We start from the raw sequence: 72,089 nt of genomic DNA, 5'->3' as shown, positions 1-72,089 counted from the left end.
GCCATGCCTTAAATTTTTCTACCCCTTTGCTCTCATGTTTCCCCATCAACCTCTGGATGTCTCCTCAGTGGCACTAGTCTCCAGCAAGAGGTTGTAAGTTCCAGGACCTACACGGTTTAATGCTGTATCACCACATCTAGAACCATTGCTGGTATGTGTATTTATTAAATGAATAGATAAATGTTAAATATTATGTATCTCTACAATTCCTTTCCCATCCAACTTTTTTGGGAATAAGAGATATATAAACAAGTAAAATACTGCTGTGTGCATAACAGGAAATAGTCTATACCCTTGAAACCCCACCCTCATTCCCCCCCCCCGGCATATATGTACACCTGTCTATACCTGGGTATTGTTAACCTCAGGTATAAAGATAATAATTAGGTCACAAACTTCACAATTATAAATTTCTGAACACTCTGAAAGGATTAATAAAAAGTCCAAATAGTATAAAAAATAGTCATATATGTGTAATATATATGTAATTTTAAAATCAGTATATCTCTTTGAGACACTAATTTCATTTCCTTTGTGTATACATCCAGAAGTAAGATTGCTGGATCATATAGTCATTCAAATTTTAATTTTTTGAGGAAACTCTGCACTGTTTTCCATAGTGGCTTCACCAACTTACCTTCCCATCAACATTGTACGAGAGTTCCCTATTTTCTAGATCTTTGCCGACATCTGTTATCTCTTGTCTTTTTGATGATAGCCAATCTTCTAATAGGTATGAGGTAATAATACTTTATTGTGGTTTTAATTTGCATTTTCCTGATAGTTAATGATGTTGAGTATCTTTTCATAGACCTACTGGCCATTCACAATCTTCTTTTGAGGAATGTCTTTTCAAGTCCTTTGTCCATGTCTTAATTGACTTATTTGTTGCTTTGCTATGGAGTTGTAAGGGTTCTCCATATATTTTAGACATTAACCCCTTATCTGATACATGTTGTTTAAATATTTTTTTTTTCCGATTCCATTGATTGACTTTTCATGTGTTGATTGCTTCCTTTGTTGGGAAGAAACTTTTTGGTGTGGTGCAATTTTGTTTATTTTTGTTGTTCCCTGTCCCTTTGATGTTATATTAAAAAAAAAAAAAACCATGGCCCAGACCAATGTCAAGAAGTTTTTTTCCCATTTTTTCCATAGGAGTTTTAGAGTTTTAGGTCTTACATTTAAAGTGATGGATATGTTAATTCACTTGATTGTGTTCATCATTTCACAATGTATGCATAAATGGAAACATCAAATTGCAATACAGTTTCAATACATACAATTTTTGTCTATCAAGTCTGCCTTCACAAAGCTGGAACAATATCAGCATGATGCAAAAACTTTCTGTTTTCTATTACACTTAATCTCTGTGTGAGTAGATTAAAGGCATTAAGATAGATTTCCAAAGAAAATGAAAGGATCCACTATGCTGGCTTTATAAAGTATTCATTGGAGTGAGCCTGTTTTTATCTTAAATGACAGTCCCAAGCCATGACAATTAAGAGGAAGCCATATACTCTCTCCTGACTTCAACAAAATTTTATTTTCAATTAACTGTTCACTGAGGTTTTATAAACTGGGCAGTTTTGATCAAAAGGAAAATCTGACTGATCAGTGGAAATGTCTGAAGGTAATAAATCTTAAGAGGTATTTATCAGTTCATGATCATCTCCATGGGTGCTCTTACAAAGGTCCGGACAGGGCAAGGCTACAGGCAGCCCTGCAAATGCTCTAAGGACGGGTTTGTGAGGTTTCTGGGTCACATGCTCCACGGCAATGACTGGGTAGGTAGATGCTCGCCAGACCCACTTCCTGGCCCCAGGTGCACAACTGAACTACATTTCCCAGCTGCCCTTGCAGCGAGATTGAGTCATGTGACCGGAACTCACCAATGGAGTGAGAGTGGGTCTCAAGTGTCAATGAATAGTGTTCATGAAGGTGCGTCTTCCCAGGACTGATTTTTTTTCTTTATACCCATCAGTGGTCATAGGGGCTCTTAGTTAAATAAATGTGGTGGAATCTCTGGTAGATTCAGTCCCTGAATAACCAGTGTGGACCTGAGCCTTCCAACGAACTTAGGTAAGAATACATCTTTTTGTTTTTGTTTTTCTTTCTTTTAGGCAGGGGAGATAATTAAGTTTGCTTATTTATTTTTAGAGGAGGTAGTGGGGATTGAAACCAGGACACCATACATTTTAAGCATGTCCTCTACCACTTGAGCTATTCCCTCCCCCCAAGAATAAATCTTAAATAAAAAATAAAATTTCATTTTATTATCGAGATTGGGGTTTGTTACAAGACTTCTATCTTTATATTCTGTCTGCTATTTAGTTTAACAAAATGAAATTTCATGTACATTTGTTCATTGATACAAGAAACTCCTGTGTGCCAAGCACTGTGCTGAGTCCATGCAGCTTCATTACCCACCAGCCCTACCAGGATAAGGGTAATGAGTCACAGTGTGCCTGTGGGCTGTGGTGATTCACAGTATACTGGGCGTTGTGAGAAACATCTTGACAAAATCCAAATTTTAATCAATACAAACACCAATTTGTAACTTCAGGTAGTTAGGGTTCAAACTCAATGCTAAAATGTACATATCTTTTTCTCCCGACCGGCTACTTTTGGAAAAAATCAACTTCCAATTTCTGGATTTCCCACTCAGGCCCAGGGCTCTGGTTAGTAGACATGATAATATAGAGAATCTGGTCGAACACAGCTAATTAAAGTCCTCGTCAGTCACATGGCCTGTTCCTCCAGCTGGTACAAAGATGCTCTCAACAGTTCCTTGTTCTTTGCTCCGATTCATCTTTTTCTCCTTCTTACCTACTAAATAGTTTGAATTCCAAGAGAAAGAGGAAAGAAGACACCTTCAGTGAATTTTTAGTCCATGCAATGAAAGGTGGTGTTGGAGAAGCATTTCTCCACTTAAGCATAACAGTGAGGGACTCTTCTGAAGCTTGAGGCAAATATCGTAAATTGTATTTTAAAATGTGTCCTTCCCTAACCTTACCCTCAGTTCTTACATTTCCTGTAGGTAACTTGTGTGGAGGGTGGGTGGTCTAAGACAGGATGTTGGTTTCTGAGAACTTACTGTTTACTTCAAGTTTTATGATCACTATTTTCTGATGTTTACTGGCATTCTTCTTAAGTACTGATTTGGCAATTATCCCCCATTTATCTGTTTCCAGCTGAATGGTTCTATATCCCCTGATTGATTGATTGATTGATTGATTGATTGATTTATATATATTTTATCTCATACGAAGTCCAAAAGACTTAATACACTGAAGACATTTCCAGGTACAGATGAAATCAATCTCTTTTGAAGAGCATTATCAGGTTATGGATTTACATACACTTAGCAAAGTGTTCGGACAACTTAGTTTATGTCCTCCTGCATAAAATGAGAATCTCTGAGAGAGAAGGTGGTCTTGTTAGTCAGGCATGGTAAACCAGAGAAATGAAAAAGAAATAAGAAAGTGGAGAGAGATTAATATTATAGTGAAACCCAAGGTAAAAAGCAACCTACAGAAAAAATAAAGTGCATTTAGATGGCTAAACTTATATTAGACCCTGATGGTTCAGTGGACATAAATCTTTAAGCTCCATAAGCAGCTTCTACATCGATACCGATTAACCAAAACTCTCTACAGTGGTCAGAAATGGCCATTCCGATTAGCTTTTCAGTTGGAACAGAAGGTGCGCTCATGGCCCAGCGCACTGCGAGTCCGCGGGCAGGACAGGCACCCTCTGTGGAGGCTGACGGATCCCAGGCAGTATTCACCCCACTGCCGGGTCCTTGGGCTGCTTGGGGGGTGGGGTTCTGTCTGGCCAATCATCCATTCCACTTCCATCTTCTTCTCGCCAACGTCAGCTCCATGATTGCAGGATTTCTTTTTTTTTTCCTCTGTTTTGTTTACTTTTGTATCCCCAGAATCTGGAAACATGCGTGGCAAGATAAAGAATGGTCCATGATTCTTCCTTGAGAATGTAGACAGGAGGAAACCTCTCCACAGCTCTCCTCTCTTTCTGCTGGTTGGATTTGCCCCAGATTGCTCCCATCCTTTCCCACCTCCCCTGCACCTGAAGAGAACCATCACACACTTGAAGTGGCTCCCCGCTGCCCATCCCCCACATAACACACACCTAGTTTTGTGACTTTTTGTCTGACAGTCTGGATTTGATTCCTGTTCCAACCTTTTCTTTACTTCTCCTGTTGGCATTGATCCAGACCTTGAAGGGGCAAAACCCACAAAGGGACCAGCAAGATCTCCCAGGCAGGGCCACCACCTTCTTGTTTTTATGCTTCTGTCAAACTTCTTGCTTCTAGGAAAAATGAAAGTTACCCCTAAAATTCCATTGGTTCCCAAAATGTCACTCCTGATTGGTCCATTTCTAACACCTCATTTGCATTTGCCCCTAAAATTTCATGGTTCCCAAAAGCTCACTCCTGATTGGTCCGTTTCTAACACCTCATTTGCTTAAGGTGCAAAAATCAAAATATAAAACCCTATACAAGCCTGTGTAAAGCTACAGACGGGGTCCAGAACTTGGAGTGTTAACTCCTCTGGGTCCGCCGGCATAATAAACCTGAGTTCTCCAACCCTTCGAGTGTTGCTTGATCTCTCGATGGGATTCAGGTTTCTGTAGCAACCTGAGTCCAGGTGTGACAAGATCAACACACAACAGCAACACATGGGTATGTAAGTTCCAAATACTTTGGGACATCAAATATAAATTTCACTCGGCCCGGGATGTACATTTTATTTAGCCATCTATTTAAGCATAAATGAATCTGTATGTGTTTTTTTTTTCTTTACTTTTCAAGATTGCCAACTTTAAAAAACCACTGACCTAGATTGCAAGCATATCCTTGCTTTTCTTTATCAGAAAGCCCTCTTCTACAAGCTCTTGGGGTCTCCAGTTTCAGGCCAGCTCACTGTCTTTCACAATTGGTACAGCAAAGACCATATATTCCTTTCCTTTTTTAACATTTCAAACAGAAGACCACATGGGTCTCGCTGAAGGTAACAGTGACATAACCAGTGTCTGCTGTCATTTGAATTCCTCCTGATGCCTGGTTTTACGATCTCACCCCTCCTACAGGCTGCTGGGCTTCACATTCTGGATGCAGGACAAGGGACCTTTGTAACAAGTACGTTTTCACTTTAAAAATACGTGAGAGCAGACGACGAGGAAGCGAGCGAGAGGCAGATCGTCCATCTCAATGCACAACGGATGCGAAAATGAACATTTCACCACACTGGTCTCTTATTGCCTGTTTGAGCAGTTTTATTCGTGGGCAGCCCAAGGCTGATGCGCTTTGCTGGTGTTTTTATTACTCACTTCAGTCAACAACCTGTTTCATTACACATGATGGGCGTCTCGTTTTGCATCTCGGATCTGGAGCTGAACGTGACCACTGGGGCTGCAGCCTGTCCCCGGCCTCCTGCGAGATTTCTTCAAGGTCTGGGTGTTGGGCATGAGTGGACTTCAGGGAGCATCAGAGCAGAGATTTTGTGGAAGCACTCAGATGAATTAGACACGGCGCCAGACTGTGTTTTCCCCCTCACTTCTGGAAATAAATACCCTGATCTCAGGAGGACTTTGTACCCCGCCTTGCTCCCCAGCGCGTGACCTTTATTCCTGGACTTGAAGGGCAGGTTGACAAGGGTGCACTCGGAGCTCCATTAGAGGTTCAAAGGGACTTTAGATAATGCCAGCACATGTCATTTTTATTGAATCAAACCCTGATGATTGCATTTGCAATTTAATTAAGGCAGGCTTATTTTTAGAGTTTGCATTGAAAGCCTGGGGGGAGGACAAGCCTGTGTTTCCTCTCACCACCCTGGAAAGAAACAGCAAATCAAACTCTGAAAATTACCAAGACAAGGGCAGATAGGTAAATGATCCTGGAATTAAATACAGCAACAAATTTCACTCTGATTTTTGCTGTTTGGAGGAAGGGCGACATCCCATTTTTTGTGCTTACTTTTCCGGAGCTCCCACAGGAAAAGCCTGATGTATTCTCTGCTCAACCCTGGGAGGTTTGGTCCGATCAGGACCCGGGTACCACCCTTGATGCCGGGCAAAGGTTTCTACTTTCTGCAAAAGAGCTTCCTTTCTCTGCTTAGAAGCCAGACCCTTGCCCTCACTGTCCAAGTTCCCGTGACTGCCTCATCCTGAGGCCAAAGTGAAACATGAGTTTGGAGCAGAGAAAGGCTGATTGTAGGGCTGAGCAAGGAGGAGGGGGTGGCTCACATCTCACAAAACTCCAAAGTCCCCGAAGGATTTCAGCAAAGCACATTTAAAGGCCAGGTGAGGGTTTGCAGGATGCGTGACCAGCTCGTGCACAATCCTCTGACTGGTTGATGTGGAGGGAACAGGATGGTCAACACCATCAACCCCCCAGGCACCAGAAGGTCCGGGGCCTCATGCTCGCCATCATCAAGTAGTTAATTTCTTCCCTTTGGTGGTGGTTTTGAGCATCTGAAACACTCAGGAAATATACATGAGATGCTCTGATCTGGGTCCTTTAGAGAGGAGCTGCAGGGGAGGACATGGGGAGGGGTCTGACCCTGGAAACCCCCCAGGGTCCTGTTCCATTACATCCACTCTTCTTTTGATTTAGCTAAAAAAAAAAAAAAAAAAAAAAAACCAGAAAACAAAAAACTCCTCAAGATTCCAGTAGGTTTTACATTCAATTTTTTTTTTTCATTTTAAGAATCACTGCCTAGAAAACATAAGCCTTGTCCTTTTTTTTTTTTTTTGTTCCAAAGGCAATTTTACACAACAGAAAAAAGATATGGACAGAGGTCTTTGATGGCCGTCCAGCAACTAAAGGAGGCAGCAGCCTGTTCGGATGAACTGTTGAAATAGTGATTTGGGCTAAAGGTGAGAGCGAAAAAGCTGGATGTCAAAGGTAGATAAAGGCAATTATTTGGTTGGAAAATGTAAATGAATGCACACTCCCATACCACATGTAAAACTATAGTCCATTGTGAGTTATTTGCTGTGTAAGGTATGAAGTCTGGGTCTAAGTTCAGTTTTTGCATATAGATGTCTAGTGTTCCAGCATGAATTGCTAAAAATATGATTTCTCTCTTCAATTGGCTGCTCCACTCTTACGAATCAGCGTCTATGTTTGTGTGTATCTAATTGGGGGCTCTCCATTCAGTTCTATTGATCTATGGGGGTATCCCTTCCCTAATACCATATGGAAAGTGTCTGTTGCTTTGCTCAAGGTCTTGATGCCAGCAGCTCTGTAGAAAATCTTGAAATCGGGCAGTTTGAGTCCTCCAGCTGTGTTCTTTGGTATTATTTTGTCTATTCTGTCTTTTGACTTTCTGTATAAATTTAAAATTGCTTTGTAGATATATTGAAACATATTGTTGGATTGTTTTATTGTTATTATATTGAATCTACAGAGCATGTTTGGAAAAATTGGCATTGATATGTCAAAACTGAATGATATGTTTGCCCATCCCTGAATGTGAAGTAGGTCTTCATTGATGGCAGATTCATTTTCATTTCTTTCATCAGAACTTTGAATGTACAGAATTATCTTGTACGTTCATAAATCAATGTAGTAATTCCTCATATTACTGGATTTAATTAAAAAATAAGATCATCTCCATAAATGGAGAAAAAGCAATTGATAAAGTTCAACATTGATTTGTGGTAAGCGAAGTCTCCAAAAATAGAAGCGGAAGGGAAGTTCTCTAGCACAATAAATAATATACATAAAAACCTATAACTGTTATACTTAATTAGTGGTGAGCCACTGACTCTCCCCTTATAGGATAGGGAAAGGCAAGAATGCCCTCCCTGTGCATTCCTGTTCTGTGTCAGACTTAAAGGTATATCCAGGCCAATGACAAGAAAACAAAACAAACGAATATGCAGATTGAAAGAAATTAATGAAACTGTCTTTCTGGATGGCATGACGGTTTATGTAGCAAATCACAAAGAATCAAATAAAATCTCCTGGAACAAAGACTATGTCAAAAAACAGCAATCAGGAAGTAGTATGGGTGGGGGGAGAAAAGGGAGCCCTCCTACACTGCAGGTGGGAATGTAGTTTGGTGGAGCCATTATAGAAAACAGTATGGAGATTCCTCAAAAGATTAAAAATTGAGTTACTATATGATCCAGCAATCCCACTCCTGCACACATACCTGTAGGGAAACTTAATTCAAAAAGACACCTGCACCCCAATATTCACAGCAGCACTATTTACAATAGCCAAGACATGGAAACAACCTAAATGTCCATCAACAGATGACTGGATAAAGAAGCTGTGGTATATTTATACAGTGGAATACTACTCAGCCATGAAAAAGAACTGAAATAATGCCATTTGCAGCAGCATGGGTGGACTCAGAGGTTGTCATTCTAAGTGAAATAAATCAGAAAGAGAAAGAAAAAACACTATATGATATCACTCATATGTGAAATCTGAAAAAAAAAAAAGGAAAAAGACACAAACTCATCTACAAAACAGAAACAGACTTGCAGACATAGTAAACAATCTTATGATTATAAGGGAAAGGGGGTGGGAAGGGATAAATTTGGGAGTTTCAGATTTACAAATGTTAGCCACTATATATAAAAATAGATTTTAAAAAAAGTTTCTGCTGTTCAGGCACAGGGAACTATGTTCAAAACCTTGTAATAACCTTTAATGAAAAAGAATATGAAAATGAATATATGGATGTATATGCATGGCTGGGACATTGTGCTGTGCACCAGAAACTGACACATTGTAACTGACTGTATTGCAATAAAAAAAGAAAAAAAAAAAAGATAAGACAATGGGATGACTTTTCAATAGCTGTTATCAAAAAACTGTTAATGAACAGAGAAAAATACAATAGATTTTATATTTTCGTATATAACATGCAATAAGAAATGCCCCTTATGACAAATTCTAGGATACTACTTCATCCTTTAGATTTCAAGTGTGTAAGTGTCAGTTCTGAGAGTTAAGACATCAGGGACACAGTCTGGATGAGAGCCCCTGGTCGCATCCTTTCCTGGTAATTTCTTTAGAAGAGACAGTGACATTCTGAGTCTTTGCAATTTCCTCCGTGCATTTGCTGCTGACTTCCTAAAACCTGCACTGATTTTGGCAAACTCTAAGCAAGATGAACATTTCACAGTGGCATCTTTAGCTGATTTTCAGCTCAAATGCAAGTTTTTACCCTCTTCCTATAACTTTGGTGACTCATGTAAGGAGCTTACAAAAATTTGAACAACCAGGTTAGAGCTGCCATTATCCAAGTGTTTTTTGGGTTTTTTTTAATGTAATATTTGAGTGTCAAGAATAGTTGCTTTGGGGACCACTTTTTCAATGTTTGGAAGGAGTCATAGAGAGACTATTAAAGAGGGATCTGAGCTGATGAGTAATCCAAACCCCAAATCACGGAGTGTGGCTGGAAAACAGGAAATGGATACAGGTGGATGTCAGAATATTTTAGTAGATTACAGGCAATCAACAGTTTTCAAAACGTGGGGTTTGGTTTCATGTAGCAAGAAAGACATGGGAAGCAAAAAAAGAACTTTAGAAATTGCCAGCTGTGATCAGTGTAATTTTCATTGACATACTCTTGTTACAACATCTGTGACATGTATATTTACAAAAAAAAAAAAGAATAAAAAAACACTAAACTTTGGAATGTTGAGTTCTAAATATCTCTACGTGATTGGATTTCAAGCAGACAGGTAATTAGCAATTTAAAGAGATTTGTTTAATAATAAATAATAAACAAAATGCATTTAGAATCATGGATAATTCAATTTTTTTTAAATCGAATGATGCACAACAAAATTAAATAGTGAAAAATGGACAGCATCGCCAATTTAATAGGCCATGCCTTTTTTATATTATAATAATCCACTTCATTTATATATTTTTAAATTAGTGTTAACAGTTTTGATTAAATATTTACTATGCACAATTTACTCGAAGGGTTGAGGACCCATGAACAGTCTGTTACACTGAAGATGCCAATTTTGGTTTGTGAAATGGAACAACTTTAACATGTTCAAAATGGTGAAATAAAAACAGTTATGTGTTTATTAAAGGGAATCGGTTTTCTATCATAAATGAAAACATTCACACTTAATTTCTATTTAAGGAAACGAACAAAAAACCCAATAACATCAAATGCAATAACAGATATTTTGGTAGCTAAAATTCTCTTAATATAGAATTATTATAATTGTGTTTAAGTGGAAGATGTGTATAATTCTGGCATGACAATTTTAATAAAATATAAAGTCAATTCTGGGTTCTGGGTGGGAGATCATAAAAAAAAAGGGAATATTAATGCCGTGTCAACTGAAATAAAATGCACAAACTAAAAGTTGACAGTTACGTTTTATTTGGCAGACATTTCTGAGGACTTGAAGCCTGGGAGACAGCCTCCCAGATGACTCTGAGGGACTGCTCTGAAGATGTAAGGGAAGAGCCAGGAAACATAAGAGTTTTTGCAACAAAGACAAGGTAGTGAGAACATGAAAAGATGACTGTTAATTAAAGAAAACCAGATCTCTCAAGGAATTTAGCACTTTTCTCTGTCTGGGAAGGTGCAAAGGTTTGGGCTCATTGAGATCATCCCTTTGATGTGGCCCTGAGCTCTCTAGGGCCAGTGTCCTGCTCTCTCACATCCTGAGCCCCCTTGGGGAGGCAGAGGGTACCATTGGGGGTGTCTGCAGAGGCTGGGATGCCTGCTTGTCTGCATCCTAGTTCCCTCCTTTCACTGTTGGGGGTGGCAGTAGCGACTGATGACTTGATGGCCAGAGCATCCTGTGTTTACTGATATGGCTGTGATATTTTTCATCCACAGCAATAATAAAAGCTCTGGCTATTAGACTTGGACCAAATAGCAACAAAGGAGAGCTGAAACTGAGAGATGAGTCCTTCCCCAGGTGGGGCAGACCATGCACTGTCTCCACAGAATAAGAAGTAAGGAAATATAGGCAAGGTGGTCAGTGAAGAAACTCAGGAGAGTGTTGACTAAAGCTGGAACAATTAGGAAGACCGAGCCAGCAATGGGTTTGGGAGGGAGAAGCATCTCTATCAGCGTGATAAGCAGACCACACAGCTTCGGCACTGGATTCAAAGATGGTTCGGTTGAGCGTGGCGACGATCACTTCCATACAGTGTAACGAGCCTTCCTTTTTCACGGCGTCTTCTGGAGCCTAGCAACCAAGGATGTGCGGGATTTATCAAATGCCTGCAGGAAACAGGACTGGAAGACAGCTTTACGGTGACTCCTTCGCTCTCATGTCGGTGGCCGTTGGGACTGTTGGAGATGACCACGGTGATTCTCTGCCCTTGATCACCGTCTTGTCCGTGTTTCCTCAACATCTTCCGGGTTGTTGGCTCCCAGTGTAGATTTGATAGAGCGTATATTGCCATCATCGAAAGTCATTATCCAAATTGCTTGCTAATTGTATATTGCTTCGTACATTACATGTTGACATTGTACTTGGTATTTCAGTCTCTGGCTTGTCAGATGGATCTGGAGGTGACACGGTACATCTGGTTGCCCAGCAATTAAGAGTAGTGCAAGGCTGAGAAGAGCCCGCCTCTTTTAATGTTATCCAGGCAACTGACCTCTGAGAAAGCCCATCTAAAGATAAAACGGTACCGTAACTTTAAAAAAGTTCTTTATTTCTCACTCTATAAACCAAAATAAACCACCGCATAACTTTTCATAGCAGACTCAGTGTTATTGAATCCAAACTCATTCTGCTCACCACACGACAGGCCAATAAATCAGGAGACAAGGTGTTGGGACAAGGAGTAGCGACTTTATTTGGAAAGCTGGCAGACTGAGAAGACAGCAGACTAATGTCCTGGAGAACCATCTTCCCCAAGTCAGAATTCAGGCTCCTTTTATTCAGAAAAGGGGCAGGGGTGTGGTTGGTTGTTGCAAACTTCTTGGTGCAGGAATCCTTTGTTCCTGCAGTGGTGCACGTGGGTCAGGTCACGGTGCCCCTGCAAAACTTCAGCAAAACAAATGTTATTTTCTATTTTGCAACTTGTTATCGTTATACGAGTGCAAAAGTGTTAACATCCTTAAAGGTCAGAGCCTTGAGAATGAGCTCTCCTGTACATTTCAGGCTAAAGGCAACTCTGTTTTACAAAAGGCGCAGAGCCGGCAAGACTGAGCCTAGAAAACAGGGCTCAGGGTTAAAGCCAAAGGAACAGGTCTCACGTGGAGTCAGATTTGTTCTTTTCTGTTCCGTCAAGACGGTTGTGACTTTACATCTGGTTTCTCACTAAGATTCCACCCTGAATGAGGCCATATATTCCCCTATTAATGATGTCAAAGCCATTATTGCAAGACACTAAGCCACTCATCTGAAGAAATGAGTTGCTCAGAACGGTGATTTACTTACAGAAACGCAGTATGCAGATACACAGGACAATTGGGTAAGTCTCCTTGATTTTAATTCAGTGTTCCCTTATGGTGTGCCTCCTCCAGAAATCAGTGTTAGTCCCTGAGATAATGAAACATACTGTGTCACTGAAAAGATGTCACAAGGAAACAGGAGAAGTGGGCAAACATGGAAACTGATGGTAAACTACAAATCGGGTTTTGTTATAACAGCCCAAACTACCTTCCTATACACCATACATGTGCTCAGTGTCAGGGAACCTGTGGATCTTTGGAAATCTGCAAGATGCCAGGGTGGGGCTTGAAATATCTAAAAACTCACAAGGCAGAGGCACCACCAATCAGAAGGTTACAATTTGGATATCCCAGGAGCCCGTACGGGTGGCAAAAAGCTTCAGTTGCCAAGGTGGTGTGTATTTAGAGGTTCTGGCTAACCCGAGGGTCAGGATCCATCAGGCAGAACTCTTCAAGGTGTTAATACCGAATATACCTGGATAACAGCCCAGATAATCCACAATTCATTAGTGTCCCCATTTTTCAGATGCTGAGAACATGGGGCTTAAGGAAATTCTTATTTCCCCACGGCTGCAGAGTTCTGAACAACACTGTCGGATTCCCAAGTCTAGCCTTTTAATGTCTCTTCCATATGTGATACAATAATTGAACAAACACGCTTACGATGACACGGAGGAGGAAACGGTTTTGTCTGATGAAAAGGATTTGCAAGAGCTGCGCAAAAGGAAGAATTTGTCTGGGTCTTAAAGAGGGAATCAGATTTCCATGCACATTTATCTCCGCCGTGTAATTGATGGAAGATATGTAAGCACATTCATTTTCAACAGCTGTAATTATTCAAAGCTTTGGGCGAGTCATGTATTGTTTTATTTATGCCTCTGTGGTGATTAAAGGAAGCTCTCTCTAGTACTTAATCCCAAATTAAATATTCCTAAACACAGTTTCTCAATTTTCAAGGGGCAATTGATTTGATACTTTGATTTGAACTCCTGTAGTCTGTAACCTCAACCTTTAAAAGATTTAGACGTAGCTTCTAAGATGCTAAATCTCTGAAAAAGCATTAGGTAGAAAATGGATCTTTTTTTTTTTTTTTTTTTAATTAAATGCACGTAGAATCCAAAATGCCACGGCTGGGGAGAGGGTGGGCCATCCCCGAGGGATGAATCTGATTCCTCTTCAACTGTCTGCTCTACTTAGACTGTGACTTTTCTTCTGGTTGGACCCCGAGCATCACATTCTCCCTGTCTGAGCTTCCTGAATTTTTCATGCCCCAAGCCAGCTTGCAGGCTTCATCCCACAACGGTCTTGGGTTGGTCTGGACTTCTTTCTGCAATCACAATACTTTTGACCTTGTTTCTTTTTCCTCTTTCTCCTCCCAGCTCTGCCAGGTCCCGGAGTGCCCTGGGGTGGCGGCTAATGTGAACGTCTCCGAAGACACTAAAGGAATCTGCAACCACATGGATGACAACGTCGTGCATTAATGATGCCTGCCTTCATATTTGTGTGCAATGGAGACGCGATCAAGTCTTCTCTGTTTTCTGGGGACCACAGAAGCATGAAGGAAATTTAAGAAATTTGAGATCTGGAATAGAGGGTCATGTCAGGTGACTCCCTTCCAGATGCAGACATTAGGGTGCTGCTTACATGTGGGTTGGAGCCAGGATATCCCCTCGACAGGCAGTGGCCATTTCAATGTCATCTTTGGGCTTCCTGGTAATTTCTGCAAACTAATGCTACTAGGAAGTCAGTCTCCGAGGTGTCTGGGGAATTCCTTCTCTAGCACGTGAGTCTTCCACCCAACCTTACAACGTATTTTACCAATGCCCTGGTATTCCCCAAAACAAAGCCCAAATAAGGACTCTCCACCAAATGCATACTGAGATGGAGTTGAATGTGCATTTGTGTGTGTGTGTGTGTGTAAATCTGGAGTGAAAGGAAGAAAATGTTAGCGTAGAATTTATTTGGCAGAGAAATGGAAGGAGTAGCTTGTGAACATCAAACGTGTGCTCAGTAAATTTGTTGATGTCCAAAATGATATTTTATCTTTGAATTCCCAGGTTCACACCACCTACGATGCAGATATCACTCTGTAAGCACGTGCTGAATTAAACTGATACTGTTTGCCTGAATTTGTATGTGCAAGAGAAATGCCAGTCGAGCAAGGAAAACCAAAGAATCGGGCGAGAGATAAAATGAATTTGGCGGTAAAAGGGTACTAATTAAATGTGCACGGACAAGAAAGGATAAACAAGCCACTGATTAGAAAAGCCTGGAGTGAATGACACAAATTGGAATCAGAATTTTTACATCTCTATTGAACTGATGTAATTTTTAAAAAATTATTTGTGGGGGGCAGGTAATCAGGTTTATTTATTTTATTTACTTGTTTCTCAGTGGAGGTACGGGGGATTGAACCCAGGACCTCGTGCATGCTAGGCAGGCACTCTGTCACCAAGCTATACCCCCCTCTAGAATATTTATGTCTTTAAATATGTGTGACTTTACTTACATCCCTCCCATCACTGCACTCAGCATCTTACCCAGGGGTGAAGGACGAATGTAACTGTAGGTTACTTTGATATTGTTTGTTTTGCCAGTTACCTTGTACTTTTCTGCTTTCTGTGATAGCAAGCTTCTTGAGGGTAAAAAAATAGTTCCATCCTGCTGATCTTTGAAAATCCTTAGCAACGGGGACTAGAGCAGGGTGATTTGCATACGTTAGGTCCCCATGAATATTGCTAAAAGACAAAGGTAGCCTCATTTTTATAAGAATTATGGTAGACTTCCTTACTTGACAGCAACTACAAAAATCAGATTTGTCTGAATTTGCCAGATGCAATACTCAATAAAATAGAATAGAATGGACAAATAAAAATTAGGGATTCTCTAGTGATTAGTAATAGATCCCATTCATTTTTTTTTTCAAAGCAGAGACCAGAGAGGTTTTTGCGTGCTCAGAAACACAGCATCAGCTGGCAGTGAAGTCACATGGACAAGTTGGCAGGGTAAAACCCCCCAGTTTTTCCCCCTGCCTCTTACAATCCAGGGCTCCGGAGGTTTGTATACAAGGTGAATTTCTGATAAATACACCTTTGTTATTACTACAGATTCATTGTTTCTAAACTTCCAGCTAGTTAACAAACGGGGCTCTGGGTTGCATGGAAAGCCTTTAACCAAAGCAGCTCCATTTGTCTGCCTTAAATATCACGCTGCCAAATTGCTTGAGTAAATATTTCACAACTAAATACGTTTTCAAAGCTCAGTGATAGAATTTTGTTTTGCAATCCCTGAGTATTCTTTTACCTTAACTGGTTATTTTGGATTATCACGTGAGCAAAGATATACTTACATTGTTCTCTGTCCAAGAAGGCTACAAGTCATTTCCCTCGCTTGTGTCCCCAGGCCTGTAAAATGATTGTGACTGTCAGCTTCTGACACCTGCAATCGGAAAAGAGATATTAAAAATATAGAGAGAGGGAAAACAAGCTCCTGCTGTAGAGCACAGGCAACTGTATTCAATATCTTGTAATAACTATAACGGAAAAGAATTTGAAGAAGAACATATATATATACATTTATGTGTATGTCAGAATCAGCCTGAAACTAACACAACATTGTGAATTACTATGCTTTGATAAAAATGGTTTTAAAAATACATAGAGAAATAGACATAATATATGTATATATGTGTTTTTTTTCAATCAGCAAAAATAAATCAGTGTAATATTCTCTAATTATCCTCTCCCCCCAAAACAGTGTCCCTAGGTCCTTGACTCAAATCCATTCTCAAGAATCCCATGACATCAGAGTTACCCTTATACTTTGAGAAGTTGGGAGAAGCTTGGACCATCTTAAGAAGTTGGAAGCTGTAGACCATGAGTGGAATTTTGGGAAAAATAAGAACTCTTAATTTTATCCTTTCAATGATGCACTGAGTAGCTGAGAAGTAGTGGGCTGTTCCAGCCGCAGTAACATGACCATATCCCACTCTTGACTCAATGGCACGATGTTTTGAACATCTCAAATCTGTTAGCTCTTACAGAACCCCTGGCCACTCCAGGTAGCATAGAAAATGCCCATTAGATGGGTTGCTTTTGCTCATCACGCCTGTAGGAGACACGGACTGGGCCTTGCGGTACGTGGTCCACAGCATCATGCGGGCAAAATCCACTATAAATTGTCCGTGGGAGCCTGGCTTTCTAGGGAGCATGGGCACTTGCAGCCCTAATTACTTCACATCTATGAGGTTGTAGCACATGACATAAACCATGAAACCTGCTTTGGTTTCCAAAAACAGGACATTTTCGTCCTACAAATGCCCATCAATCAGGTGCCATGTCTGTTTCTTAGCAATTACGTTAATTGAATATTGACCTTAAACATAAATCCGTTTAGTGAATCCACTCGTCTCATTTATAAGTTCTCCCTGGTGCAGTTTTATCTTTGCTTGGAAGAAAACGGTACCTTCAAATGTTACCGTTATTTTGACATTGACAAAGATAATTCTCTCTTTAAGCTAATTTTGTTTAAAAAATATTGAACCTTCCCCTCCATTAGCCTGTGTGTTTTTGTTTTTGTTTGTTTGTTTGTTTGTTTTATGGCTCATTGTTTTCTGGCAGGCTCTTTGCATGGTTTTGTTCCATATTACTGTTGAAAAGACACCACTGCTAACATCGCCCCCAGAGTTCTCCTGAGATTTCATTTTTTCCTGCAATCACACTGCCTGAAATCTGTTTTCTTGTGTTTCCTCTTTGCATCCATACCCCTGATTCAGGGTCAAAGATGGGTAAATGTGATTGAGTGGGGTTTGAATACGTCCTTAACAATACTTGCTACAAGCCTAAATTTCTCCAGAAGGAAAAGTGAATGATATAAAATTCTCATTTCAATAGTTCACGAAGAATTTGTCAGTATTTTATGGGTGAGCTCAGCCTTTGTGTTTATCTTTGTTTTGTTTTTTCTTCTTTTCACTAATAGAAGGAATTAGTGTTGCTTTGATCTGAACAAACATTTTATGACAATAATTAAACACCTTGATTCTTATTAGACAATATAAGGGTGCATATAAAAATTGTTAGGCAAAATTTTTGGCCAAATCACAAGAAGTTGCAATAAAATTACATCCCTTTTATAAACCTATTCTAAAACCTGTATTGAAAATACCTTTCACTGATAATACAGTTACTATTTTTGGACCCTAAAGGAAAATTTCTCTAGAGGGTACATCATTATTCATTAATATTCCTATCTGATACATTTCTGAGTCCAAACATGCAGGGAAAAAATGATTAAAAATTTAATTGCTTTAAAGCAATCATTTGGAATGAGACAGCACCACTCCTGGAAATTCATTACATTTTTAGTGTCACCATCAACTATTTTGGGGGGAAACAGGGACTCAAAATGCAGAAAATGTGCTGTCCTGTGTACTAACCAAAAATGGCACATTTACTAGGATTTGCGGTTAAATATTTAACCCAATATATTTATTTTGCAGATGCCTTGTAACAAGCTATCAATAGGTAGCTATTTATTCATTATGATTTAAGCTCTAATAAGCATAAACTGAAGAATGTACTCAGTACATGTTGCAAAAGATGAGCAGAAAAAGCATTGTTTTTTACAACCATTTATTATTCACATAATATTTGAAATTATCTGTATGGAGACTTTTATGTACAATTTTTTAACTTGACATATTTTTCACTACACGTAAAGTTTTCTTGTGGCTCAGCGAGCAGCAAAATCAGAACATACCAGTAGGTCAAAACTTAGGACCCTCAGAGCTTGGAGACAAAGATTCCTTTAAAGCAAATATTTAGGTAAATCATCATAAAATTTGTCCCCAAATCTCACCTTCTGGACAAGATCTTACAATGGAGTGCCACTTACTTTCTTAATGACTCAGACTACAGTTTGTCATTGAAATGAAGGTTCCTGCAATTAAAAAGGCTGGGGTCACAAAGGGCTGATAAAAGTCAAGAAGCAAATGGGTGTACTCTGTTAGCTATGCATGAGATTTGGAGATTTATAGGAAAAGCTACTTTCTCGCCAAATCCATTATCTTCCCATAATTATTCTCCTCCCATTGCGTTTGACTAATGGTAACCCCAGGCACTAATTCTTCTCAGCTGGAGAACTGGGTGATCTGGTGGACGTCCATTCCTTGAATTCCTTAAATCCAGCTACTCCCTAAATCTTGTTAATGCTGTCTCCTTCAGGTCTCCAACATTTGTCTGTTCTTTTTTTTTTTTTCCTTCCATTTCCATTGTCAAAAACTCAACCCAAGCTGTCATTGGAGGGTCGCTGGTACACAGGGACATCAACGCTCAGCCATGTCTGTTTTTAAGTGTTATTTGTATGAGCCTTTGGGCTTCAGAGTTGAGGCTGGAATGAGTTAAGGTCTTTGGGGCTGTTAGGATGGAATGTATCTTGCATGTGAGAAGGACGTGAACTTTGGGGAGACCATGCTATGGACTGAATACCACCCTTCCCAGATTCATATGCCGACTGACCCCTTTAACACCCAGTGTGACTGTATTTGGAGATAAAGCCTATAAGGAGATGATTGAGGTGAAATGAGGTCATAAGGGTGGGGCCCTGAGTCAATAGGGTTAGCGTCCTTATAAGAAGGGGGGCCAAAGGGCTCATTTTCTGCCTATGCACCTGTCGACAAAGCATGTAAACACACAGGGAGACAGAGGCCACCTGCAAGCCAGGAGAAGTGGCCTCAGAAACAAAGCTGACCTTGGACTCCCAGCCTCCAGGACTGTAAGAAAATTTTGTCTAAACTATCGAACTCTGTGTATCTTGCTACGACAACCTGACCCGACTAATACAGATTTTGGAGAAAAACCCATTTTTTGACATCCCTGTCCTAACCTACTACCATAGCTTCGTATTAATAGTTTCTCTTCTTACTAAATTGCTCCCAGATCTTCAAATTAAGGTTTTTTTTTTAACTCATAACTTTGTGTTTAAACTGTTCTTTTCCTTCTGGAATGATCTTTATCACTTTGCTCTCTTAATAAATAATTTTAAGACTTAAATAGCATTAAGACTAAGCTAAAATTCCTCCTGCCAGTATAAAGTCACTCGACCACTCTCTCCTTGTAGTTTGTAACAAATCTGCTGAGAATTTAAGACACAAAATTCTTTATTTGCAGGCCACTTTTCTTTCCATTCGACTATGAGCTAATTATTACAGAGTGCAACTGAACAGACCTATGTTTAAATCCTAACTCCATAATTTATGATCCAAGTGAAACTCTCCAAGTAAACTGAATATGGTAACTAACTTATCATGTTAATATAGATTTTAATTGAGATCGCATGTCCATTTCAACATATTTGATGTTAATAATGTTATTTTTATTTATTAATAATATTAATTAATGGCAATTATTTATTTATTGTTAATTTATCATTAATAATTATTATTTATTAGTACAACTCAGAATTTGACATCAATCGAGCTGGCAAGCATTGTTTATGGCAATCATTGTTTAGTGCAAGAATGAACAAATAAATGAATTAATTAGTGAAGAACTCGAAACATTGCTAAAAGCAATTAAAAAAAAAGAAGAAGAAAATCAATACAAACAAAATGGAAGTGACCCTCAAGAGTAACAGGAAACATGATCTCAGATTCTATGATGGTCAGGGGATCATCTTTGATGTAACTTTTCACTCTTTGTCTGAAAACATTTGACCCGTTTTTTTCCCCCAGAAGTTGAATATGAACGACCATTTTTGCAACAAATGTAACTTGTTATCATTGCATTCTATGCTGTTTCCTGTCTGCATCATAGTTTCCTGAACTTTGTCTTCACTAATTATAAAGACATTCAAGATTTCAGGAAGTGAAGGAAATGGATTCAATTTTGTAATTAAAAACAGACGAGCAACTTTTCAAGAAAATACAGTGGAGCCAAATTTTGGCTGATAGAACAGAAATATTAGAAAATAATGTTTTTATGCTTTTTTTCTTTAATAGGATAAAAGACCTTGAAGCAACAGAGTTCTTTACTTACGTCTTAAACTTTTTCTTTTTTAACCGCTTAAACTTTTAATAGAGAGAAGTTTCGTTTACAAGTCTAGGCATGATGGAACAAAATGTCCATCCTTTCATGCTTTTGGAAAATGTTTAACACCTGTTCCTTCTTCCTGAAAGTATTAGCTAACATGTTTCATCCAGCTTACTATCCCCTTACACTTTTTTTTAAAGTTTGTATTTTAATGAAATTCAATTCTTTTTTTTTTAATGGAAGTACTGGGGATTGAACCCAGGATCTCATGCGTGCTAAGCATGTGCTCTAACAATGAGCTACAACCTCCCCCCTTTTACCCATTTATGCTTAATTGTCACATTCATTGATCACAGTACATCTCAATCCATGATGAGTGTGCTGGTGTGGGCTCCACTGAACTTCATTTTCCACTGTTCCCTTTCCTATATGTTGCTGATTATCAGGGGTCACACAGAGATTTTTAAGCCACTAGTGACCGGGCTCCTCTCCCAGTGCATCCAGCTCCTGGGACAATCACGTGCATTTAACCACATGCTGAAGTGACCTCCCGCTCTGCAGGGCATCCATCCCCCCAGGGTCAGGTGACCTCCCGCTCTGCAGACCCAGTCATGACACTGCATTTTGTAGAAGCATATACGTTCCCTTAAAGGAAGCTTGCCGAGTTCTTGGGGGATGAGATTCTGTGATACAGAGATTAGCTGAGAGAGCTAGACTCAGCAGTGAGGTCAGATTTAACCATTTGGCAAGTCAGAGTAATTGTATTCTCTGTACTGTTTGTTCAGATTTTCTGCAAACATTTAAGCTTTCAAGGTAAATCAAGGCAAGCCCCCCAAACTCCTCTTTTCTTCCCTAGCCTGATTCTGATATTAAGGGAGGAAGGCGCATAGAGAACAGGTTTACTGACATGCCGTCGATCCTCACAGTTGACATTTTGCATTTGCAGATTCACCCACTGGCCCAAAGTCCTTTGCAACTTCAAAATTAATACTGGTGACATTTCCCCGGTGATCTGCGCACACGCACAGAGCAGTGATGGTTTGAGTTGTCGAGCACGCACGTTCCCATCGGAGCCTGAGCTTTCTGCCTTCTTGTCCTCAGTTCTCAGCTTGCAGGAAAGCATCCTCTTTGCGGTCAAGGTAGTGACACCCTTTTCACATTGTGTGCTTTTTTTATTGGTGACATTGCTGTTTAAACTGCCCCCGAGTACAGCGTTGGGTGCTGTTCAGGATTCTGAAGCACGAGAAAGTTGTGATGGACTTTAGGGAGAGACTACACGTGTTAAAGAAGCTTTGTTTAGGCGTGAGTTGTGGTCGCCAGTGAACTTAACGTCAATGAAATCAACCATGCCTATCAAATAAGGAGTCCTTCCACAGCAACCCCATAAAATAGGGTGACACGGTGATCGGTTGATGGAAAGATTGTGCCCAGAAGCTCGCAGGCACCTAACCCTGTATTTCCACTAGGAGCAACGGCCAGTATCTCCTAATTCAGTGTTTGCGGTGTCTTATATTTACCATTATATTTATCATTATAGATTATAATTATCATGAATAACAAAAACCAACTGCATCGCTGGATAGCACGGCTGCAGATTTGCAAGCAAACGAGCTTACCCTCCTCCAGAATCAGGAGTTTGATCCCATGCATTCATTTTACCTCCACTCCCACCTCATCCTCAATAAATAAACAGGAAGGGACGGGAGCAGTTTGTTCCAGCGAACTGAGTGCAGAGCAAACCAGGACAGGCTTCCCCGGCTGGTTTGCAGAAAGATGATGGATGTGAGGGCCTCCCAAGCTGACGTCCTTTCAGAGGGGAAGGCGGGTCAAGGGTGGGCAGTGGTTTCCCACTAACCCAATGCCCAGGACGAGGAATATTTCTTCAGTACAAGGGAGACTGTAATGGGACATCCCCCAGCTGTAACCTGGTGACTTTAATGCCAAGGAGGAAAACAAGTGGACATTGTCTCAGGGTGCTGGCCGCGGGCATTGTTAACCGGTGGACACAGCTCCAACCTGCCTGGTCCCCTTCTGAACCCCAGTGATGTACTTGCCAGAGAGAAACAGACTAAGGAATGACCCACCCCGGGCTGGCCGCAGCCCGGAGACCCCGGGAGATCCTGCAGCATCTTCAGGGAACCGCTGATGTTAGAAATCTTAGGTGCTTCTGCTTGAATCCTGGGTTTCCTCTGCGAGACTGGGGACCCGGCTCTCCAGGAACTGGAGGGTGGACCAGGGAAGTCACTCAGCAGGAGGTGGGTGACGGGCCTCTGTGTCCGTGTCGGGCACTAAGGAGTCAGGGTCAGCCATGTATTCACAGCTCGATATACGATTCTTTGAGAATTTTAGATTGTTCTTTCTCTGGCTCTCCCCTCTGCACTTTGATTTGTCCCTCTGGGTCCTGTGATGTGTGCCTTTTCATTAAGTGAGCGAGTCAGAGTTCCGCATCCCAGAGTGGACAGAAACAGGAGCCTGGGCGTCAAACATTCCAGAACACTACCAGCATCAACACCCTTTCACAGAGTAAATTTAAAGCTGCTTTGATGTCACAGACGGGATTCGTTGTCAACAAAATGCCACACTCCCCTGCTCTGGCACCGTCACCGTCACCGTCATCTTATGAGAAATGCACACGGAGATGTGCACAGGACTGATGGAGACCATGCCTTTGCAGGGACCCTCGGTCCTGCAGGTAAACCTGCCCTGGTCCACGGGCTTTCAGAGGTTTGCAGGAATGATTTTTCTTCCTTAATTCAAGGCTTGCCTCTTTTTTGTTTCCAGGTGCTTTTTTTTTTTTTTTTTTTTTTTTTTTTGATGCCAGAAACTGCCGTGTCTCTCTGTGTCCCTTAAGTAGACACCCCCAAATTAGGATGCTGGGGCAGGCGGATGGCTCCTGAGGTCCTCAGCCCTGGACTCCCCACTTCGGGATTTGGGGGCATATGGTTTCAGTAACCCTTGCGGTTACCTTGCCTGTGGTTGGATTTTCTGATACTTGCAGCTGAAGGCCATCGCACAACGGCAGCCTTGTCTTTTGTGATGAACAACAAAAGGAAATCGGGCGTGAACAGATAACTGGTTTTATTTGCACATTTATCTGCCTTCCCTGATCAGGCTCAGATTGAGATGCTATCTCAGTTAGCAGGGAGGATGCGTTCCATTTATAAATGTCTTGATCCAGAAGCTTTCCATTACAATCCCCGTGGCTTGTCTTGAAAAAGGGATCACACGCAATGCTTTGATAATAAATGTTAAAAATCCATTCTAGTAATATATTGGTAAAAGAATGAGTCATTCCACGCCAAGGATGGCTGTTTGTGTGCGTAAACCAAAGATGGCAGAAATCTTTATCATTTTCATAAGATGACAGTCACCTGCTAAAGAGAAAAAAAGTGTGTGGAAAAAGATTGCTGAGGGTACAGGAGAAGATTTCTTTCAACCACGAAGTTGAACAAAAGCCATTCATAGAAGCACTTACGCAGCAAAGCTTCGTGCAAAAGGTTAAGATTTTTTTAAAGTATTTTTAATATAATAATCCAATGGAATTAGTGCCCTTAAAAGGGGAGATATTGGAGAGTTCCCCGACCTCAAGCCATGAGCACACACACCAAGGAAAGGCCAGTGAGCAGGGAGCAAGGAGGCGGCCGTCTGCCAGCCAGGAAAAGGGCCCCCACCGGAAACCAGATCAGCCACAGCATCCGTCCTGGGCGTCCAGCCTCCAGAACTCTGAAAATTACATTTCTGTTATTTCAAGCTCCCAGGCTGTGATATCTTGGTATCGCAGCCTAAGTGGGCTCATACCATCTCACAAATATTTTGTATGATAAATGCAGCAAGTGGGATGAGGGGTCCGCAGACAAGTCGACATCCTACTGTGAGTGTCAAGGAATTACTTTACTCAAATATTGTGTTAAAGACAGTCAAACAGATATCAGCCTAAAAGCCATTCACTCTCTACCCCCCCCCCCCATATAAGGCAAACAGGGGATGGCGAACGCTTATAATTCAAGCATCTTCATTTTAATAATTGTTGCTTTCCAAAACAACAATATATGAGATACATTTCAACAGATTTATAAGAGACACTATAAGGTTTGAGACCTTATAAGAAATCTAAACGAGGACAAGGATTGAAACAGGCATTTACATTCAAAAGAAAAATAAGCCTGGATTTATGAAGGGGTTAAAGAAATGCATATCAAGTAGAGTTTGGAAGAAATGTTTATGATTTGAAGAGTCCTGTCAAGAGTCCTGAAGTCTCCTGCAGAGCCTCTCTGAGAAGTGGGGGTACGTAGCACGTACTTCGATGGCACCCCACAGAATTGTCATTGTGTCTTCTTTTTTTTTCCTACTTGACAATGGAATTCAAGGGACAGAAATCTATAGATGAATCCTTTCTTTCTTCCAGTGCTAGTGGGTCTTCCTTATAGTTAATGCTGTCTGGACACCTCTACTTAGACAAACACCACTGGGCTTTCTCTCTCTCTCTTCCTTTTCTTTCCTTTTCTTCCTTCTTTCCTTCCTTCCTTCCTTCCTCCTTCCTTCCTTCCATCCTTCCATCCTTCCTTCCTTCCTGGGGAAGAAAAACAAAAAACAAAACAGTGTTCTGTTTTATTCTGATTCTCACGACAGGAGATAAGGCGATACTGGTGGTAGCCATCAGGCTAAGCGAGGCGATGGATGCTGTGCTGGAGGAGATGTTTTGGCTTTGAATCTTCCCTCTCTTCTCATGAATATATTTCAGTGCTGGTTGAGCTCAAGGCCTGGTGGCTGGTGATCTGATTTGCGGGTGAGTCTGAATGGAGTCAACGCAAGTGTTTTTAGGAGGCAAATGGAAGCCACCGGAATCACCTCGCTGACTACTCAGCTATTCGATTCACAGGTGCTCATTTCAGGCTCCGCTGCTTTCTTCTCTTTTAGAATTATTGCTCCTTTTACTTTACCTTAAAATGAGTGAGATGAACCCTCACTGTCAAATTGAAATTGTAAGCACTGCTCGCAGTGACACGTCCACTCCATTTTGGGGGGGGAAATTGTGTTTTGTTTTTGATTTGCACGTTTGCTCCATTCATGCCTTGAAGTAGACTTCAATTTCCTCTTTCCATTAGCTTTTCTCTCCTCTTCGTCTTCCTTTTAGTTTGACCTTTAGTTTGTTCAGATTTAGACTCTAAAATGCCCTGTTTTAGTAATTCTTGGAAGCATTAGATTCCATCCTTGTTCCACTGAAAAGTATTTTGTTCTGCATTTTCAGGCATGTATGTTTACTAGCAGATCCACAAATATGATTTTTTTTCCAGTTTGAAAGATTTTCTGACCAAAATGTTGGTTTTGAAGTCGCCCAATGAAGCACATTTACATAGATTGATAAAACTTTTATTTACACTGAGATGGACAGATACAGTTCTAGGTAAGACATTTTCAGTAGACTTACCGGCCCCTGAACTACAAGATGCAAAATCAATTCCAAATCTCTCTTGAGGAATAGCAGGTATTCACTTTTCTATTTGGAATTATTCTCTGTATCCTGGAAGGCCAGCTTCCTGAAAAGGAACGTGGAAACCCTTCAAAAATACACCTAGGGAGATATTATCAGAGCTGGAGAGGAACCATGGCCCTGGAACTGAGCAGTTACTCTGTTTGTGGTGAAGTAACGTTTCCTTTTAACACATGTAGCTGACTTGTGAGTCGTTGACATTACTTCCGCATCTGCAACTGTAACATCTTGTGCTTCTTTTGCTTTGGATGTTTTGTTTTCCAAGACTGAAACCAGCATTCTGTTGTTGTCTTGGTGATTCTTCAGCAGTTTAGAAGCGTTAGTGATACATTGGCGGGTACAGGGAGGAAGGTCTCCTATTTGCCAATGTCTGCTGAGTTTTTATTTTCATTTCTCCCCCATTTGATTCTTTCTGTCCTACACTGTAGAGGAAAAAAAAAATCTATTTAAGACGCCTTCTCTTGGCCATCTTCTGCCTTGGCCATCGCCTCTGAAATCATAATCTCCCTCCTCACACTCCAAGGCTCTGGGAGGCTCATGGGCCTGGATCCCCATTTCTGTGGCTCAATCCTCTTGCCAGAGACTTCCATGACCACATTCAAAGTTGTCCTCTGCAGTAGCCCATTGATTGCTTGGGAGGTTATGACCCCTGCGCTTTTAACACTAGTAAACCTGATTCCTGGTAGAAGATGAAAAGAAAAGTATTATCAACATTGTAAATCAGATTAAGGGTGATGTCTTTGGACCACATGGATGAGATAGCTATTAGAGAAAGAAGAGAGAAATGAAAGAAAAAGAAGAGAGAGAAGGAGAGACAGAAGAGAGAGAAAGAGACAGCAGGGAAAAAAGAGTTGACATTTTTGGAACAAATTGAGAGATATTTTGCAAGACACATGGATTAAAAAGTCCTTATGTGATTTTAAATCAAACCATCACTTGGTGTAGCAGGTTGGGAGAGGGAAGGGATGTTTAAGCATATGCACATGAGCCTTGAATCTGATGCCATAAAACACACTATCCTCTGTTCGCCATCCGTCTGCATTCCTGTGTCGGATGGGCAAGTTTATACTCATGCCTGCCCCCACGGTATACTTTTTCTGAGTTTCTTCGTGACTAACTTCTACCTTTGATTATATAAAGGATAAGCCAACAGGACACTCTCTCCCCTGGAGCATCTGGATAAAGAAAGAAATCATAGAAATTTTCTTACAGCAGCAGGATTCATATTCTTTTTGTCAATCTCCAGCCCCTTACCTTCAAGATTTTCCAATTTCTCTTTCGGTAGCAGATGGGATTCTTAAAAAGAAGGGGGCTATTTGTGATAGAGGGTTCACCTAATGCCAGAAAATCAGCGTGGACTCCCCATAACTTCCAAATGAGATTTTGGTGAGGTGTACGTAGCACAGAGGAGAAGCTGTTCACTGACACAGAATCATGACTATTGCCCCACCTGCCTTAAGAACTTGCCTGTGCTCTCTGGAAGATTTGAGGCAGCTCTGTGTGCTAGAATTATTGAAAACCAGCAGGATCTCCGCATGTGCATCCTTGGAAGAAAAACAAAAGGATGCAATTCAATTGGGGTAATACACCTGGCTTCCTATTTTAAAGGAAACCAAGCCTCTTTTATTTTTCCCTTTTCTTTCTGGGCAGCAGATCTGTCTCCAGTGGGGCTATTTTTAATGCACCAGCTTTGGGTCATTCATATTAACAGAAACTCCAGAACAATGCAAACATGTTATGTGTAAAAGTACACCAAAGACTGAATGGGTAATTTGTCGCTGGACTCTGAAATCAAAGAAGCAAAACAACTAGTTTCTTGGCATCACAAATATCAGGGAACTTTGGAACACATCACATCTCTTTGCTGGGACCACCACAGATTTGCAGGCCACTGATCTGGTTAGCCAATGAGTTCCTGTGACTCAGGTCCTCAGTGTTGTCCCAAAGGGGAGAAGTGATATATGTCAATTTAAATGAGATGAATCCGCCGTGATTAATGATTAAAGCAGCAGGTAGGAAGACTTCGCTTGGTCGGAACAGAAAGTATTTTCTTACTCACAGAAATGACAATTAATTTAGAGGATGACATTTGCATGTAAACCAATAAGTGTGCTTAGAGATGCGGCAAGAATTTCAGACAATGGAACAGAGGGACAGTGGTGAAATGTGCTTCGTGATTTACCCCCCAAAGTTTTCCATTCACTGGGTGGAGGTTTAACTACTAACAGATACAGAGGAACAGAGCAGAGGGACCCAAAATGGAGAAAGGGTAAGACATTTTTAAATACACTTTTAATTTTCAATTGATTTTAGATTTCCGTACAAGTTGCAAAGATAGTCCAGAGAGCTGTTGTGTATATAACCCAGCATACAATTTCTCCCGTTGTTAAAAACTTAATATAGTTCATTTGTCACAAGTAATGAACCGCAGCCGACACTGACCTTGGCCGTGTGGCTGAGGGACTGTCTTTCGGATTCCTCCACTGCAAGTTACTTTTCCTTTTCTCTTTCCTTTATAACCCTCCTTGGAAGAAAGACACTCAGCTTACACTTAAGTGGTAGAGAGTTGTGTTCCATTTCCTGGAGAGGGCGAGTTGAGTTTTCAATATTTCTATTTCACACTGAGGACTTGAGTCACAGGAACTCATTGGCTAACCAGATCAGTGGTCCATCTAAATAAAGAAGTCTGAGATCACCCCCCGGAGGAGACATGGATCCAGTTTTCAAATTCCCCCCGGAGGTGGGGTACCCCGATTGAGAACCACAGAATTAGCAGAAACAAGAGAAGACAGATGCTAATAAAGAGACCAGCAGGATGGGAAAAGTGAAAAAAAAAAAAATGATGGTATGCGGCAGAAGGCAAAAAAAATAAAAAGAGAGACAGATTCCAGAAAGCCATATAGAAAGGCAGTCCAAGGGAGATTTGGAAATTAAAAAAAAAAAAACCAAAACTGAGGGTAGCTTTAAATTTATTTTTTCCTGGGAACATTCCCTAAAATTGGAACTATATCATTTATGCTGAATAGCACGTGCTTTGTGTCGGTAAACACTGTCCAGGTGATGGTTTCCACAAGGAAGACAAACCCCGATGTCACATGTCATGATGTGGTTTAATTTTAATGTCGTCCTCCTAAATATCATTAATGTCATGGGAACGTTGCTGTGGATGGCAGACCACAGACATAGTGACAATGTCATGAGAGCTGCAAGTTTTGACTCAACACAGACTTAATTGCCACCAAATCCTCCTCTTGACATGCCTCTCCTTGAAATTCTCATTCCTTGATCAATTTACTCCCTCCCAGATTCTGGCCCTACGAGCCTCAAAGGTAAGGTGCTGTGATACGTCTTGTCACCCATCACACCTTTCCCTGATCTTTTCCGGAAGCAAGTCCCATGCAGAGGCAAAGGATAATAAAAAAATATAAATAAATAAAATAGACTGTTTTGCAACAACTCATGTCAGAGAAAGGATTTGTTTTGCTTTGTTTGATTGTTTAGGAGAGAGTGTTGGGCGGGGCAGGAGGCAGGTGCTCCCACACCTGGCGATTCTGAGGATTCTCCGTGGGCAGGAGTCTCATCATCATCCCTGGGTGCTCTGTGTCTGATTAACAGTTAACAAGAAGGACAACTGTGCAGCCTTGTCCTGCAGCTGCCAGGATTACAGGTGTGGCAGATGGTCGAGGGGTGAGCCTCACCAGTTAGCAGAGTTATTTGATCTAAAGATGAGAAGCCAGGGTGCCTGAGTTAGAATTCAATGTTGCTATTAGGGCATTAGAAAAAAAAAAAAATATATATATATAGAAACACAATTCCAGCCTGCAGAAAGTGTTTCATTAAGCTGAGCAAAATCTCGTTATTTCAAACACCGTTCATTCAAAAATCAGTGACCTCTGTTCAGGGACTGTCGGTATTATAGTCTCCTGTATCATTTTATATGAAATGTTTATGGTATTTTTTTTCCCCACAAGCATCAACATGTTAAGTAGCCGTTTACTGACAAACCACATTCAAAGGCAATAGACGTTGTTGTCCAGAAGTCTTCACATGAGAGTGGAAAAGGGATTGTTTTGTTAAGACAAGTTTTAAAATTGAATTTTTTCATTAACACACAGTGAAATGGACTTTATTTGTGTACGGATAAATGAATGATAAAATACACACAGACTCACATAACTGACATCACAAGCAGAAGGCAGAACAGATCCATTACTATGGATGACTGTCTGCATTCCCCCGTGGATGCCCCTGCAGTCAAAATCGGCCCCAACCCCTGAAACTCATAAATTTCTTCTCCGTGGAATTACATAGGTATGTATTAATTTTTGCCTACAAGCTTGTCACTTAAGATAATACCTTTGGAATACATTTCAATCACTTAACACCTCAATCGTTTATTCCTTTTTTGTTGCTGTATACTATTCCATTGCGTGGATTGATTACGTTTTCTCACCTCTTCACCTATTGAAGGACATTGGTTAAATACATATATTGATATATATGTATATATACTGAAAATATAAAATGTATTAAAATATATATATATATATTTGCCATTCTAAGGGATGTGTAGTGATACCTTATTGTGGTCTTGAATTTGGCTTGGTGGTGATGTTGGTGAACATTTTTTTCATGTGCTATTTTTCATCTGTATATCTTCTTTGGCCAAGAATCTATTCAACACTTTAGCTCATTGAAAAAATATACAGCCATTATATATAAAAATAGATTTAAAAAAATGTTTCTTCTGTATGGCACAGGGAACTATAGTCAATATCTTGTAATAACCTTTAATGAAAAAGAATATGAAAATGAATACATGTATGTATGTGCATGACGGGGACAGTGTGCTGTGCACCGGAAATGGACACATTGTAACTGACTGTACTTCAATTAAAAATATATTAAAAAAATTATATTATAGTTTACTCACTGCTGAGTTTTCAGATTTTTTAAAATGTATTTATTCTAGACATAAGAAATGTGTCAGATATGTAATTTCAAAATGTTTTCTCCTCATCTATAGCTGGTCTTTTCAGTTTCTCAAGAAACAGTTCGCAGAACAAGCCATTTTAGCTCTGATAAAATTTATCTCCTATTATTGTTTTTAATGCCCTTTGCTTCTGAGGCCAGGTCTCATAGTCTTTCCCCCAGGCAGGAAAATAGTCTTGTTTTCTTGTAAAAGTTTGATAGTTTTTTTTTTTTTTTAATTTTACATTTAAAGGCATGATCCATTTTGAGTTCATTTTTGTACAATTTGTGAGATTTAGGTTCAAGTTCTTATTTACATGCAGATGGTTGTCCAAGTGTTCCAACATCATTTGTTGAAGAGAACATTTTTCTCCGTTAGATTCTCTGTGTTGTCAAAAATCAACGGATCGTTTCTCTGGGGTCTCAACACTATTCTGCCCCCTGAATCAGTGTGCCTTTGTCAATCAACCCCACACTGTCTTGATTACTGCAACTGTGTAGTAAGTCTCAACACTGGCTGAAGTGAGTCTTTTAAAATCCTTCTTTTTCAGAATTGTTTTGGGTGTACGAGGCCCTTTGGTTTTCACATAAATTTTAAAATCAGTTTATCTGTGACTATAAAATTTCACCCTGGGATTTTGTTTAGAATTACTATTTGTCTATAGTACAACGTGGGGTTATCTGACACCTGTATTATACTGAGTAATCCAACCCAAAAAACTAATATGCTTGCCAATTTATCTGAGTTCTCTTGCTTTTATGAGCAATTTTATATTTTTGTTTTAGCTTGCAGAGCTCATTTATATTTTGATGGATTTATGCCTAAGAATGTCTTTTTTGAAACTGTTGGAAATTATAGTCAGGTTATTTTAATTTAGTTTTCAGCTCTTATTGGTAATATATAAAGATGTAAAGTTAATTTTTGGGGGTTGATCTTGCAGCCTGCAACTTGATAAATTCATTTATTAGTTCTAGGAGGTATTTTTGTATAATTCTCAAGATTTTCTACATCCTCATGTCAACTGTAAAGATGATGAGTTTTTCCTGTTTCTTTCTAATCTGCGAGCCCTTTATTTTTCATGCTTTATGTAAAGACTACAAACAGCAGACCCTGGATAAGATCAGGGACAGAATTTCCCCTAGAGCTTCTCGGTCAGGCATGGCCCCGCGGACACCCTGATCTCAGACATCTAACTTCCGGAAGTGCGAGATGGTACATTTCTGTTGTTTTTAAAGCCGCCCCATTTGTATGAACTTGCTGCAACAGCCACAGGAAATGTCAATGTCTGTTTTTGTTGGTTTTCTTTACTCAAGTGTATTTCAGCTCTAAGCTTTCCCATTTGACTGTTCTTTTTGTTCTGTTTCTTTGCTGAGACCTTCTGCCTGATCTGTTTGCTCTCCAGAGTCCTCAGATGGCTTGTGTTTTCCATCTGGGTTGGACATCAATATTCAGTGAACAGGACAGGGCACAGGGTGTACACTCCATCCTATCTTGAACCAAACCCTCCTAAAGGATTTTTGCACGTGATTTTTAAAAAAAGAAAATCATGTTGTAATGATAGTTTCACAAGATTTATTCTACAGTAGTAAGTACTGAATGTCTGATCGAACAGGCTCCAACGGGCAGATGATGGACATTGTAGGGGCCCCTTCTGGGCAACATGTGCAGATGCGATGGTGACAATCACAATGGGCTGAAACACTCCAATAGGTGCTTCCTTTTGTGAAAAATCTCAATTTCAATAGTCAACATCATTCACTCCTAAGCAGATGGTACCACATAGGGTGGGCTGGAGGGAAACGCTTGAGAGGTTAAGGGCAATCAAATGATACAAAGATACACGTGGATAATATAACATAACATATGATATTATTTATATAATATTTATTATCTTCTACCTCTAATTCCAAATACTGATCATTAGTGATTTTTCCCATATTCCAGTCCCTAACCTTGTAACCAAATTTTTATAAATCCATATATGTGTGCACAAAGTATATAAATATAATATAAACATATACACATGTATGTATGTATGGAATATATATATATATATGCACACATGCATTTGTACATGTGTGTGTTTATAAACAGGGAGACATAGACACACTTAAAGATGCTCTAAATTTTATTATTTTAAATAAATGTATACCTTATAAGTGATGAGAAAATATAGCATTCATTTCATGTCTGTAATGAAGGCTTTTTAAAAATGTCCTTTTGCCCTCTGTTTTTAGTTTAATTTAAATGTGATGGGTCCCATTTGTCTATGTGATTTTTCTGGGCAACTTTATGAGTTGTATGTCATTCTGCGCTGTGTGCGCTATGACATTTTTTTCAAACACGGTGATTGATGCTATCCAGATGCCCAACATTTTTAATAGCTAAGTTACTGTGAAAGATGGTTTATTATTTACATGATTCATATGTGTTCATTGGTCTGGTTTTCTAAATACCTTTACCAGGAAAAACTCCTTCAGATATGCATTTGCTAACCGTGCGATCTTAGAGTTTGCCTCTATTTAAAATTCAATAATTCTAAAATTGGATTTCTTTCCACTCTCATGCAATTCAGATTTTTAACTAATTCGAGCTGCCATTTCATTAGGCTCCCTTTCTGAAGTTTGGTTACAGTTGTCCTGAATCTCAGTTTTGATTATTGCATGATTCCAAAGAATAGTTCGGTGCTCTAGTAAGAACCGTTCTGTCCGTTTGAACCCTCAGCCTTTCTTTGCCTACTTTTACTATGTCATTTCCAGCAGCAAGTCCTGTTTGACTTGAGAAACAGCCAGTACACAGAATTAGGAAGTTTTCCTGCCATAATTTATATTACATTTGCCTGATTCTGAGTGTTTTTGGTCAGTGCATACTTTGTCCTGATTTTCTGTGTGCAGGTGTTTGTGAATTTATAGTTTGTGTGACCTTGGGCAAGTTTCTTCATTACATCTAATGTTTATGTCACTTTTCTGATTTGCCAATTTCTTCTACATTTTTGGACTTTGATCTGTGTCTGTACACAGCGTGGTAGGTGGACCCCCTTCTCCTCGGTAACTTAAAATAGATTGCATGACATCATTCCCCAGGCAAGCGCCCCACTTTTGGATCTGGAAGTGGAATGAGTTTGAAGGTCTTCATCTGATTCCACAAAGAGCTATTCTTTGCCATTCTAGTACTTTCAACTTTTTCCCCCTAAATGTCAAACATTAACATCACTCAGATGGATTTCCATTTAAATAGCATTATGTGACCTCAAGTATTTGATACATCGTTCCTAAGAGGGCTTCTTGAAAATGCCAAATGTCTTTTCAGGTTAAACGTTAAATATGTCTTTTAAAGATGATCTTTGTGGTTCTAGTTTTCTGGTTTTGCTTCGTTTGGTTTTGTTTTTGACGACGGCATCTCCACTCGCTGGTTTTACCACAGCGAATAAAGATGTAAATTCTTCAGTGAAAACACTTTAAAGAGGACAATAACAATGCACGTATTAAAAAAAAAGATTTACAGGGACTATTTTGAAAAATGGTGCATCAGTAGAGCTCCATATGGAATCAGGAAAAGCTCTCACTCTTTTCCTGAGACTTTCCCCATCTAAATATATTCCCTAACCCAAATTGCAAAGTCGAAAGAAAGATGTCAACCAAATGTGTCAAGAACAGTTTGCTTTTTCTTAATTTGAAAGGCACCAGCAGTGATTCCCGTGTGTGGATAGAGAAGACCATTTTGCTGTGTTGAAAAGCTACCTGAGCTCTGGCACGGACCAGCTCTGGTCCCAGATCTGTCATCCACTGTGAGTGGAGGTCTCCATAAACACACAGCGTTTCTGTGCCTCATTTTCCTTTATCAACATGTAGAGTTTATATATAAAGTATTATTTAAATTTGTTCTATCCAGCTTCTTCTTGGACGATGAACAAACTGACTCTGGAAAGCAAAATAGCTTTTCTCCCTTCTTGTGTGCGTTGGTGGGGTCTCCGGACAGAATTCTTTTGCTGTCCCTGTGGTACTGAGTCCAAACTCATTCTGCACACTGCATGACAGGCCAGTAAATTGGAAGATGAGGTGTTGGGCTAAGGAATAGCAACTTTATCTGGAAAGTCAACAGATTAAGAAGATGAGGGACTAATGTCTTGGAGAACCATCTTCCCCAAGTCAGAATTCAGGCTCCTCTTTTACTAAAAAGGGGCAGGGGTGTGGTTGGCTGTTGCAAACTTCTCGGTGCAGGAATCCTTTGTTCTTGCAGCTGTCCCTGTGGGTCAGGTCACAGGTGCCCCTGCAAACCTCCTGCAAAACAAATGCTATTTTCTATTCTGCAACTTGTTACCTTTATAGGAGTGCAAAGGTGTTAATATCCTTAAACGTTAAAGCCTTGAGAACGGGATCTCCTGTGCATTTCAGGCTAAAGGCAACATTCTTTTCCAAAAGGTGCAGAGCCGGCAAGACTGAGCCCAGAGAACAGGGCACAGGGTTAAAGCCAAAGGAACACACCTAACCTGGAGTCAGATTGGTTCTTTTCTGTTACATCTCAGGCATCGGGTTTTCAGCAAGGCTGACCTTCATGAGCAAAGCCTGGAGGTTGGGTGCAGAATAACACATTTTGGGGACTGGGAAGATGGCCTGCCTGGGGCTCAGATGCCAGGGGGACCAGTCCAGAGGAAATGTCCCCAGGAGCCTCCCTCCGTACCATGCTCCCTACCTTTGCTTTTCTTTCTTAACGTATGTATTGTGATAAAATACATACAATATAGATTTTGCCCCTTTTACACTTCTGAAGGTTACAGATCAGTGTTGTTCATTACATTCACATTGTTTCACATTGTTGGTCATCACCATCTGTTTCAAAACCGTTTCCATCGTCCCAAACAGAAACTCTGTACCCGTTAAATGATCTGTCCCTTGTGATGGAGAAGGGGACAGATGGGTTCCGGGAACCCTTATGGGTACCAGAATTTGCTGATGGGCACCTAAGTTCCGTAAATAAGGAGGGCAGCCTGCCCTCTCCCTCTTTATCCCTGACGCAGAACGTGCTGATACAGGAGCAGACAACGCAGCTCCCCATCCGCCCCTCCCTCTCAGCACCCAGAATATTAATTTACTTTCTGTCTCTATGAGTAGGTGAAACGTCTTTCTAAACATTTGGGGGAGACTAAGAACCAAGGAGAAAAAAAAAAAAACCCAGCAGAGTAGCAAGGGAGGAGGAAGATGAATGACAGCTAGCCTTTGATCTTTTTATGATAGTTAAAGCATTCTTATTAAGGGAGTGAGATTTTATATATAAATTCAACTTTAACCTTTTGGCTTGCTGGGCTGTGAGCCCACAAATGCTTTATGTTAGTGGATCTCTTTCTTCAATACATGTGTGATGTGTGTGGCTGCTTCTGCGAGCGTCACAAAGGCACTAAGTTCTATGTCTAGTGTTGGAGCGGAGAGGCAGAAATGGCCAAAGCTTTTGAGAGGAAATAGAGAGATCTAAAAAAACTCCGGGAGACCCACACGTGGATTTAGAGTCAAACAGATCCAGCTTTATTTGTTTCTCTTTCTCCTGCAGATTTGTGCTTTATTTTTCACTCCAATCATTGGTTCTAATGGAGGCAGACAATGTTGATCCCTGCCTTGCAGAGTTTAGGTCCTGATTCCAGAGAGTATGCACGCGACCCAGTGCCAGTCACCCCCAGTTTCCAGGGTCAGCTGGGACAGGAGTCTGCGAGGAGCACCCACGCACTCCTCTCTGCAAAAAGCTGCTACATGAAGCATGATGGTGACTGTTGCCACATCTCCCTCCCCTGGGTTACTCTGACTCTAGAGAAAACGTGGTGTGCATACAGAATATCAGAAACAGTGATGCTCCCGGAGGACTGCTTTCCCAAATTTTGTGTTGGGGGCTCCATAGAGGTCCTGGTTCTATTTGGGGTTCTGTCTTTGCAGAAGTAAACTATCTTAAGCAAAAGCTCAAAAGCAGTTATCTTAGTGAATAGAACTCTGCCCTTCAGTTCCCTGGATTTCTTTGTTTGATTCTGGCCAGACGAATTAAGCAAATGGTTGTAGATTTAGTCTTCAAATTGTTGGCCCTTCTCATAATTCTAGCAGCCATGTCTTGGCCTTTTTCTCTCAAGCTCCCCCAATCATTCCTCACAGTGTAACAGAAAAGAACAAACCCTATCTGTTCCTTTGGCTTTAACCCTGTGCCCTGTTTTCTAGGCTCAGTCTTGCCGGCTCTGCACCTTTTGGAAAAGAAAGTTGCCTTTAGCCTGAAATAGACAGGAGAGCCCTGTTCTCAGGGCTCTGACCTTTAAGGATGTTAACACTTTCACACTCATATAAAGATAACAAGTTGCAGAATAGAAAATAACATTTGTTTTGCTGGAGGTTTGCAGGGGCACCATGACCTGACCCACGTGTACAACTGCAGGAACAAAGGATTCCTGCACCGAGAAGTTTGCAACAGCCAACCACACCCCGCCCCTTTTTAGTAAAAGAGGAGCCTGAATTCTGTCTTGGGGAAGATGGTTCTCCAGGACATTAGTCTGGCATCTTCTCAGCCTGCTGGCTCTCTGAATAAATTCTCTATTTATTGCCCCAACACCTCATCTCCCGATTTATTGGCCTGTCATGCGGTGAGCAGAACAAGTTTGGACTCAGTAAAAATAGGATATGGTTGCAAGCATTTCCCATCCTGTCTGCATTTGATGGGCCAGTGTCTCAGATCTCTCCTAATGCCTCAACAAGCTTGCTTTTCTCTCCACCCTTCAACTTTGGGTTGGAGGCCATTACTTCTCTCTCACTGTCCCTCTCTGGTCTCATTCCTGACCCCTGACTTCCACCATCATATTCAATAGTAATCTCCAAATCTAGGTCTGCAGCCCACATTTCTTACTGCTTTCCAAATCTATATAGTTTGGCTACTGAATATTGCCTCATGAGTGAGCAATTTCAACTGCAAAACAAAATTTGCCATCTTTGTTTATCCAAACTTGATCTATTCTGGTAGTTCTCAGGGTTAGTAAATCATTACCATCCACCCAGTCACCCAATATCAGAGCTTCAAGTAAGTCTAGATTTTCTCAACCAGGTCCTCCTCTCAATTACAGAACGTAGGAAACTAGTTTCCCCATCGCCTCATGAATAGTGTATAATTGAATCTTTCTAGGTACACAGGGCATAATTCATCGTATGGTGGGAGTGCTTTAAGACATTAGGACTTAATCTATCATGGAAACCCTGCCATCAACATTTGTCTTACTTTAAACGCTCTCCTCTTACTTCATTTCTCTTTATTTCCATTACTACCACTCATTTGGTGAATATAATTAGTTTCCTGAATTATTAAAATTGTTTTCAAAACAATCTCCCTGCTTTATGTCTTGACCCCACGCCCTCATTTGTCACAGAGTGTTATTTTGAAAATCCTAATTGGATGTCCCGTCACAAATCCTTCCATCGCTTTGTAATGGAGTACAATTATCTTGGGGCACACTCACACAGTGGTAAGGCATTGTGACCTGTCTATTTTTGTCCTGTGCTGCTGTATTTAAAAAAATTGGCTGAAATAAAAGCACACACCATGTGTATTAGAAAGAAAAATTAAACCAGAAGTCTACACGCACACATTCGGAATATTCTTTGGCAAGCTTTCTGCTTAACGCTCCTGGGCTTGACCAATCCAATGTCTGCTTTTTAGATTTTTAGGTAAATATTTTTAAGAATGAGAATTTTTAATAAAACAGAGATTAACAATATTTCATGTAATAGATCAAAAAAATTAATATGTTAACAATTCTGGGATCGTACACCTCCTTGACGTGGCAAGCAGAGTTCTGAGAGCCTGCAAGTTCCATGCCAACCCACCTTAATCGTACCTCATTGGCAACTGTCTTAGAATCATCCCAGAGACAGCTTCTAAGACCTGCCCTTGTCTCTGTCCCCCTCAAGAGCCAATAATTTCATAGTCTCACTATTTGAGCAGCAACATCAGTCTGGAAATAGTAGTCTTCGGTAACTGAACCAAGAGGAATTATTAGAAATTATGGTTGACAAATATGATTAATGGGTTGGATAAAGAACCAGGCTTGGGAAATGGTCAGGAAACAGGATGCTCCACCTCCAGTGGAAGGAACACCTGGGCAGGTGGCAGCTAACGTGGAAGCTGCACACCTGGCTCCTCCATCGTAACCTGTGTTGGACCTTGGTGCTCACCACCGCCGATTGCAAAGAAATTCCAAAAAACCCAGCCTCTTTGCATTTGCATCTCAGGATAGTAAGTTCTTCCTAGAGATTTCCCTTGGGTCACTTTGAATCACACACCCATGCAAGGTTTCAAGGAAAGCACATATTTATTTTGTGTTTATGTATTTATTTTTTGCTTCGAGAGTGCAAAGAATCGCCCAATCGTCTACTGAGTTGCATATGATTTTTGGCTTGCCAAGGAGTTCTGATGCTAAAAAGAAAAATAAATGAATTCTCTATAGCTCACCCCTTCTTATAAAAATTCACCTCAACAAATTTTTCCACATTAAGTCCCGTCAATAAACTTTCTTCAGTTAAGTTCATGGTACCTTCCTTCCCTTCTCCATCCTTTCCCAAAAGCAGATGCCGGTTGACTACGGTAACTCGGCATAACCATGTACAGATAATCAGAGTGACATCTGCTTCATAACTTGCATTCGTATCTCAATATTGAAAACACACTGAGGAAAGGGGGCTTGAGAGAACTTATCAGAATTGGCAACAACCTTTTCCCCTTTGAGTCTGACATTCTGTTCTCTAATTTCCGGGACATCAGGACCTGCATTCCCTACCTGTTCCTTCTCTCCACCTCCTCTTTCCAAACACGATGCCACACCAGCAGCTCTGAATAAGCTCAATTTACTTTGAAAAACGTTCAATTCTAGCTTCCCTATCAATGTGGAAATGAACTCAAACAGTTTGCGGATGGACGTTCACCCCAGTCAGGAGGAAAGCCTCTTTTCCTTTGAGTCCTTCATCTTTTCTCGCGGTTCAGATTCCAGGGATCCATGTTCTGTTTCTCTGTATCAAATCAGGCCATTGTCTGCATCACTTTTTGTCTAGCTTTTGAGGTCTAAAATGTCATTGTGGTTGATGGTAAGATATGATGCCCCAGTGTTTATTTCACAATTTGCTGACCAATCAGAGCTAAGTGCTTCCCCCAAAATCACCCTAGGTTAAAAAAGCAGCCTTGCCAAAGGCTACTAGTCACCCCTCCCCAGAGGCAGCCGTCATCCAGTGATCATCTATTTCAAGAGTACAGATGCTTGGTCCCTTTGTCTCAATTTCTGAATTTAAGACAACTCTGAAATGCCATGTGTGGTCCACATGGAGTCATCTGAGACCACTGAGTCTCTGCTCAGCTTCTCCTCCAAACCCATTTCCCTCACTCCTTCACAGGTGTGGTTCCCAAGAGCATCTATAAACTTACTGTGCACACATGTCCATCTCAGGTCAGCAGCAACCTTGGATAACTAAAGGAAAAATGGTCCACTTTTTATGTAAATATAAAATGTCTGTGATGCTGATGAATGTATCCATTAATCATGTAGTTTTATTATTTATGTTATATTATTTTAATGACCATGGTGAATTTCACTGAATGTTTAAGAAAAAAAATCACCAATCTTACATTAACTCTTCAGTAATGGAAAAAGAGAAAACACTTTCAATTCCATGAAACCAACATGCACTGGATATTTATACTTGACAATTGTGTTTTAAGAAAGGAAAACTATAGGCCTGTATCTTTCACAAGCACAGATGTAAACAGCATAAACAAAATACATATAATGTGAGTAGATCACACTAATGTCTGGTTTTATTCTTGGAATTATGTTTTTTTGGCATATACTCTACAAAGATGAGACATGTGCGCATCAACTTGCATGAATAAGAAAAATCTAGAAGCCCTCGCTGATATAGCCAAAAAGTTGAAACAACCAAGTGAAAAAGGGATAAATAGAATGGGGTATATTTGCAACGGAATAACAGACAGCATTAAAAACAAGCAGTGACAGTTATCCACAAAAACAAGAATGAATTCACAAAATAATTTTGAGTGAATGAAGCCAGACCCCAAGGTATATATCCTTTACGTGAGTCCTTATTTTTGAAAGTTTGAAAGACAAACACACTTAATCTACGGGCATAGCAGGTAAGAAAACAGTGCCACTGAGTCGGAGGGAGGAGGTAATGATTAGAACGTGGTCACACTGCAAACGAAATAAGAAAACAGTCTAGTCTGGAGCTTATCACCTAGGTGAGGTTGACAGGCAATAAGCAAGCAAATAAATAAAATATATACTGCCAGCGAGCGATAAGGACAATGGAGGAAAAAAATCATGTAACTAGAAAGATAGAAAGTGTCAACTCAGCCATAAAAAAGAATCAAATAATGCCATTTGCAGCAACATGGATGGGCCTGGAGATCACTATTCCAAGTGAAGTAAGCCAGACAGAGAAAGAAAAATACCATATGAGATCACTTACTTGTGGAATCTTAAAAAAAAAAAAAAAAAAAAGAACTTACAATTACCAGGGGGAAAGGGGGTGGGCAGGGACAAATTGGGAATTCAAGATTTGCAAATCCTAACGACTATATATAAACAGGTAAAAAAAGGCATTTCTTCTGTCTAGCATGGGGAACTATATTTGATATCTTGTAATAACCTATAATGAAAATGAATATATGTACGTATATGTATGATTGAAACATTATGCTGTACATCAGAAATTGATGCAACATTGTAACTGACTCTACTTCAATAAAATTTAATCAATCAATCAATTAATTAACTGATTGATTAAAAGGTGTCCAGGTGGAAAGAGAGTGAGTGGTGTGCAAGTTGTTAACCTCAAATAATACCAAAAAAGATCTCATGAGAAAGTGTAATTTATACCGAAACCTGAAAGACACAAGGAAAGTGGTCCTGAGTGAGTTTGATGCAGGAGAACAGCTGTAAGCAGAAGGAGGCTTTAATGTGGCTGCTTTAGCTATAAGGAAAGTGATGGAGATGAGCTGGGAACAGGAAGCCCGGGAAGGAAGAAGGGACAAATATACCCCATGACTATGACTGACATGATGGTGTTGAGGGGGAAGATGGGGGAAATAGTCCATTTTTGGGTATATTTGGAAATTAGAACTGATAGGATTTGGTGATGGGTTGGACATGGAATAAGAGAGAGAGTAATTAAGAATGAATACAAGGTCTGGCTTGGGCAACCAGAAAGGAAATAGTTTCCACTTCTTGGTGGAAGGATCAGACATTGGTTAGGGACTTGGAAGGTTTCAGATGCCTACAGGTCTGTCCCATGCAGATGTCAAATCATGGTTTACACGATTTGAAACTCAGATGAGGTCTGAGCTGGGATAAAGATTCAGCAATCCTCAGCAAATACATGTGTTGTCTAACACCTTGAGGGGAACACCAAGGGGATGAGTGTAGATGAAGAAGAGAAGCCCATGAAAAGAGCTTGAGACATTTGGATCTTAACGTTCAAAGAGGTGGAACAAGACAAGGAATATGGGATGGAGAAGAGTCAAGAGTGAAGCAAGGAGACACCCCACCAAAAGCACAAGATTGGGTGAAGACAGTCTTTCCCATCATTGGCCCTAAGAAGCGTGGCTGCTAGGTCTCTTGATGATTGGAAGTAACCTTAGGATTTACCAGTGTGAAGACAACTTTGAACTTGACAGTTATGAACGTTGTGCAATGGTGTCGTAGAAGCTTGAGTCCAATGGGAGTGTAAGAGTAAGTGGGGAGTGAATCATCGGAGACCAAGAGAACAGTCATTTCACAAACTTTTGCTCTCGAATGAGCAATAAATAGAGTGATAGTTGGAGGTAGGTGGAAAAAATCTAGATTTTTTTTTCCATAATAGAAGACATTGTAACATGTTTGGTGATGAGAATAGACTAACATCAAAGGCAAAACAACATAGGAGAGAGAGGAGAGAAGTTCTAGTGTAACATCCTTGAGGAAGAAAGAGAGGATGAGAATGAGAACTCAAAGGAGCTGAACAGCTTTGAATGGAGCATGAGGGATCCATTCCTGGTCCCAAAAGTAACAATATACAGCCAGCAGGGGTCAGTGTGATGACACGGTCACTCTCTCCCTCTTCCTCTCTGCCTTCATCCTCTGCTTCCCTCCCAGCCTCCCTCACCCCTTTATTGTCCTTCAGCTCAGCCAGATTTTCTCTGACCCTGGTGTCTTTTTGCTCACTGCTTATTAGATATTTACATGGCTTCATCTTGGAAATCCTTCAAGCTTCTGCACACATGTTGTTGCTCTTTGAGAGTCTCTCTGGCCACCATATCAAAAATGGCCATCCCTTCTCATTTTCTCCTTGCTTTATTGCTCTCCCTTTTATTTAATAACCATCTAACACAGCACACACTTTACTTATTTATCTTACTCAGTGTCTACTTCCTCCACGTGAAAATTGAACAGATGAATGAATGAATAAACAATTTGGTCATTACTCCATTCTTCTTCTCTGCCCTAAGAAAGCAATTGTTACAAGCTGGGCATATTGTGATATATTTATGCCTGTTTTATAGTGGACAGAAATTATTAATAATATACATCACTTATATTGATGCATTCATTTAAATATTCCTTTAAATAACAGAAAATAGAATTATTCGGAAACTTCCAAATGAAACTTGTATTAGCCCCATATCAAAATCATACTTATGAATCTAGATGCATGAAACTAAAATAATACTTAATACATGTTTGGAAAAGAATGATGGCTTATGATACACTAGGATTTATTTAAAGCTTTTAAGTAGAATCTCTTCATTGACAGATTAAAAGAGAAAAATGAAATCATTATCTTCATCACAGAAAGCGAAAATCACTTGGTGGAATTCAGTGTCCATTCCAGGTTTGAGGATACATATAACCAAATTAGAAAGAAAATTTAATCTCTGGCAATAATTCTGCCAGAGAATACAGCAAGTATCATACTTAATACTCAAGCAATAAGTAGAGGAAGTCACAAAGCCAATGTTTCTAATGTCCCCACAGCCATGCGCCACTGAAATTGTCACTGTATTCAGTGCCATCAGGTAAGTTCATACAGTAGCCTATACATCTGGGGAGAAATGAGAAATAGTTTAGTTAATAAGATTGTCTACCTAAAGACTTGGAAGGAATCATAGAAAATTATAGGGTATCTAAGAATAAACATGGCCAAAATTCTCTATGGAGTGCATTTAAAATTTTAGCTCACATACTTTTTATAAAGACTGTGGAATGTTACATCATAGACACAAACAGAAAGACAATGCTTCTGTGTGAACACTTTTCTACAAGTTGACCTTTGGATTCAATTCAATTTCCTCCAAAATCCCAGCAAGTCCTCTATAGAGAACATGGGTCAGGAAACAGTGGCTCTCGAGCCAAATTCAACCCACTGCCTTATTTTGTAAACAAAGTCATATTGGAGCACCATCGTGGCCATCTGTTTACAGATTGCCTGTGGCTACTTTTGCAGGCAATGGAAAAGCTGAGTAGTTGTAATAAACACTTTATGATTTGCAAAATCTAAATATTTACTATCTGGCCATCTACAGATAATATTTGTTGACCCTTAGTAGAAAAGAACAAAGCCCCCCTTATAGGTCAAAGTCATTCATAAAAAAGAATCACAAAAATATACCATATTGCCTATACCAGGTATGATCTTAATATAATTTAGTAACAAAGAATTCATTCTATAAAATGGAACAGAAAAGAGTCTACGAAGAGTTCCCTACAAGTGGAAACTGGACACATGGCAGAGAAGGCATTGTGATTAATGCTGACTGATAATTCCACTCAATAAATGGTGTCAGGACAAATGATTTCTGCACAGACAGAAATGAAGTTGGATCTCAATTTCACAGGAAACTCAAAAATCAATTCCAAGCAGATTAAACAGTCGACTCGAAAAGATGATGCTTCAAATTATTTGAAAGCAGATATTTAGAAGAAAATACAAGCCTATTATTAAGATCTTAGGGAGAAGGTGCTTCTAAATGGAGCCATTGGTGGAAAGCTCTCTAAAACATAGCGTTAAATGTTTATTTTTTTAATGCATGAAAATACATACACTTTGTTCCCATTAAAAGAAGAAACAGCAGAGGCTCAATTCTATACATAGACAAATATATATTTACAGACAAGGACAAAAGCAAAAACAAAATGATGTGGAAGCAGTTACCTGTGGAATGCAGAGAAGGACATGGGGGACATGGGTTGAAATATTTGCCCTAAATATGTCTTTTTGTTAGATTTATTTTTTTTCTGAGCGTGGAAGAACTAATTCAAAGGTCAGATAATAAAAGCAGAAAAGCTCAGTCCATGGAAATGTTTTCTTCCCCCCTCTCTTTCTTCTTGCAGCTGGGTGCCAAGTGTGTAACCTGCATTTTCCCCTTTCCTCTTGGTCTAACCATTCACTCTCACTTTTTATGGGTTCTTCATTCCTTGCAACTACAAGGTCAAAGATGCCCCATTTTGGCCCAGAAATCAGAGGAACGGGGCACAGGAAGGATGTACCTCCAAGTCCTTCTTTGCGGGAATGTCTTCAACCTTGACTATTTTGGGGGAACTTCCATGCCCTCCAGTCTTCTCATTTCATAAGTTGGGACCAGTGCCTCTGTGAACACTAAAGTGATGCTCTGTTATATTTCACCATTGTGTCTTGTGCAGAAAGTCCCCCTGAAGGACCGCATGCAGCTGGCTGTCTGGCTCCTGGGGCCAGTTATCCATCCAATAGCACTTCATTCTCATCACCCTTTCAACACCAGAGACCATGAAGGTCTTCCGGAAACACTTATTTTGTTGAGTCAGTAGACAAATCCTAAAACTCGCAAAATTCTCGGAAAATTCCAGAGTAGTTTCTAGTTTACTTTTAAACACTGCAAGTGCAAGGTGGTACCCTGATCTTATTCAAAAATCCACTTAATTTTTTTAAGTGGTTCTAGTTGCAATAAAATGATTTCCCACAGTGAGCTCAAACTATCCATGCATGGCTTTTAACCACTGGTTAGAACTTGAACTTGGGTTTGAAAGCAAGGACCATCCTTCTTCTGCAAGACAGATGTCCAAGTTCTGAGATGACTGCTGAGTGGTTAGAGATATTCCTCTTTCCCAGTTTCACCTTCCATGGTTCCTTCAACTACTCATTTCCATCACCTCACCCTTCTGCGCCTTGATTCATTACCCAAGATCTCTCTCATCATCTTGATTTAGTTGAGTTGGGACAGGTTCTTGTGGTCTGTAAACCTGAAAGCTCATATAACAAGCCAAGCACCAGACACTCCAAGAGGGGATGCACTCGCTGGTGGCAGGTGAGATACGATTCTCAGAAATGGACCCCAGCCTGTGACCAGTCAGTTGAGAAGTGTGCACACTGGGCATTTCATAAGTGTGCACACTGGGCATTTCATAAACTTAGCAGACAGAGAGATGGTTGCACATCTTTTGAAGAAGCCTGGTGACCTTCCATCTTGCATTGGACATGCTTAAATGGAACACTTAGCACCTTCCATTCACCAGGTCTGGCTGTGCCCTGGGAGCAGCAGGGTCTGGTGGGGATGCTGGTTGTCTTGCTGGCTGGACACTCTCATGGCACCATGGGGACTCCCCCAGCTCATGCTGTCACCCCAATACCTGTGTGTCTGAGTAGACCTGGCTTACATTTGCCTATTTTGATGCAGCCCATTTGGTTTTATTTTCCATTCATTTTTCCCCTGACTTCCCTAAGAAGCAACCTGTTAATATATTATTATATAGTTATTTCATCATCTAGGTGATGTTTTTCTCAGTCATCCTGCTCCGTGCAAAGCCACTGTCACCAGTGAATACCAACTGCTACACCAAAGGATGGCTGCTTCTTGTAAACATACACTAGATAGAGATGGTGGATGCATGGGCACATTTCAAAGTTAGACAGAAACTTCTTTCCAAGGCATAATTCTATATTCCCATTCTTTGCCAATATACACTTCTTAGTATGGAAAATCCATAGATGTGTTTCATTGTGTTAAATGGTAAAAGTCTCTTGTTTCACTTGATTTCAAAATATTGGGTTTCTGTTTTTTTTTCCTAATCTTAAATACATTATAACTTTAATGTTGTTTCATGTAATACAGTTTTTCCCCAATAGGGAAAAGCCTTATGTTTAAGCAATAAAACTGGCTTCCCTGATGTTTGAGTTCTGCTTTAAAAATACAGAAAGTAATTCATTTACATTTAAAGACTTTTGAAAAAAGAATCCACCTCACTATTTTCAGATAGAAAAATACAATTCTTCCTCCCACTTAAAAAAAATAAAAGGCTGTGAATCATAAGAGTTAAACAGATGGTGGCAAATTATTGCATTATGATCCTGGTGACTGTACTCAGAAGGTGCCAGAGTGAGAAATGTTGCAGCATGAATCTGGAATGCTGTCCAAACGAAGGAGAAAACTTTATGCACATCCCTGGCCCTGACATCTGCCAATGAAATATATCAATTGATTTCTGCTCCCTTCCTGAAAAAATTGGCCAGCGTATGGGATATGGAGGCAAAAGTGTACAAACCACCCTGCTAAAGAATGCTCAGAAGGAGGCAGAGAGCTGGGTAATGATTAGGAACATTGTCTTCAAACCCCTTTTGTTGGGCGCGTGCTGTAGATAAGGTCCTTTGGTGGAGAGAAGTTGGGTCCACATGGAAAGGGGGCAGACTGAACACTGGGAACACCCCAGATCCTTCATGCCTGGATTCCTCGGGGTGTTTCTCTTGCCCCAGTTTCTTTTCATCCCAGAAAAAATCAATTCCAGCCTCCTTGAACTCTGCCCGGGGGAAGTTTCTTATCTCCATCGTGTTGACCTGTGTGTCAACTTCCGTGCAGAGAGAGCCAGTTTTAAGAGTAGGGAACAGAAGTCCAGGAGCATCATACAATTCTAAATCCCTCTGTCCTGACAGAAGAGAAACACAGGACCAATAAAGAGAAAACATGTAAATGAAATTATTCATTTTGTAAGACACCATGTCCACTCTCTGCAGAGCAAGACAGAGTTGTGGGAGGGAGCTGGTCAAGAATGTTAGTTCTTTCCAAAAGAGCTGTAAAACTCAAGAGGGAAATAAACGATGAATCAGACCCATTCGGGTGTGATGGATGCATACTTGGTGTCGAGAAGGAAATATGGAACTCAATTCTTGGACATATTCACAAGGACGTCAAAGACAAAAGACTGTTCGTAGACCTCACATCAGATGAAACAGAACCAGGAACGTCCTACCAAGCCTAACTCAGTTACAAATAAAACATGCCTCAATTTCTGTCTTCCAATGTTTTATATCTTAGTGAGAAATCATGATGCCTATAGGAAGCAATGGAAACAGAAATCATCCAGGGACGACAACAGTAAAAACTGTGTTCATATCTTCCTCCAAGTGCTTTACAAACAGTATCCCCTTTAACCGTCACGAGGATCTTATGACGCAGGAGGCTGTTATGAATCTTGGTTTATAAAAATGGAAGCGTGGACAGCTTAGCTTGACCAAGAGCTCAGAAAATTGAGAAGATCAGAGTTAAGTCCTGTAGGGTTGCATTCCAGGGAGATGTTAGCTTGGAGGATAGCGGTCTTAGTAGGTCTTTCAAGGAAGACGGGGGGGAAGGAGCTTGGGGTAAGTGCTGATGCAGGATCAGGAGAAGTCAGAAACTTGACGTCAGGAGCATGGAGTGGGGTATGCCTGGAGCGCTTCTGGGAAGCGCTTGTTTTTTCAACCAGTGTCTTCTCTTGATAACATTTTTCTATCTCATTTGATGGGGAATTTAATGTTATATCTCAATTGAAAGGGGCAAAACCCACCAAGAGACCAGCAGGACCTCCCAGGCAGGGCCATTGCCTTCCTGCTTTTGTGCTTCTGTAAAACGGCTTGCTTCTAGGAAAATGAAACTTACCCCTAAAACTCCATTGGGTCCTGAAAGCTCACTCGTGATTGGTCCATTTTTAACACTTAATTTGCATATGGCACAAACTTAATTGAAACCTAAAACCCTATAAAAGCCTGTGTAAACCTGCAGTCAGGGTACAGCACTTGGAGTGTTAATAAACCTGAGTTCCCCAACCCTCTGAGTGTCACTTGGTCTGTCGATGGGATTCAGATTTCTGTAACAAATTAAATTAGTGCTACTTTGGGAGAAGAAATATTTTGGTCACGCTTTAAATATATACTATTAATGTAGTCATTGAATGAACTTAATTGTCAAGCTTTTCTACAAGTAAACTGTAAGGGATAAAGAATATGTGAATAACAAAATTTACAAGCTTAACGTAATAGACATTATTCCTGAATACAACACTTACTATAGATTCTTCTCAAGTAATTATGAAATGTTTATAAAAATTGGCTGGGTTTTTCCATAACATAAATTTCAATATATTTTAAATATTGATGTAAAACAAACCACGTTCACTAATCACAATGAAATTGGGGCTGATATCGTCAGTAAAAACAAATATTTGTGAATTAAAAAGGGAAATTCAGCTAAGTATTTTCAGAATTAAAATATAAATCTTCATAAAAATGTAAAAAATATTGGAATTAAATGATGAAAATAAAGCATTTGAAAAGTACTTTCAGCCACAGTAGTGTTAGATGAAGAATAGTACCTTAAAAATTTGTTGAAAAATAAAAATGGTAAAAAATCATTGGGCTAAGCCTCTAATGTAAAAGTTAGAACTAACAAAAGACTAAGCTGACATACAATAGGATATTGGGATGATAGGATAATAAAGACCTAAATGTGAAGGAATTAAAAAAATAAGGAAATTAAAAATTGGTAGTCTTAAAAGACTACAAGTAAAGCTCTTGTGATAACAACAAACAGAAAATTGCAGAAAAGTGGTTCCCTACTGAAGACTGGCCTTCATCTCCCACTGCTTAGGCCACTGAATGGGTGGGAACAACCCCTGAGTGGCCTTAAGCTGTTCTTTCATCCCACAAACTCTTAAAATGGTAATAAGTTGATGGATTGTTTATTTTCTTCTTATTGAGTCATATGAGCTGCTTATATATTCTGGAGATCAAGCCTTTGCCAGTTTCACTTGCAAAAATTTTTTTTCCCATTCCGTAGGTTGTCTTTTTGTTTTACTTATGGTTTCCTTTGTTGTGCAGAAGCTTGTAAGTTTCATTAGGTCCCATTTGTTTATTCTTGCTTTTATTACTTGTGGTTGCCAAGGGGTTGGGGGTTGGGAAGGGATAGACTGGGATTTCAAAATTGTAGAATAGATAAACAAGATTATACTGTAGAGCACAGGGAAATATATACAAGATCTTGTGGTAGCTCACAGAGAAAGGAATGCGACAATGAATATATATATGTTCATGTATAATTGAAAAATTGTGCTCTACACTGGAATTTGACACAACATTGTAAAATGATTATAAATCAATAAAAATGTTAAAAAAATAAATATATAAAATAGAAAAAAGAACGTTGATGGAAAAGAACAAGTTTCTAAAAATAAAATAAGATAAAATTAAAATTAAATAAAAAATAAAATAAAATAAAATATAAATGCTATTAAACAAGGTGAAAGAAACTGGTTTTATATATAGAAAACTTACACTGAAGTTTAATTAGAGGGTGATATGGGATGAAAACCCCACAGGCTGACGTGAGCTTTAGGTAGGGAAAGAAAGGGGTTCCCAGTTGTAATAAAAAGGATGGACTACATGTGATAAGAGATAATACCATCTTATAAAAGGGTACAGGGCAAGAGTTTTCTTCTTTGCTTACATTAAGTAAAACTGAAATGGAATGAAGTGTATGTGGGAACTTCCTCTAATATCTTACTATCTTTTGGTAAATCTAAAATTATCCCAAATCATGAAAAAAAAAAACTTATTGTTTAAGTGAGTAGATAGGGGACAAGATGAAAGGATGTCTGGGCGATGGACTTATTTTGAAGTTCTATGCCATGGGTCGTGTGAACCTGTTGAACGAGTCTATGTGGAGACAAGAGGGTGACAGACCTGAGAAGCCAGGAGATGTCATTTGCCAGCCTCACAGGCAAAGGGTGGCAGGACCGGAGGTGGAGTGAAACGTCGCATATCAGGTGACAGGCGTTTTCTGAAAGGTGGGAAGTGACTAACGTGTTGGCTGATGACCCCACCAGAATAGCCTGATCCTTCCTACCAGGGCGTGAGAAGTAATTGTTTGCAAGCAGAAATGGAGAGCACGCAGGACTGCAACCCATGAATCAGCTTTGTGATGGGCAGAAGTTTAAGAGTGGGAATTAAAAACGGAGGTGGACGGGCTGTTGTCATTTGAAAAGGTTGCTACAGGAGTGATGACTGTGGCGAAGTCAGCTATGACAGGGAAGTGAAAAAAACAAAAACAAAAACAAAACAAGACAGAAAAAGGGTATTAGAACTGTGGTCCTGTGGTGATCAGATTCAAAGCAGCTTCCATGACTTTTGTCTGTTGACTGATATTCATACCATTGCATGGTTCCCCCCATCCCTTCACCTCACCCCAATGAGCAGGACTGACCTGTGTCACCAGCAAAATATTAGAAAAATTACCATGTGTGGTGTCTGAGGCATGACATAAAAATCGTGGCTTCTACTTTGGCCAATCTCAAATTATTTATCACCACGCTGCCATATTATGAGCCCTGGGGACATTCATGTGGTGAAGGATGCCTCCTGCTTCCAAAGACAACACTGACTTTCCAACTGTTAGAGCAGGCAGATGGCTAGTTGAACAGAGAGAAGGGGACGCAGGCCACATGGCAGCAATGGGCAGAAAGGAGGGGCACAGGCCAAATGCAGGAAACCACACATCATGTGAGCACCAGGGGTCCCCAGGCAGAGAAGGAAAAGCAGGAACCTCTGGGCTGACAAGTGGTCACAACTTTTGGGGTGATGAGTGGCCTGGAGGCCGTCAAAGAAAAGTGGGAAAAGGCAGGAATCTCCAGTGTCCAAATGCAACCTTTTGCTCATCCTGCCCTCATTTCAGTAACATTAGCCTTGCAGATCAGAAGTCCCATGCACCAATGCCATGACACGTCTGATCCAGACTAAATAAGGACAAAAATCCTTCCTCCCCTCAGGAAGGTGGAGCTGGGATGATAATCAGGGAATGACCCCAAATTCCTCTCTCCCCAGTGAATAGTCCATTCATTCATTTTTACACCCTATGTAGCCAACGTGCCAAAGAAACTCAGGGCAGCTGCTCACCTGAGTCTGCCCGCTCACCCCGTGAGAGTGTGCCGTCCATCCACTCGACTTTATTAACCCCCGTGTCTCATTTCTGAATTCTTTCTGGGACAAGACAAGAACCTGGAACACTGGTTACATCTACCAGCAACACAGCCCCATGAACTAGCCTCCCGGGATGGTCCCCACCGTAATCAAACCTGGTGACTTCAGCCCCCGCTGCCAACATCTTGATGGCAACTTTGTGAATACACCCAGGTAAGCGGTGCTCAGAGAAACTCTACGAGATGACAAAGGAGTTTAGTTTTCTTAAGCCAGGAGGATGTGCCAATGTGTTGTGGGTGGATTCAAGAGGGAGGGCACTTCAGGGGTGTCCAGCTTCTTGTCTGCAGAGTAAGGTGATTGCTTCCGGAACTTGAAATATTCCTTTCAAGTCTAAGGTTGTGTGATTCAGTTTCCTTCCATTGAGTGTGAAACACACTGGACTCTGGTATTTACCGATACTGAATGTTGCCCTTGGGTGCAGCTGGGTTGATGTTATGATTGACGATGAAGGAGTCTTTGATTTAAGCTCTGAAGGAAACGAAATGCTTTTGTTTTCTTCTTTTTTTAATCTGTGCCTTATTTTTATTTAAATCAGCTAACCTTCTGCACTGTAGGAACATCATTAGATTGTATTTTTCACAGTGACTTTTTTTTTAATGGAAAACTTGGTTTCAGTGTACGTAGGGATCAGAGATAAGACCTACACGTGTTTTGAACACGTAATTTCCAGGCAGAGTGTGAACGATGCTCACTGAGTGTGGACAGATTAGACCGGGAAGCCTTTTAGATCGAAGCGATTAGAGAAAATGTGAAAGGAAGTGTTTATTTGTGTTCTGCCTTAATTTAATGCTAATCGCAAATAGAACAGATCACAAGATAGAGTCTTGAGAAATCCTTTGCTCTAATCCTCTTTCCTCCCCTCAACGGAGTGGTGAAGATCTGACCTGTTTGAAAAGTAGGTTGAGTGATGGAAACTCAAGTTTAAGAAGGAACACGGCCACAACATGGTAACACAAGTTACAGTGTAATTTTCAGCTTCCTTTTAATATGTGACCAGAGCAGATTACAAAATAGTCATATAATGTTCATCCCCAAAAGCTTTACAAATTAATTTTTATGAAACATTTACATTAGCGGTATTGTTTTCAACATCATTAGAACAAGAGCCTTAGAGATAAATTTGTATTTTCAAGGATCTCAGTTGTGGAGAACAAAAGAAGGAATTTTTTTTCTTTTTTTTCGTAACTTGAAGATATGAAAGTCTACCTCCAAGGGCAGTATTTGTGTATTCTGCACCTAAAATTGCGATGGCCACTGTGCAAATCCATCATGACCACCGTGAAGCCAGTGAGTTATGTCTTCTCTCGTCCAAGGATGTCAAGGAGGTTGATCAGCAATGAATGATAGAATTCTATATCCTGTGAAAGATATTTGTAAAAAAAAAATGCACGTAAAGAATCTTTAAATCAGAAGATTCCAAGAGCGGGGAGTGGTAGAGCTGAAGTTTGAGGCCCGTGTGGGAGTTGCATGAACACAAAAGCAACTTAGGGCATAAGGATGTCTGTAGATCTCCCAGCTGGGGACCTGGGGACCCACGTGCAAAAGCATAAGTGTCCAAATGGCATGGCACGCTCACAGGTTTATAAACATCCCAGGACAGTAGAAGAGAGCATTGTGGGAAGCCCAGCATGGGATTGATGCCACCCAAGAGGGGAGGTGTTAATGCACAAAAAGTGCTTATGATCCCAACTATGGGCTTGGAATTTTACCCTGGAAGCTACAGGCAACCAGTGAAGCATTTATCGATAGAGCGTTCTCTTATCACGTTTATAATGATGCTTTGCAAAGAGCAGAGAAAGCAGATTTAATATAGAGGGAGTCCGCGTTTGCATGATCTATTTCCACCAAGTCCTCAACTTACAGCCACGTTGTTTTAAAGTCACTTTCCCACCCTCTGGGTTTACCTGAAATGTTTAATGACATTTCGAGTTCTATCTTATTTTTTTTTTTAACATTCTTTATTGATTTATAATCATTTTACAATGTTGTGTGATTTCTATCTTGTAAGAGACCCCAAGAAGCAAAACTGGAGACAAAACAGAAGCAACTTCTATGCAGTTGCTGCATTCCTGTTGATTTTTTTTTATAATGGTTTGGTTTTGTTTGATTTCCCTTAGTGACCATAAATTCTTTCCTTCGAAACCCTAGCCGCCCAGTAGAACTGAGCTAGGAATTGCCGGTCAGTGGTTACCTAGGAACTCCTTAACATTTGTGTAATAAATATATTAAGCAGTAATTGGTCCTGCAAATGTTTATAAAAAGCCCATTCACGTATTATTAAGGGATGTTATTTGATGATAATACTCGGCTATTCATTATACAGTGAGGATGGCCATGCATGTAAGAACTTGGAAGGAGAAGCTAGTTTGGGAGAAAAAATAAAACGTTTTAATGCTTGATTGTTCTGGCCAAGGAGATCTGGCAAGCAAGGTGAGAACAAGGCCATGATAGTAACTGCAAACGTCCCTGTTCAGCAGTGATGGCGGCAGAGTTTAGGGAGGAAAAAGGCTTTTTCAGAATGTGAATTAATTCAGCTTCAGATAAAAGGTATTTGAGTTTGGGAGATGTCCCTGGTATGACTGTGAAAAGCCTTGCTGGACATGTGAAGCCAGAATACAGAAGGTAAGATCCATGCAGACCTCAGGATTAAAGACGCTTGTGGACATCATTTTCCACAAAAGGAAGGAGTCCGCGAGGGGGACAAAAGAATGCAGGATGGAGAAGCACGTGGAGAAATGATAACGTCTTCCAAGGAAGCTAATTTAGATTAGCATGTTTTATACATAGACGCTTATAAAATGCTTTTTCTGTAAGAAGGAGGAGGAGGAGGAGGGGAGAGGGAGGAGGAGGGGGAGGAGGGAAAGAAGAAGAAGACGAAGAGGCAGAAGAAGAGGAAGAAGAAGGAAGAAGAAGGAAGAAAGAAGAAAAAGGAAGGAGAGAGATAAGACGATAGGAGAGGGAGGAGAGAGGAGATGAGAAGGGGAAGGGAAGGAGAGAGGAGAAGAGAGGAGAGAGAGGAGAGAGGAGAAGGGAGAGAGAGGAGAAGGGGGAGAGAAGAGAGGAGACGAGGAGAGAGGAGAAGGAGAGAGGAGGGAGGTAGAGGAGACGAGGAGAGAGGAGAGAGGGGAAGGGGAGAGAGAGATAGGAGAAGGATAGAGGAGAGAGACGAGGACGAGTATATTATATATATTATAATTATATATAATATATTATCCTATTATATACTATAATTATATATTATATATACTATTACATATTAGAATTGTATATTATATATTATAATTATATATTGTAAATATTATATTATACTATTACATATTATAATTATATATTGTATATATTATATTATACTATTATATATTATAATTATATATTGTATATATTATATTATACTATTACATAATTATATATTGTATATATTTATTATACTATTATATATTATAATTATATATTGTAAATATTATATTATACTATTATATATTATATATAATTATTATATATCATATATATAATCATATTCATATTATATATATATATGTAAAATAATTTGTCTGCTGGGCTGCCATAATAAAATGTCACAGATTTGGTGGCTTTAACAACAGCAATGTATTCTTTCACAGTCTCACAGTTCTGAAGGCTGGAAGGACAGAATGAAGATGGCAAAAGTGTTGGTTTGTCCCGAAGCCTCTCTCTTGGCTGATGGATGGTCACGCTGTCACCACGCCCCCATGTGGCCCTTCCTCTGTGTATGCACCCTCGATGTCTCTTCTTCTTCTTACAAGGACCCCAGCCCCATTGCATTAGAACCCACTCGTATGATTTCATGCCATTTTAACACCTCTTTAAAGGTCCAGTCTCCGGATGTAACCACATAGGCAGTTAGGGCTTCAGCATATGACTTCGGCAGGGGGAACCAAATTAGGCAAAGACTGATTCCTTTCAGCCTTAGATGTTCGGCATCTGTAGCTCCTGCCTGGATAAAGATGGTTCATTCAGAGTCGGACACTTGACTTGGAGAGGGTCCATTCATTTCTAAACCTGAATTTTTCTGTTAAAAACTTCCATTGGGACACAGAAGATAGGCACTTGGCTGAGTAAGTCAGTCTGAGTTTGCCTGCTGGGGCTGCGATGACTTGGAGGCTGTCTGGGACCATGAACGTGGGTGAGCCCGTCTGTCTGTGAACGGCTCACAGAAGCAGTGAGCACCCAGCTGAAGTAGCAGCTGTGTGATGGACCAGTCTCTCCAGCTCCCAGATCACCGAGCCTTCTCCAAGTAACTTCAAACATACCCAACATCTTAAAATACTTCCTTCTTTTGCTTAAAGTCCCTCCTGTGTTAGTCTCTGTCATCCAACTTAAATTTCACTAGGAAACCAAGGATGATGGTGGGGAAGGATATAGCTCAGTGGTGGATCACATACTGAGCACGCATGAGGTCTTGGGTTCAATCCCCAGTATCTCCATTAAAATAAATGTGTTATTAAACCTAATTATCTCCCCAAAGTAAGTGTAATCATAGAAAGAAAAGAAAGAAAGAAAGAAAGAAAGAGAGAGAGAGAGAGAGAGGGAGGAAGGAAGGAAGGAAGGAAGGAAGGAAGGAAGGAAGGAAGGAAGGAAGGAAGGAAGGAAGGAAGGAAAATCTTCTAGCAAAAGTCCAAGCACTGTTTCCACTTTCTCTTAACCTCAAGGAAATAAAATCTGTCTTAATGATTCCAGTGTCTTGGTTTTACTGGGAATAGAGACAAAGGCAAAAGTAGACTAAACACTCCTCTTCTAACATTTATCTAATGTTATTTGTAGCAGCCAAGAATGTGGGAAAATAGAACCAACTGGTCTCCAATCCTTGTCTAAACTTTAGAAAGACTAAGTGAAGCCAACAAAGAAAAACTCAGCTCCACAAGGCCATGAAAAGTAAGCAACCAAACAGCACAACAATAGTGAGAGTTCTTTAGAGCCTGCCATTCCGTAGGGACAAGAAATGGCGAACGGAACTTGCTCAGAGGATCTGAACTAGACACGCCCCCGTATTTCCGGTTGGGGGGATCTTTGACAAGAAGCATGCACAGTGAGGGGAAGCGAGTTCACTGCTCAGGCTTTGAAAGGAGAAGGCTTTGCTCTCTAGCTGGTTACATGTGCTCTCCACGCCTTTCATGCTCAGGAAGAACCTCTCCCAGGTGAGGACAATCCGCCTCGCGTGTGCATCGTGTCTGGAACGTTGGGAACGTCTCCGCTCTACGTGGTGGACTGCGTTGTAATTATGATGCCATTCCTCTTATTCTGATGGGGAACCCCTGCCAGGTCCAAGTCTACCCCAGTTGCGATGCTTGGATCCTGACATTTTTGCCCATTTGGCCATGGGCGCTGACCTGGACGGAGTCCTGCTCCGGAAAGCTCGCTCTGCTACTGCCGATCTTGGGGGGCTTTGTGCCTGCCACATCTGGGGTCCAGAGGTAAGTTCACCGTCCTGGGCTTCCTGAATGTGGACCCAGATGGAGGGCTCTGCACTGGCTGGAATGGAGCTGATGGGTGGGAGCTGGAGGGGAGCTGGTACCTACCTAGATGGATGAGTCCAATTGCACTGAAAGACTCAGCCAGCTTAAAGGGAGCCTTGGCATTGGTAAAATCCAGTCTTCTGGGGCACAGCAGAGGGCTACAATGGAGTTAGAAATTTGGGGGCACGGGGTATCGGGGAAGGTGAGTCAGAGTGGCTGAGGTTGGCGAGTGAGAAAGATCAGTTAACCGAAGTTCGCAGACAATGCAAGGTCGCCCTGGCTTCACTGTACAATCCTCACTTTTTGGTGTTTGCTTCCCTCATTTGACAACCAAGCTGTGTCTGAATCAAGGAAAGGGTCCCCGTGCGAAATAACATATTTCCCCAAAGCTGGATGTGGCCACTCTTTCTGGTATTGAAATCAAGGCACAGGTCATTGAGAACACCAGGAGAAGTCAAATCAAGGGTTGCATGATCAGTTGAGGAAAAACAAATTGATTAATTTTTAAATATTGTAATATTTTAAATGGATATCTCATTTGCATTTATGTGAGAAGCAGTCTGCAGTGAGGATTTATAGATCTCAGATGAACCCCAGAGCTGGGGGAGAGATTCTCCAGCGCATTACAAGATGCCAAGTATTAACTGTGAGGGAGTAAATTATCCCTTGATCATCAGGCTAATTGCCTAGAATGCATTATTTTTCCCCACGTTTCTATGGTCATGCAGGAATTGATCAGAGGGTTGTAGGGAGACCAGAATGCTGGCTAAACCAATGCTTTAAATATATTTTTTGTCCCAGAATTGTGCTCTGCATGCTCTTTGCATGAACTCTTTGTCCCACATCATGAAAATCTAAATGTGATTTAGCAGGGTCAACAGCAAAAGCCAAAGTTTATTTCTTGCTGGCTGGGTTCAGCTAGCTTCATTATTCTTTGTGGTTCTTGTTGAGCAATAGGCATCTCAGGATGAAATGTCAGTGGAGATAATGCTACCCTGAGAGCTCTAATTGGCAGCATTAAAAGAAAAAAAAAAAAAGACAAATGAATATAAATACAAAACAGAAACAGACTCACAGACAGAAAACAAACTTGTGGTTGCCGGGGGGAGGGGGTGGGAAGGGACAGACTGGGAGTTCGACATTTGTAGATACTGACAGGTGTATATAGAATAGATAAACAAGATTATCCTGTAGAGCACAGGGAAATGTATACAAGATCTTGTGGCAGCTCACGGTGAAAAAGAATGCGACAATGAATGTATGTATGTTCATGTATAACTGAAAAATTGTGCTCTACGCTGGAATTTGACACAACATTGTAAACTGACTACAACCCAATAAACTAAAATTAAAAAAAAAAATGTCAACCATTGGGATCATTTGTACGATTTCTGTGTTCGCTACTTCTGTTCAATTTTAATTACAAAATAAATTGCCTCATATTTCTAATAAACAAGAAAGCTATTGAAATGTTAAGTTGGGTATCACATTGCCAAGAAGTCATTTGAAAATTCATGGGCTTCAAATGATTATAACGAGATTTTCTTGTTTTCTGGAAGTAACAAAACGTATTGAAGTATTGACGATCATAGTGCCTTCTGTCTAGCGTGTTATTTTTAACTGTCTCGGTAATGGAATGTAAATAGAAATGTCATCTCATCTCATCCAGAGTAATGCCCTTGCTATGGTCTAGTTTCAATGTGCTGGTTGCATGTTTCAGTTCTAGTATCACACGCTACTTTTCATATGTAGATGGATATTTCCCATATTTCCCATTAACATTAGATTCATTTGAAGGGGCAAAACCCACCAAGAGACCAACAAGACCTCCCAGGCAGGGCCACTGCCTTCCTGCTTTTGTGTTTCTATAAAGTGGCTTGCTTCTAGGAAAACGAAACTTACCCCTAAAATTCCATTGGTTCCTGAAAGCTCCCTCCTGATTGGTCCATTTCTAACACCTCATTTGCATACGACACGAACTTAATTGAAACCTAAAACCCTATAAAAGCCTGTGTAAACCTACAGACGCGGTCCAGAGCTTGGAGCGTTAACTCCTCTGGGCCCGCCGACGTAATAAACCTGACTTCTCCAACCCTCCGAGTGCTGCTTGGTCTCTCAATGGGATTCAGGTTGCTGTAACACATTAATAATTATTCATTGCTAGAGCTTAGAATAACAAAATATATTTGGCTACAAAAATCCTGTAGCCGTCAGTATGATTATTTCATTTTCCATGATTAATGATCTTGGCATTTGGTTCATAATAAAATTGGATTACTTTGTATTTCTGCAGCCTTCTTCTAACTTCAAAATACTTTTCTCTTCCCTGCAATAATAGTGTGCAAATATAATTATCTCAGTTTTATAATGTTAACGCCATTAGCGATTTCTTTAGAAAATGGTGCATTTTTGTAAATAATTGAAAGTGAAAAAGTAGCACTTTTTAACTATTTTTTTTAAACCAAATCGAATAATTTAAAACTGTTTAGGTGTTGACAGTTGATTTTGTAATTCCTCCAGTGATATCTTAGTAAGTGTATTTATTCCATTTAATGTTACCCTTAATGTGTGAACTTTGATAAACTGTAAACTAAAAATATTCTTCAAGTGAAAGATACTCATATTGATCCCAGAAAGATTATAAATAAAATGTTGGCTATTTTGTAGCAAGTGTTTGGACCTTATGTAAAGTATTTCTGCATTGTATATACTGTTGAAATAATTTTATAGCCATACTTAAAAAAAAACCTATTTCTTTATCAATACTGCTACTGTATATGTATATATTTGTTAGCAAACTCAACTAACCTTTTACAAATGTTAAAGAGGAAATAAATTCTTAAAAAGCAAAAGTAAAATTTCCAAATTCATGCCCAGAGACGTTGGCAGCAAAATAAAAAGATTGCATAACTGTCTTCATCCAAATAAAAGAAAAATAATGACACACAAGTAGCAATTGGGACAAAAGGCAGATCCCAATGGTATATAATTCATATCAAAGGATGTTAAGAGAATCGTATTAGTTAAAGTCAAGGATAGGGTCAGAGATTTCTGGATCCTGGCATATTAGGGAGTTGATACATATGAACTGAAATTCATTGACTAAAAATTGTCGAGGATTAGTGAGTTTTTAAGGAAAGAAATAGAAGAGATTGCATTTGAGGTTCTGATGGAGAGTGAGACACATTGGCAGCTGCCAGTGGTGTATTTAAGTCCGTGAAATTAAGAAACAACTCACCAGGCCTCCCTCCCCCAAATTACACTGTAAAGAGATGAGTAACAGTTCATAAAGCAAGATTTCTGCCCACAAACAATTAGATTCAGAAGGTGAGGCTTTAAGTGCACAGAGACACATTCTTCTTTTTAGTTCTGCTTTGCAACAGGAAGTCATTGCTGTGGGGGGAAAATGCATCCACATTAAAACTGCAAATTGATTTTTGATGAATAGCCCTACCTGTGTCCTGGAAAAATTTTGAAGACAGGATTAAGATAAAAGATATAACACCTGCGAAAAAAATACATTTAACAAGGATTGTCATTAGAGATGTCGTGTGCCCTTGTGACATATGTAAATCTTTTATCATTTGTTATTTTTTTAAAAAAATAGTGAGGTCAGGAAATTATTCTTCAGTAAAAAAAGCAATGTTCCTTTTGGTGTTACAATGCCACAAATAAATCTTTGAAACATTTTTATACAAAAAATGATAAATATGTTGTGTCAACTTTGACATTTAAAGATGAGACGGTGTCACGTCTATCCTCACAGTAACAACAACAATGAAAAATCAATCTATCTCTTTGGACCCATCAGGGATCTGAGATTATAGGGCAAACTGTCACTCCAAAACTGAGGAAGGGAAGTAAAGCCAAAGGGTTACAAGTGAAGTCTGTTTCCCTGGACCTGCCAGAACTACAACCTCTCAGGAACACTCGAATGATAATTTTGGAGAATTAACAGAGGCTGGAAAAGGAATGTTGTGAGAGAGAGGAGCAAATAGGGTCAGAAGTCCTAGGAAGCTTGGCACACTATTTGGGGTTTAAACTCCAAACACTGCATCAGATTTGCACAGAAAGGGTCTGAGAAACATTCTTCCTGGCTGTGGCAGGAGGAAGGAGGAGCAATCACTGTGAAAGCTGCAAAGTGTTCCTTAACCAAGGCACACTCTTGAGGGCTTTGCAAGACCTTTATCCCATCTGCAGGAAGGGCATTTCTCCAAATGCAGCATCGTAACCTTCTGAGCTCACCTATGAGACGAAGAGTGAGACACATCAGTGCGCAACCACTTACCAAGGGGCAGAGTCTGGAAGACAGATTGAATCGGAACTATAGAGTGATACCCCCAACCTCACACCGTGCGGCAACACCAGCAGGACTCCTACGCAATAACGAGGGATGACAACTGAACGAGAGGTGACACGCAGAAGCTTTCCGCAGAGGAGCAAGTGGGAAACCCCAAAACCAGTAGGGGAAACAAAAATAAGAATGCAAAAGGAATTTGAACCCCTGGTATCTACAGTTAAAGCAAGCAGTGAGCTCAGCACAGCCCCAGGGAAGAAGGATATAAAAACTGACATTGAAGACTTGTAACTCGGTTCCTATTACCAAAAACAAACAAACAAGAAACAAACAAACAAACAAAAAATCATACCTATCTCAACATAAAGTATGCAAGAAAGGCAATAAAAATAATCTAAAGAGACAGAGCAATCGTCAGAACCAGGCTCAGATCCAACATACAATTTCAGAATTACCAGACAGGGAATTTAAACTATCTCTGGTTAATATGTTACGAGCTCTAAGGGATAAAGTAGACAACACGCGAGAATTAATGGATGGAGAGAAGGAGACGCTAAAAATAAAACAAAAGGAAATGCTAGAAATCGAAGACAGGATAACAGAATTAAAAAATGTTTCGATGCCTCAGTCGACTGGGTTTGTCCATGAAAAAAAAAATGATGAGCTTAAAGATGGATCAATAGAAACTTCTCAGACTATAAATAGCCTGTAGTAGTATGACTTTGGAGGGGAAAAAAAAACAAAAAACAAAAAACCTAGAGGAAAGATGCTGTGATGTAGAACAAGTTTAAGAAAATAGTGTTTGTTAAAATTAAACAGAGACGAGGTAAGGTATTTTTAGACTACAGATATAAGGCTAGATGATATGTTATTATGTGGAGGTGGCGGAGGAGCGAATCAAAAATGATTTGCAGGACTGTTGCAATGAATAGGGACCTTCCATTTCTGTAATAAGAGAGAGGAAGAAAGGGGCAGGGAATAAAAATGAAGTGGATGGAAAAAGAAAAGAGAAACGTAACGAGGAATTAGAAGAACTGAGTTTTTGGTAAAGCTGTCAAGACATTTAGAGGTGGTTGTCAATAAAGTTCAATTTGAAAAGACTCCACAAGAACCTACTGGGCATTTATGTTAACGTTAGGCAGTGCAAATGACTTGAAGGAACATGTTAAGAAAAGGCAACTCGTCTTGGTTTTCAGATTGCTTAGAACGTAGTAGGGACAGGTGTAATATGAACTGTTCAAGATGCTTTTGGAAAGAAAGAGCTGGCGTTACAGGAAGGTGCATCTGACCCAGCTTGGGGGAGGATTCCAAGAGTGTGATGATTGCGCCGACTCTGAAAGGGTGTGCTGGTGGGAAACCAGAAAAGACGACACACAACTTCAGGCAGAGGGAACCAGAGGAAAGACGTATGAGGAAGCATGGGTAGGTTGGATCACCAAAGAAATTGGAAAAAAACAAAACAAAACAAAAACCAGTGGGATCTGTCAGTGTCTGAAGGCATCAGCTGAAGCCAGATCATTGTGATGGGAATGCTATGATGAATTAATTTTATTTACTTATTTTAATTTTAGAAACATCATGCAGATGGTAGAGTGTCATCTATCTTCATCATGAACTAAGAACTAGAACCTTCATCCAGAGTGTGGTGTGGAAGTTGTCTGGGGATAGGAGAGGGGTGGAGATTATTTTGAACAGCTGCTAAGAGGAGAGTTATAACGAGGCACTCAGAAATGAGGAAAGCATTGCCAAGTGTCTCCAAGACTCTGGCCCAAGCTGTGTAGCATGGAATTGTGATGGATCCAGCAATCATGGCTACCTTAACCACAGCGTAGGATGAGCAGCTCAAAGAACAAACAGATATGATAGCGTTGGTTTATTGTGGGTGGTATGTGTCTGGCTGACTTTGGGGACAAAGGACGATCAGAGCATTAACTCAGGACACAAATGGGTGGAACTTGGTATCTGTTATGGGTAGGGTTGGGAAAAAAAAATGGAGCCTTGAGTGGACTCAGAACACAGGAGAGAGGGGAGGGTCTGATGGGACCGATGTTGAATGAGTCCAGAATCAAATAAATGGAGGAAATAGTTAAAAGACTAGATCTTAGAGTCAGTGCAGGAATCTCACAGCTCAAAGAACCCGGGGCAGATTACTTTCTGGTAAAAATAAAGTTTAGGGTATAAATCAATGAAAGTTCATGAAGTAGGTCAGAGTTGAAGGTCTGAAGCATTAAGAGTCAGATGTTGGTTAACTAAACTCAGAAAAGGGGGAAGTTCAACAGCACTATGAGTGATGACCATCCCGGAGCTATGCCTCTGAGCACAAGACCACATTTTAAATGAGAGATAACTTGGAAAAAATGTGTGATGGATTTAAAACCCACTCAACCAGAATGGAATGCAACACAACTTGGAAATAATTTTTGACTTTTGCATTTTAGTAAGTTGGGGATAATTGTGGCTTTTAAAGTGAGGTGAAGTTTTCTGCAGTGAAATTATTTACAGAAGTGTTAAATCAAGGTAACTATATTTTTATTGACTATACTTCAATGAAAATATATTAAAAATATTTGCAATGTATAAATAATATTTCTCCAGTCTACTGTTAATGGATATATGAGGGGTTTCCCCTAGTGGTCTCCCTATTTGTGAGTTTTGTGCATATTAAGTACCACTGGCATTATTTATAAGCTCTAATCTTTATGGGACAATGACCTTGGCTTGCTGTCTGTTCAGAACTATAAACTCATTTTCTGACAAGGTACATGGTCTGCTAAATGGTCAACCAGTATTTGTGAAATGAATGAATTAGTCCTAGAACTGAGCTCAAATTATACAGAATTATAATTCCATTTTGTCTCTTCTTAGCTCAAGATTTTTGACAGATTACCTTATTTTTGGTTTTGATTTTGCATCTGTCACATTGGTACATAACAATAAAGCACAGGGGTGTATTGGGAGGAAGTACAATGAAAACATTAAAATTCCTCATCAATTATAGTGGTTAAATACATTTATCTGAATTTAACATTTCTTTTCTTGTGTTAAGTAAACTGTTCAGAAGAAAACTAAGACAGTATGTTTAATGTGATATCTTTTTCTTTCACACAAGCAATTGCAGATGCAAATATATTCCCTGTTTTAATTAGAATCCACCACTTTATTGTTCATTGCTTTAACAAGAAGATATAATTTTCTAGCAGTTGAAATACAAATTGTAAGTATGTAACTCTTAGCGTGTTCACATTTAGCTCCAGAAAACAACTAAGACTGTGTTGGAGAATGTTTCTGTTGAGAACATCTCTGCCTATAAAAATCCATCCTATGCCTTTCCAGCCAGCAATGCCCCAGTCAGAACAGTAGAACCTTCTAGAATTTTTTTTTCAATGCTTTTGAGATTTGTCCAGGTTGTGGCATTTATCAGTAGTTTGTTATTTTAATTTTTCTTTAATAGTGAATTGGACCTGAAGAATATCATACTAGGTGAAGCGAGCCAGAGAGAGAGAAAAATATCATATGATACCACTTCTATGTGGAATCTAAAAAAAAAAAAATAGACAAATTTATTTACATAACAGAAACAGACTCACAGACATAGAAGACAGACTTATGGTTACCGGGGGGCTGAGGGGGAAGGGGGTGGGAAGGGAGAAACTGGGAGTTTTTAGATTTGCAGATACAAACTGTTATATATAGAAAAGATTAACAACGAATTTATACCATGCAGCACAGGGAACTGTATTCAGTGTCTTGTGGTAACTTATGGTGAAAATGAATATGAAAACGAATATATCTGTGTGCATGTGTGACGGAAGCACTGTGCTGTGCACCAGGAATCAACACAACATTGCAAACTGACTATAGCTCAATAAAAATGTATTTAAAATGTTGCATCATATAAATAATATTTCTCCATTCTACTGTTAACGGATATATAAGTAGCTTCCCATTGTGCTGTAATGAATGTGCTTTCACCAATCTTTTTGTGAACATAGTTACAAAGTAACTTAGAAACTAATTTAAACTCAATGATAATGAAATCAGGACATATTAAAAATCGAGGGTTATAGCCAAAACGTATAGTGACACAACTTATAGCCTTAAATGCAAATATAACTGAATAAAGTCTGGAAATAATCATTTAAATATCTACTTCAAGAAAGAAAATTAATACACAGAACAATAATTGGAAAAAAAAGTGGAATTAAAAAGGGCTGCCAAATTAAATAGAAGACAGTCAGGTAAATTTAAATTTCAAATAAACAGATAATAACTTCTTACTATATGCATTTCCTAACTATTTCAAGGGATACATTTATGCTTTAAAAGATTATTTATCTAAATTTAAATCTAACTGTGTGTCCTACTTTGTTTTATTTTTTTCTGTCTGACATTCCTAAATGGAAAGCTAGTAACTAGGCTAAGAACACTAACAATGAAACAGAAAACAAACATATGACAAATATCAATAAAGACAAAAGTTAATTCTTTGCCAAGACTAATGAAATTGATAACACTTGACAATATCATGCAGCAAGAAGGAGGTGGACCCTGGAGGAGAGATAAGGGAGAAAAAAACAGACATAAACCAAGTAAAAGATAAATAATAATTAATTACTACAGATTCTAAATATATTTTAAAAATTAGAAGAGATTATGATTGACTTTATAAACTGACTTTAGTCTATAAACTTAAAGTTTAGATGAAATAAGTTCCTAAAAAAAATACTCATTGGAAGCAAATAAAATTATGAATGGCAAATTTGCATCCATTTTTACAAAAAGGTATTAAATTCAAACCATAATTAAAAAGCTTTCCTGAAATTAAAGACACAGATGTAATTTTAATGTTACTGAATTGATAATGATTTTCCTAGGTGTGAAAGTTACCTCGTGATGATGCAGATGGAGGTATTTGATCTTAGCAGCTCCAGGAAAACTAGTTCTCTACACCACTGTCCAAAAAGAATCCTCTCTTTCATTCTCATCAGACAGCAAACACAGCCGAATGTTAACTATTGGTAAATTTAGGAGAATTGTGCTTTTTTTGTTCCCAACTTTTTTTTAAATAATTTTTTTAAAAGCTGAAAAATATTACCTGATCCTCAAAAAACTTCACTAGAGCTATGGGAGAATTTTTCCATATTTCTGTCAATTATATTTGAAGGGACTTCTTTTTTTTTTCTTTTTCCTGTTGATACAAATACTATATTAGCGAATTTGCAAAAATGCATAAAGAGATTTCTACTGTAATTCAGCTCAAGAGATTTGAAATATTAGACCTACTTGCCTCAAAGAAAAAGTTATATATGTATAATATACATATGAAAATTATATATGAATGGATTTAGTAGGATATTCTATATAAAGCCTATATTCAAAAAATCAAATTTATACCTAGGTCCTGAAAAAAAAATAATAGAAAATAACACTTTTAAATTATACTATTTACAACAGCTTCAAAAATGTCTACTGTCAATGAAGAAATGTATGAAAAATGGGCAAGATTCCATCCTTAGAAAAAACTATTAAAATTATATTGACAGAAATTAAGTAAGACCAAAGTGGATATCATGTTTCTTTCTTTGAAAGATTCAATATTGTAAAGATGTTTGTTCTCTCAATATCGGTTCGCTGTAGACCTGTCCTCATCAAAACGACTGGCATTTTCTTTATCAGTGTGGATTCCGTGTTCTGATTCTAAAATCTGGTAATCGAAAGGACTAAAAATGGTTAAAACTCACATGAAGACCAGAGGAGAGGACTTTTTCACAGATATTAAGTCCCATTATAAGACTAAAATAATTGAGTCCTGTTGATCCAAGGATGAACCAGAAACCAAAGAAAGTCAAGTCAGTCCAGAAAGAAACCCATCCACATAAGGTCTCCATTTTGGAAAAGTGACAACGAGGACCAGTCACAAGCTGTGTTCTTTGCAATAAATTGTGCGGGGTTATCAGACACCTGGCATTTGCAATGCAATGAGTATTTTCCTTTGCATTTCCTCCTTCGTCCATCCACCATTCCTTGAAGCAATGGGATCTGAATATGCAGCAGGCTTGTCCCGGAGGTGGTGTGTGACCTGCCACCAGCGATCCTGACAGTTATGGTGAGAACCGAAATCATGTGTAAGTTGCCGATGGAATTTAAAATGACAGTATTCTGGGAGGATTTCGTTGAAGTTTTTCTGTTCTTTCCACTTTAATGATTAAAATCTAAAGCTCAAAGTGTGACTGCTACAACACGAAATCATGTCAATGGCTTCAATTAGGGTCCCTGCTTAACTGACTCAAATCTCTGTCTATATTCAGAATCCCGTCCTTGTCAGGGCCTTGAATCCAGATTCTTAGGAAATGTCTCAGTCCCTTCGCTGCCTTCAATGCCCATCTGGAGCAGAGCTTAGTCCTTTCTTAATACCTGGGGCCTGAATTTACTTCTGTGCTCCCTATTTCAGTGAAAGGAAAGACAGTTTGTCCATAAGCATCCCCTTTGATTCTTTCATTCTGGTCTCTTCCTCTGTCCTGTGCATTCGAAGGCTACTATTGTGACAGCAACCTGAATCCCGTCGAGAGACCAAGCGACACTCAGGAGGGTTGGAGAACTCGGGTTTATCACCCCCGTGGGCCCAGAGGAGTTAACACTCCAAGCTCTGGACCCCGCCTGCGGGTTTACACAGGCTTTTATAGGGTTTTAGCTTTTGATCCAGTTCATGCCATATGCAAATGAGGTGTTAGAAATGGACCAATCAGGAGAGAGCTTTGGGGAACCAATGGAATTTTAGGGGTAGGTTTCCTTTTCCTAGAAGCAAGCCATTTTACAGAAGGCAGTGGCCCTGCCTGGGAGGTCTTGCTGGTCCCTTTGTGGGTTTTGCCCTTTCACTTTAAGGTTAAGCTTATCTCTTAAGTAGGTTCGCATATCACCAGCCTCACCATTATTGCAGTTTATTCAATTGCATTAGTCAGGGTTTCCCAAAGAAAAGGAACCAATGCAATGTAATATATAGCATGCATATATAACATATTTTCTATATATGATATATATTTTATATATGAAATATGTATTACATATTATATGTATGCATTACATATTATATGCATTACATGCATTAATATATTATGTAATGCATATTTCATGTATATATAAAGAGACTCATTTTAAGGAATTGGCTCGCATGATTTTGGAGGCTGGCAAGTCCAAATGCTGCCTGCTAGCAGAATTTTCTCTTGCTTGAAGGGGGTCAACCTGTAGATATAGTCAAGCCTTCAACTGATTGGACAAGGCCCATTTACACTATGGAGGGAAATCTGTTTTACTCAAAGTCTACTGACATAGGAGTTAATCTCATTCAAAAACACCCTCCCAGGAACATCCAGATTGCCTGACTTATGTCTGGGAACCGTGATTCCGCCAGGGTGACACATACGATTAACCATCACTTCAGTCACGTTCTCCCTCATTGAAGCTGCCAAACCCTTTCTTGTAGGCTTTCCTCACATCTACGCATGCCTTCTGCAGGTGGTTATTAACACTTTACCACAATGTTCATTGAAAAATGCACCTTCAATCAGGTCAGGTCATCTCTTGTCGAGAAAAACCAACGAGTAAGCAAAATTTGGGGGATTTAATGGCGACTCCTCAGTGTGGGTTGTGCCATGATTTGTGTGTGTGTGTGTGATTGGTGCTTGGTATTTACATTTCATTCCATTTTGAGTATTCTCCCCCAATCTTTCTCTGAATAGATTTTAATAATACTTCAAAACGAGCTTAGCAGCAGCATCCTTGAGAAAATCTCTAAACCATTAAGGGAGGTTTTGTCCTATGTGTTTCCATAGCAATTTGATTGTTTCTTTTAAAGTCATCATCTATCTTGTGTAATTTCTAACGTTCTTTGCTCTCCCCTTTAACCCTTAAGCTTCTGGAAGGCAGCTTGTTCCCTAATGTATTGTTGCAACCATTCCTTATTACTGAGCTGGGGCCACAATTTGCACTAGTGCATAAGATTTCTTTTTAAATGAATGAATGCATGATGAATGGATAACACCTTAATAATGCACTGTGGGAGTTAGAGTTCAGATGTAATGCTTCTGATCCAAAAATTAGCAATATTTAAAATATACCATATTGCCTCTATCACATATAAAGAAAAAAAACAGAACAAAGATAATATACAGTTTGAAGAGAAGATATAGTATTAAAAATAGGGAACTATTCAAACGCATCTCCCTGTGTGAAACTGAATCTTTCATCCAAAAGATCAGAAATAATTTATATTTTTAAGCTATCAACATTGGTATAAAACTTTAAACCAATTTCTTTTTCTATCAGTTGTCTGGTATTATTTTTAAGTTCCTAACCTGTATCATGCAGGAATATATAATCCAAGCTGGTTCAAGATTTTTTCCCCCAGTTATTTTAGACCTAAACTCAGGCAATTATTCGCTTTGCCCACCATGCCCCCTCCCAAGTCTCCATCTAGATAGTTGGTTTGGGGAGAGAAATCAAGTTTCTAATTGTAGGCAATCATCGACGCTGTCGCCCAGTGAGATTCAGTTCATTCCATCTGACCCTTGGTCATCAACAAGGATGCTCAACAAATCAACACTCAGCTGTCATGTTATATCACAACCAGCCCGATATCTGGATCACGACTCACTTATGTTCTCTGCATTTTATTTGTCCACACTGGTTCTTGTTAGTCCACTGGACCACTTTCAACCATCTATTATTTCTAACTCTATATACAAAGTGAAAATATTAACAATTAGTGACAAAAGACAAGTCAAATACAAAAAAAAATAATAACAATCAGAGGTCAGCAAACTTACAGCCTGTATTTGTGAATAAAGATTTTTTTGGATGGTTCTTTTGTGCAATGAAGGCAGAGTTGAGTAGTTGTAACAGGACCAGTAAAGTCTGCAAAACCCCAAATATTTACTATGTGTCCCTTTAAGGAAAGCCTGCTGATCCGTGAATTATACTGATGGAATATGTCTCAAAGAGTTCAGAAGAAATGGGAAAAAAAATTGTTAAGTTCTCCAGGGAAGTAATGACATCCTAACGATTCATACCCTGATAAATTATCATTCAAGAGTTTAGGTGAAATAAAAATGCTTTTAGGGAACAGAAAATTTATCATTCGTATATGCTTTCAAATATCAGGGAAAAGATACACCTGAGGAAGAAGGAAACTAAACCCAGATTGTAGGCAGGAGATGCAATAATTAATGAACTAGGAAATTGTAAAAACTATAGGTAAAAACGAAGCATTGACTGCATAAAAAAATAGTAGTTGATGGTTGACTTTGAGCTTTCAAACATCATGAAAGAAAATATTTGGCAAAAATAACATATAACGTAGACTGTAGATGAACTAACAGTTTTTTATTCTGGAAATAGATATTCTGATGAGCTTTACCTATTGACTCATCAAGTAATGTTAGAATTGAAGGCTCATCCTGAAAGAAAGGACATTTATATAATACTTCAAAATAACATGGGGACAAAGCTAGTCCTGATGAATCAAAGAAAGAGATACAGCTAGTATAAACAAAATAAGATAAATAAATGCAAATATATGAGCAATAAACATGTACAAATAGATCAGTGGAACAGAAATTCCAGATACAGAACCACACTAAAGGAGCTGGCTAAGTTTGGACAAAAGAGAGAAGGACCCTCTGAAGAAAGGATGGTCTCCCCAACAAATGATTCTGGAACAGCTCAACACTGACAACCAAAAAAAAAAAAAAAAAAAAAGAATGTAGACACAGAGCTATCTCTCGCATGAAAATTAACTGAAACTGGTTTATAGATCCAAATTTAAAAAAGCATTACGAACCACTTAATGCCATTAAAATAGAAATTGTAACTAAATAGACCATGTTCTATAAAAGTATACTACATTCATGCAGAAAACAGAAAACACAAATGGGTCTATAGTTACATTTTTAATTTGATTCAAATTTCCAGGTACACATGCTTTCATACAAGATGTTTCAGATTATGGAAGAAGAATGAGAGCCTTCTGACTTATTCTGACAACGAAAGTTTTAAGGATGATACAAGGCAGAAAAT

The 72,089-nt window shown here is 39.6% G+C and overlaps 1 long non-coding RNA gene across 1 annotated transcript; it reads right to left on the bottom strand.

Moving 5' to 3' along the window:
* Window positions 1–37,265: 37,265 nt before the first annotated feature.
* LOC116662541 lies at window positions 37,266–57,827 on the bottom strand. The gene is made up of 3 exons (XR_004318501.1): window positions 57,817–57,827; window positions 45,497–45,501; window positions 37,266–37,448 (listed from the first exon to the last, which is right to left on the bottom strand). It is a non-coding gene; the product is annotated as an uncharacterized LOC116662541 (long non-coding RNA).
* Between the last annotated feature and the right edge of the window lie 14,262 nt (window positions 57,828–72,089).

The sequence above is a fragment of the Camelus ferus genome, unplaced genomic scaffold (genome assembly GCF_009834535.1).
Source record: "Camelus ferus isolate YT-003-E unplaced genomic scaffold, BCGSAC_Cfer_1.0 contig313, whole genome shotgun sequence".
NCBI classification, from domain to species: Eukaryota; Metazoa; Chordata; class Mammalia; order Artiodactyla; family Camelidae; genus Camelus; species Camelus ferus.
The sequence above is the reverse complement of the archived record's forward strand: the minus strand, read 5'-3'. Positions and strand labels throughout refer to the sequence as shown.